Source organism: Hordeum vulgare, chromosome 5H, assembly GCF_904849725.1.
Source record: "Hordeum vulgare subsp. vulgare chromosome 5H, MorexV3_pseudomolecules_assembly, whole genome shotgun sequence".
Taxonomy (NCBI): Eukaryota; Viridiplantae; Streptophyta; class Magnoliopsida; order Poales; family Poaceae; genus Hordeum; species Hordeum vulgare.
The window spans coordinates 519,252,979-519,325,067 of record NC_058522.1 but is presented as its reverse complement, the minus strand read 5'-3'; the positions used below and the strand labels follow the sequence as shown (position 1 = coordinate 519,325,067).

The 72,089-nt window shown below is 44.7% G+C and overlaps 3 protein-coding genes across 3 annotated transcripts; all 3 read right to left on the bottom strand.

Moving 5' to 3' along the window:
* Positions 1 to 2,654: 2,654 nt before the first annotated feature.
* On the bottom strand, positions 2,655 to 4,273 carry LOC123452068 (arogenate dehydratase/prephenate dehydratase 6, chloroplastic-like). Its single transcript, XM_045128643.1, has one exon. It carries the CDS (start codon positions 4,111 to 4,113, stop codon positions 2,833 to 2,835), a length of 1,281 nt encoding a protein of 426 aa, XP_044984578.1. The 5' UTR covers positions 4,114 to 4,273; the 3' UTR covers positions 2,655 to 2,832.
* Positions 4,274 to 41,778: 37,505 nt separating this feature from the next.
* On the bottom strand, positions 41,779 to 58,425 carry LOC123452067 (nuclear pore complex protein GP210). The gene is made up of 36 exons (XM_045128642.1): positions 58,314 to 58,425; positions 57,371 to 57,636; positions 56,742 to 56,911; positions 56,418 to 56,634; positions 55,546 to 55,892; positions 54,522 to 54,701; positions 54,234 to 54,372; positions 53,999 to 54,147; positions 52,417 to 52,528; positions 51,730 to 52,328; positions 51,515 to 51,638; positions 51,101 to 51,381; positions 50,762 to 50,878; positions 50,616 to 50,678; positions 50,333 to 50,524; positions 49,975 to 50,034; positions 49,813 to 49,881; positions 49,009 to 49,134; positions 48,813 to 48,932; positions 48,428 to 48,547; positions 48,107 to 48,262; positions 47,972 to 48,034; positions 47,772 to 47,899; positions 46,917 to 47,325; positions 46,322 to 46,424; positions 46,119 to 46,249; positions 45,793 to 45,864; positions 44,916 to 44,997; positions 44,394 to 44,501; positions 44,149 to 44,290; positions 43,443 to 43,529; positions 43,144 to 43,354; positions 43,019 to 43,073; positions 42,844 to 42,938; positions 42,702 to 42,762; positions 41,779 to 42,428 (listed from the first exon to the last, which is right to left on the bottom strand). The coding sequence occupies exons 1-36, from the start codon at positions 58,397 to 58,399 to the stop codon at positions 42,076 to 42,078; spliced, it is 5,793 nt and encodes a 1,930-aa protein (XP_044984577.1). The 5' UTR covers positions 58,400 to 58,425; the 3' UTR covers positions 41,779 to 42,075.
* Positions 58,426 to 59,582: 1,157 nt separating this feature from the next.
* LOC123452066 lies at positions 59,583 to 62,718 on the bottom strand. Its single transcript, XM_045128641.1, has 4 exons — positions 62,512 to 62,718; positions 62,069 to 62,221; positions 60,850 to 61,055; positions 59,583 to 60,131 (listed from the first exon to the last, which is right to left on the bottom strand). Exons 1-4 carry the CDS (start codon positions 62,614 to 62,616, stop codon positions 59,924 to 59,926), a joined length of 672 nt encoding a protein of 223 aa, XP_044984576.1. The 5' UTR covers positions 62,617 to 62,718; the 3' UTR covers positions 59,583 to 59,923.
* Between the last annotated feature and the right edge of the window lie 9,371 nt (positions 62,719 to 72,089).

Below are 72,089 nucleotides of genomic sequence, written 5' to 3'. Positions count from 1 at the left end.
ATGGACAAATCCTACCCATCTAAAACTCCCATGGTGGTTCGATCTCTAGACGTAGAGATAGATCCGTTCAGACCAAGGGATGATGGTGAAGAGATTTTGGGACCCGAGGTTCCATATCTCAGTGCTGTTGGAGCGCTTATGTATCTTGCAAAATGCACAAGACCTGATATTGCATTTGCAGTAAATCTACTTGCTAGACACAGCGCAGCTCCCACCAAACGCCATTGGTCGGGAGTCAAGAATGTCTTTCGATATCTCCAAGGCACAAAGGATCTTGGCCTATTTTTTCAGTTCCAGGAAAAACTGGACTCTGGTATAATTGGATATACAGATGCTGGCTATTTATCTGATCCCCATAATGCTAGATCGCAGACCGGCTTTGTGTTCCTACATGGTGGAACTGCTATATCATGGAAGTCTTCGAAACAGACCCTAGTTGCAACATCTACCAATCATTCTGAAATAATTGCTTTATATGAGGCATCACGTGAATGCACGTGGCTTCGCAGAATGATAAACCACATACAACAGTCATGTGGAATTGGTTCTATCGAATCACCTACCATTATCTATGAAGATAATGCGGCTTGTGTTGCACAGATGCAAACAGGATACATAAAGAGCAATATCACTAAGCATATTGCCCCTAAGTTGTTTTATCCCCCACGAACTCCAGAAAAGTGGTGAAATCAACATCTTGCAAGTCAAGTCATGTGATAATCTCGCTGATCTTTTCACAAAGTCTCTACCAGCTTCAACATTCCAGAAATACCTTCATGGAATTGGTATGCGACGGCTCCGAGATTTGCAAGAGTCAGGGGGAGTATCTTCCTGAACTGTTCCTATTCAAAGCCTCATATTACACTCTTTTTCCCTTTATGAGTTTACTTTAAAGGTTCTCATCAAGGTTTTTAATGAGGTAATATCAACATAAGAACACATGTCATACTATCTGTTTTCCCCACCGGGGTTTTTAGGAAAGTATATACGACATATTTATTGTCCTCTTATTCTATGGATACATTTCATATGGAGTTAACGGAGGCAATAACAATTATATGCGGTATCATTTTCTCCTTATTTTTTCACAGGGTTTGAAGGAGTTTTAGCTGCATATACTACACCACTCCTTATATTTTTCCCACGGGGTTTTTGGAGGAGACTATTTCAAGATGATGAACACGCTCAAGGACAAGTATAGATTAGGGGGAGTGTTAGAATTTAATTAATTATGTAATTAATTAAGTAAAACCCTACTTGTAACCGCACGTCGATCTCTCCCACGATGCGGAACCGACATATCCTTCCTGAAGCGTCGCCTCCAGGAACCGCCTTTCCCCTGGCATATAAGTGTTCATCATCAAGGAATAAGATAGACAGTTGATTTATTTTACTTCTCTCTCGTTTAGATTACAACATGAAGCACTTTGCATGGCTTAGTAGAAGAAAAGATTTTAAATGCGTTGTTTGGTGGGATGATGAGGTGGACACCTTGCATGTTGAGAGAATTGGCAACTTCTTAAGAATGTAAGATTTGATGAATTTCATTAAGTGGAAATGAACGTGGAAGTACAGTTTGAAATCCAACATGCATTGCAACCTTCCGGTAAGGGAGGAACCAATTATCTCCGCATACACCACTGATTGAGCGCCCTTCTCAATGGATTTGTCCACGAAACACTCAGGAGGGCCAGGAAGGAGAAATGGATCAGGACCAGAAGCACATCATCGATCAGCAAGCAGCCAACCAGCCGAAATGTTTCTCATAATTGAACAAATCATCAATAAAAGGGAAAAGGAATGGGATAAATTGACAAGCATTTCACATGATTGATCACTAGCATGCCCTCGGGCCTCACATCCCAACTAACATAGACCCTCGTGTCGGTGTCATGTAAGCTACATGACCAGTCCACTTAACGGTACACATACTAAAAACGTGGACCGCATGAAAACCATGTAGATTGGCTGGTACTACGTTTTTCCTCTCCAAGACACCTTATAAGTCAAATTTATTTTCTTTTTTTTACACTAGGAAATTATCTATTATCGGTAGCATATGCTCTTGGGAGCCGTTGTGCATTTCCTTGAACGCTTACAAAACATTTGAAATGACACACTAAAAGAAACTAGGAAATAAAAGCCATCTCTTACAAGAATAACGGATTCTTTGGTTCCTTATGATGATTCTGAAAACACGAGAAACATTTGAAACCATCACCGATCTTTGAAATCATAGAAAGCCACCAGCCCACCACAACTGGGGCAGGTATTGTGACACATAACACTGATCTCGCGTTCTTCTCATTTTTAACATCGTTTTTTGACCGGTGGGATCTGCCGTCCGTCATGATCCAACTCTCCAATGGGCCCATTTCGAACAGCAGAAATACCAAAATTGCAGCAGAAATTACTTGCATTTTTATTTTTTTGCATGTACACTTGGATTTTTTCTTCTCCCGGACAACCACACGCCCAGCCACCAACCAATCATGCTTCTGACTACCGACATCATGGAATCAATGCTCTGCTTGGTTGATTTCATTTCACCCTGGCACCAAAAAGGAATTGCTGCGAATGGAAGAACAATCCAAACGCATGCCATCCACTTCGAGCTGCCCAACCCCAAGAGGCACCCTCAACGGCACCAATGATTGACTTTTTCTCAACGAATTTATTCACAAAGAATTTGGTCCAATGGCAGAGCAAAATTAACAGAGGAAAATCGCAGCTACCAGCAAGCAGAGCATCAAAAGGGGATAAATTAACAACGAATTCTTGCGCACTGATTGAATTGACTGTAATGTGTAACATGGAGCTAGCTATCATCATCTAGCCGCGCTGCTGTTGATCCGAGGAGGAGGAGGGGGAGCCCGACGACGACGTCGACGACGGCGCGGCGTCCCAGGGCGTCATGTCCATGGGGTAGCTGCCGAGCACCCTGAGGAACGACGTGAACTCCTGGATCTCGGCGAGCGCGTTCTGGGCGCGCACGTCGGCCATGGACGCCTGGAAATCGATGTAGAACATGTACTCGAAGTGCTTGGCGGTGCCGATGTTGGCGTCGTCCACCAGCCGGATCGGCCGGTGCCGGTGCGGCCGGCTCTCGATCTTGGTCAGGCTGATGTCCCGGAACGCGAACGCCGACAGCACCTTGAACAGCACGGAGGTGCCCTCCCGATCGTGGGCCAGCACGATGCTCGTCTTGAACGGCCGGTCCGTCCGCGGGATGATGGGCTCCCGCGCCAGCATCACGAACCGGGTCACGTTCCCGGCGTCGTCCTGCACGCCGTCCGCCAGGATCTGGAGGCCGTAGAGCTCCGCGGCGCGCGCGGAGGCGATGGCGGCCGTGTCCCGGAGGCCGTGCGCGGCGATGTGCTCCGCCGCGCCCGCCGTGTCGTCGAAGGCCTCGCGCGCGACGTTGAGGCCCATGCGCGTCAGCGTGTGCTCGCACTGCGCCAGCGCCTGCGGGTGCGAGATGACCCGGGCGAGAAGCTCACGCCGGACCCCCGGGAGCGCGAGCAGGCAGTGGTGGACGGGGAGCTGCACCTCGCCCACGATGTGGAGCCGGTGCCGGAGCAGCAGGTCGTAGTTGCGGTGGATGCTGCCGCCCAGGGAGTTCTCCACGGGGAGCACGGCGCGGTCGGCGATCCAGAGCTCCACGGCCTGGAACGCCACCTCGAACTGGTCGCACGGGATGGCCTCGCACCCCGGGTACGCCTTGCCGGCCGCGGCCTCGCTGTAGGCGCCCGGCACGCCCTGGTAGGCCACCCGGAGCTGCGCGCCGTGCAGCGGCGCCGGGGACAGGTCGCTGATGCTGAGCGGGCGCGGCAGGTTCCCCGCGCCCGCGGCCGGCACCAGATCCAGGCTAAAGGCGGCGTCCTCGGAGCCGGGGATGGCCGGCGCGGCCAGCTTGTTGCTGTTCTGGCCGTTCACCTTCGGCGCCGGCGGGGTGGGGGTGTCGTTGGTGCTGGACAGGATGGCGCAGGCCGTCTGCCAGTCGCCGCGGCTGCCCGGGATCGCGCGCGCTGCCGCGGTGCCGGGTCCCCTGCTCCTCCCAGCGAGGGGCATCCGCGGCGCGGCCGTGCTCCGGATGGCTGCAGCGGCCTCCATGGCCACTACCTACCAACCTACCGAGCTCGCCGCCGGCTGTCGATCTGCTTTCTTTGGGCGGTGGCGGTGGAGGGTGTGTGGTTGGTGGCGCTCGTGGGTGGGGCGGGCGCCAGGCGGTGGTGATGCTGGCCTCCAAGCTGACCGGCTGGTGTGAGAGGGGAAAAAGGCACCGTTTTTATAAGGGGGAGTTGGTGGGAGCTCGCCGTCCGTCGTGGAGGGTGCCGACTGCCGTGCTCCGTTTCCATTTCTCCTCGGCACCTGCGTTCCGACCGTGTAAAAAACGTTTTTCTTCTTATTTTTGGTACTGTAAGAAGAAAATAAACGTCATAAATATCTCTGCTGGATAACCAAGCCTTATCTATGCAAATCTATACCCACATGTGACTAAATCGAAGGATAAGGAGGGTGTATTGTGGAATTCAGGCAGCATGCTCTTGATGCGTCTATGATGGAGGCATTAGCTTTGCTACTAGGTTTATGACTTGGTGAGGGGTGGGTATTCGATATCAATATCAGGAGCGATTCTATGGAGATTGTATAGGCTATATAGAATCCGTCCCAGTATCGGGCGTCGGGAGCAGTGATTACCGACGATTGTCGAAAGTTGATAAGTTTTTTCGTATGGTGACTATAAGTCGTTGCGTGCGTGAAGCTAATTGATGTGTCCATGAGCTTGCTCGTTTTAGTTTTGAGGGATAGGAATATGGGGTATGGCATGATAAACTTCGAGACTTCGTGATCCCATTTATTGTAAAGGACATGCTACTTACCTAATAATAGTTGCCAAAGTTCAAAAATAAAATTGAAGTACAAGAAGAGGATGACAGCACAGGAACAAGGGCACGGGCCTTTTTTGCATGGCTATATTTGTCACGTTGTCATTCTATGCCTTTTTATATTTACATTTGTCACGTTGGTATCTTACCAGAGCGGTAGTAGAACAAGAGGTCAAGTCAATCACAGACATTTACGCACATAAAGAAAAGATAAATTCTACTTGAATCCATTAATAAAATGTCTGGTTAGTACAACTCATTAGTGGAAGGCGGTTTTCATTTGTAGCTTCTTTCATGGGCTCGGGCAGTAAAACACCGGATCATCTTATTTGGCATCTAATCATTTAGGAAATTATAGGGTCATCATAGCTACTTCTTACTAGCCCGACTCGGCTCTGCGAGAAAACGGCTGCAGTCCTTGGTTTCCTAAACGGCGGCTACCTAAAAATGAAACAACTTAATGATTATATGACATATATGTTGGAAATATGCCCTAGAGGCAATAATAAAATGGTTATTATCATATTTCCTTGTTCATGATAATCGTTTATTGTTCATGCTATAATTGTATTAACAGGAAACGGTAATACATGTGTGAATAAGTAAATCACAATGTGTCCCTAGCAAGCCTCTAGTTGGCTAGCTCGTTAGTCAATAGATGATCATGGCTTCCTGGTCATGGGCATAAGATGTCATTGATAACGGGATCACATCATTAGGAGAATGATGTGATGGACAAGACCCAATCCTAAGCGTAGCACTAGATCATATTGTTTGTATGCTAAAGCTTTTCTAATGTCAAGTATCTTTTCCTAGGGGTGGCACCCCCCTCCCCTCCTCCTATATATAGTGGGGGGTTTTGGGGGCTGTTTTACACACAGTTTTCCCTCTCCCACGGCGCAACTCTGCCCCCCTTCTTCCTCCTCTCCCACGGTGCTTGGCGAAGCCCTGCCGGGAGACCTCATCCCTCCATCGACACCACGCCGTCGTGCTGCCGGAGATCTTTCCCAACCTCTCCCTCCTCCTTGCTGGATCAAGGTGCGAGAGACGTCACCGGGATGCACGTGTGTTGAACGCAGAGGTGCCGTGGTTCGGCACTAGATCGGAATCACACCGCGATTTGAATCGCCGCGAGTACGACTCCATCAACCGCGTTCTAGCAACGCTTCCGCTTAGCGATCTTCAAAGGTATGAAGATGCATTCAACCCTCTCTCGTTGCTGGTCTATTCATAGGAAGATCTGAATATGGCGTAGGAAAGTTTTTGAATTTATGCTACGTTACCCAACAATATAAAGTAGGATGATCCCTTAATCTCAGTTGACAACCACATACCACATTAGTTTCATGATGTTAAAGCTGTTGGCGTTGAAGTAGCCCTTGACTTGATCAGTCAAAAGAAACCGTCATGGAATGTCGGTCCATCTCATGTTTAGTACCAAACATTTACACAACTCCAGACCCCGAGTGGAAAGAGAGAAAAAGTTATATGGACGATCTAGTACTTCCCTTTGGCAACATGTCCATGAACCACTAGTTACGTAGTTGGATATAACTCTTGCCATCCCATAATATAAGAGCGTTTTTGACACTATACTATTGTAAAAAAATGCTCTTATATTATGGAATAGAGGGAGTATGCTATTTTCTTAAAGCAATTGGATACTACTATTATATTGATATTGATGACGAGTATTTGGTATTTGCGACGTTAAGTAGGACAAATATAACAACCACGACACTACCAACACGGGAAAATAACACAATTTGCACCTACTACCCATTACATACACTTGCACGAATTGGAATCAGCACACACATGTCTAATACGAATGCTCATTTCACTCCATTTGCAAAAATAGCCAAACGATCCATCAACCGCTTGCACCCCCGAGCCTCACCCGCTCATCATTCGATCAAAGCAGCGCGTGGCATGATAGCTAGTTAAGCTAGATGTGCTAACCATTCACTCAACCGTTGTGCAATGCATCAGAGTGAAATGGTTGTTAATTTATTATCTTTTACCTGCAAATTATATATCATGTTTGACTTTCCATTGTTTCTTCTTTTAGGATGGATTTCTTCCCTTATGCCCCGGTCCACCTTGAATTCATTATCAACACATGTATTAAGAGGAATAAACGAATTGATCATTGTGGTCATGCACACCTGTCACGCCCAAGATGCGACCCTATCCTCAATTTGGCACACGAAGGCCTCGTCAGGAATAGTAGCTCATCTCGTCGTGTCGCAATAATGTATATCGTTACAAGTACATGTACTGAAAAGAAGAGGTATATAACAAAGTTGGCTTACACTCGCCACAAACTACATCAGAGTCACTTCAGTACATTACATAATCATCAAGAGTAAGAGCAGGGTCCGTCTACGGACGAAAACAAACGACAAAAGAAGAACGACGTCCATCCTTGTTATCCCAGGCTGCCGGCCTCGAACCCATCCTAGATCGATGAAGAAGAAGAAGAAGCAACTCCAAATGAACAATCAACGCGCTCGCGTCAAGTAACCTTTACCTGTACCTGCAACTGGTGTTGTAGTAACTGTGAGCCATAGGGGACTCAGCAATCTCATTTCCAAAGGTATCAAGACTAGCAACGCTTAATGGGTGAGGTATGGTTAAGTGTTGAGGTTGCAGCAGCGAATAAGCATATATTTGGTGGCTAACTTACGAGTACAAGAAATAAGAGGGGGAAGATCTACGCGTAACGGACGTGATCTACGGATGATCAAATGAATGATCCTGAACACCTACCTACGTCAGACATAACCCCACCGTGTCCTCGATCGGAGAAGGAACTCACGAAGGAGACAGTCACGGTTACGCTCACAGTTGGCATATTTTAATTAAGTTAACTTCAAGTTATCTAGAACCAGTGTTAAACAAAGCTTCCACGTTGCCACATAACCGCGGGCACGGCTTTCCGAAAAGATTTAACCCTGCAGGGGTGCTCCAACTAGTCCATCACAAATTACCACAAGCCGCATAGAAATCCTCAATCACGAAGCTCGCGATCTCGTCGGATTCCCTAGTGGAAAACCTCAACTCTGAGATTACCCAAAGCATCACGGAATCCCGATGCACAAGATATCTCGTCAAAGGTAAAACTAATTCAGCAAGGCCCCCCGACGTGTCGACGATCCCGATAGGAGTCGCGTACCTCGTTCTCAGGACACGACGGATGAGCTAGACGTTGGGATCGCTAAACCTCCGGGTGACCAGAGGGGCGCCGGACATCGCTCAGGTGGGACCAACACTCATGAGGAGCACTGGCCCGGGGGTTGATTAAATTATCCTCGAGGTCCGGAAAGTCCCTATGCAATTTTATTAGGTGTTTAGCCAAATGTAGTACCAAAGTTGGGCCTTGCCAGACCAACTTTAATCTAAAACGAATTATCAAGGGGGTCCCCATAACAACCCCGATCGTGTTAGGAGCGCTCATTTATGGAACATAACACCAGTAGCCGGAAAATAAGGGGGCAAAGGTGGAACAAAACACCAGGCTAGAAAAGGGCCGAGCCTTCCACCTTTTACCAAGTGTATATGTGCATTAAATTAAATAGCATTTAAATATGGTGATATAACAAGGAACCCATGCTTTCACATGGAAGCAATGCACCTGCAACTAGCAACGCAAACAACAGGGTTAAGCAAGCAGTAACATAGCCAATCACTGGTTTGCTAGGTTGAACAGGTTGAGGGTTTCACGGCATTGTTGAGAGGCTGATATTTAACAAGTGGTAGGCAACGAGACATAATCGATAGCATCGAAATAACTATCATGGCAATGATAGTAATGGTATCTGGGTAAATGGTCATCTTGCCTGAGATCCCGCTTGGAAGAAGAATGCCTCCGTGAAGCAGACGAACCGACATAGTCGAACGGGTCCTCACAATCCGGCACGCTGCGGAACTCTATCGAGACGAAGCAAACTGGAAACACAAATCAACACACGGAATTCACCACACGAAGCACAACAAATATGATGCATGAGCAGCTGAATATATGCGAGTCACGGCATGACAATTCACACACTCAAACACTACACATTAAGTGAAGTTCAATATGCAACAAGTTGCATATTGATGAAACTCCGCGTTTAATTATTTAGTTCGCTCCCGGTTATTTACACGGCAATATTAATGTTGTCAAACATGCAAGAGGTGAAGCGGAAATTAAACTACCTATCTAGACATTTTAAATGAGGTCGGAAATGTCTTATAGCACCTCCGAAACGACCTCACAAGTTAATTTACAATTCTGTCCAGATCTGAACTAACACATTTAATTGGTTGTTAAACAGCAAAACAAATAGGCTCACGTGATTCAACGCGTCATTTCAAGCAATCTACACATAAAGAACATCTCCAACGGAGCTACGGTTCAAAAGATACAAGCACCGGAAGATATGATGGCATGAATGCAATATGTGTGCAACGACGGTCACGAGCACTTCAAAACATACAACCAGCAAGAGAAAATGAAACTACACGAGATTGTAAGCAAGTTTCATGTAGGACACGATCAAATCGAAGCTACGGTTCCACAACTACGAGCAAAACAAGAAATGACTACAAGCTACCAAAATCAGTCACATAGCATTTTCTACACCCCACAACTACGGGCTACACAACTCCGATAAACTCAAGCAAGGCATGACACGAAAGAGGGCAAGAAGCACTACTACAAGCAACTAACAACAACTAGCATGGCAGCAAGGATCACTAGAGAAAGAAGTCACAAAATGGCATACCACACACTATTTCAGGCTTAGTGAAAATTACACCTTATGAAAGTGCAGTTTTTGATCTGAAGCTATATTGACAGCAGCAAAACCTATAGCTACAGGACTCCAAATGGCATGAAAATTTACAGCATGCTAGAAAAACACAAGGGGTATAACTAACTCCATTGGACCAACGTCAAAAGAGCTACAGATCACAAGATGCAAGCAAGACAAGACGGCAACAAAATATAACAGATTCCAGACTTAGAAATATTTCAACTCCTCAAAATCAGCACTATTTCTAGCAACTTGAGAGCAAGCAAACTACACCTAAACATGCATTTCTATTACAACCAAAAATACCAGGGGCTAGTGTAAACACCCAAGAACAAATCCCTATTTGACAACTTAATCAAACAAAGCACGGAATAAATACTACGAAATAAACAAAAGGGCATCACGACAAAATATCGCACGAACTAACTTTCTCAAAAGCTAAAACTAATTGTACAGAAAAATCCATGGGATTTTTCTACCCCGGAAATATATATAATATGTGGGGTTGCAAGACAAAATAAAGCCACACATAAATGCGGGAAAATAACCTATATACGGGAAAATAAACTAGAGGCAATTCCCTACACGTAAAAATACAAATGACCGCTCTAAATGCATGGAAAAATGGTCCCTAAAACATGGGCATTTTACCTAAGGCACTCGAGCAATCCGGACCGCAAGAAAAATAAATACGGGACGTTCCCCTATTGGGACAACACGCTAAACTAGGCGTTTGGCACGCAAGACTACATCAAACAACTATGCAAGTTGTAAATTCGTAATCTTCGCGAATAGTTACACGAGATACATATGCTACACGTCGCGATCCGACACTCGGTTTGAAATCTACGGAGGTTTAAATATTTACCTATTTTCTGGAATTTAATATATTCCGAAAATCCTAATAAACTAAACGGGCCAACTCGTGGGCGCAGCATACCGAAAAAGGTGCCTAGGCGGGGGATAGGCGGGCTGGAGCAGGGGTGCTCACCTCGGCTTCATGGGCCGGCTCGGACTAGAGAGGAGCTGGGCCCCGAGGCTAAGGGAGGCCGGCCCACGTGCGGTGCTCTGCGGCAGCCCAGCTGGCCATCGCCCCGATCTGCCCTGGATCGAGGGGAGGCATGGTCGGGACGGGGTCAGCGCCCCTAGCGTGGACGGTTGTTGGCGACGAGGAGCTGAGGGGCACGCCGGCAGGCGGCGGCGCTCTGGCTGGCCGGCGGCGCTAGGGGCGACGCGAAGCGGCAGGCAGCGGCGCTCTCGAGGAGGAGCAGGGACCCCGGCAAGGGGCTCGCGACCTGCAGGCACCATGGGGAAGAAGGATGGTGAGGCCATGGCAGAGAATACAGGAGGAGAAGCGAGGGGCCAGAGGGCGGGGCTACCTGGACGGCGGCGGGGTTGACGCGGTGGCGGCTCGTCGGAGGGAGAGGGAACAGCGACGGGAGGCACGGGAGGCACGGGACGCAACGACGGCGAGGCTAGGTTGCGGGAGCTCGGGACAGAACGGGCTCGCTAGATGGGCTCGACGGGCCGGTCGCGGGCTCGGCGGGCCCGGCGGCGCTGAGGAGGCTGAGGGGAGGATAGGCAGGCGGCTAGGGTTTCGTGGGTTGCACGGATTTCGAGGGAGAGAGAGGGGGCTGTCTAAAAATTAGAAGGGGTCTATTTATAGACAAATGGGGGGCTAGGTTAGCCGGAATTTCGTTCCGGATCCAACCGTGTGGTCGGATTCGGACAATTCCGGACGCGGGAAAGGTTACGAGGCCGTGTAGAGTGGTTATCCGAAGACGAGAGGGAGAACGGGCGGTGCGGCAACGAGTTTTTAAAACACCGACAGACGTCCGATGGTAGACCGGATATGGTGCCGTTACGGTCGACCGTTCGGGTACCAGACGGACTCCGACCACGACGAAATTCGACAGGCGGCCTAGCTATATTAAAATAACACCGCACGCCAAATCTCAACCCAATCAGAGAAAGTTTAACGCACGTTTTTAAAACAGGGTTTCGACGGTGCCGCGGGCGCGTGCGAGTGCGGTCGGACTCTGAACGAACAACGACGAGAACCGGCAACTACTAACGGATGCAAGTTTTGAAAACTGGCGGCAACGGAGATGCCGATGCAATGCAGATGATGCGCATGATGCGACAAAAGAAAATACCCACACGACGAAAATGAAATAAAGGGGGGAATCTTCTGGAACGTCGACATCGGGTTGTCACAACACCATGTTAGGTCTTTTGGGTGAAATTAATCGAAATTAAAACCATCATCTCCTTGTCTATGATGCTTGTCGGTGAGCACACACATGGTCGAACCATTGTATCATTGGAATCAAGATCAATGTTTGTCCTTAGCCGAACCAATCATAGGTGTGTGTGTGTGTGTGTGTCTAGACTTGATCACGGGTAGTGGCCCACCTTGAAAGCCCGGTGTTCACGCCATGCTAGGGCCTCACTTTTAAGCCCATGGATTGGTCAAAAGCCCGAGGAGCATGTTTTGGGGATTTTATATGACCTTATTTAATCCCAACAATGAAGTATTGATTTGCTTAATACTAATGTAGCCATTTATTTTGGGCGTCGGGCCAGGCCAAGGTTGCCATTTTAAGGTTGGGCTTTTGCAAGCCCTCCCCGCACAATGTCAAGGTCCAGTGCGTGACATGTGCAAGAATGCTATTCGCTGCATTTTGCGGCAAAGATTGGAGGTTTCGCACCCCCCCCCCCACAATATTTGGGCTGGCCTAGTTCGCTTAGCCACTGGTTTTGGAAACCTTCTAGGAGGTTCCCTGGATCGTTTTTAAACCTTTTTTCGTTTTTATGTTTCTGCTTCTTTTTTATTTTATTTTATTTTATTATTTTTATTTTTTCCCCAAGGTTATTTTATCTTTTTAAAAATAAGTTCACGTTCAAAAATTGTTCTTAAAATTCTAAAAATGTTTTTGCTTAAAAAATGGTCTAAATTTTAAATTGCTGCCGTTTTCAAAAACATTATTAACTTCAAAAAATGTTCAGGATTTTTAAAAAATGTATGATATTTAAAAACCAAAGTTCGGTATTTTCAGCAAATATTCGGTATTTTAAAAAAATGTTTGAAGTATAAAAAATTTGTTCCATTTCTAAACTAAGTTCATGTACAATTTATTTAAAAGTTTTGAAAAATGTTCTTGCTTTTAGAAAATGTTCCAAATTTAAAACATTTGTCTTTTCCCAAACATTATTCATAAATTCCAAAAAAGAACTGTATTTTTTAAAATGTTCTCGATTTTCAAAAAATGTTTTTGTTTTTTAAAAAATTCTGGCGTTAACAAAAATGTTTATATTTTGAAAAAGTGTTGGCAAATTGGAGTACTAAAAAATGTTCCCTTTATTACAAAAGTGATCACATTTTTCAAACTCCTCAAATATGAAAATGTGAAATTTTTTTGATATTTTGAACAAAAAAATTCGAAAATTTCTAAACTTTTCCAAAACATGAACAATTGTTAAAATTATGTACAAATTTTAACATTTTGAATAAGTTTTGAAAAATAGAATTGTTTTTGAAATTCCTGAAGATTTTTTCAAGATTGGACATTTTTTAAAATGGTGAATAAAAATTTAAGAAGAGAAATATATTTTTAAACTTTCGAAAAATATTTGAGATTTTCGAACAGAAAACGTAGGAAAAAAATATAAAAGGAAAAAGTGAAAAACAGAAACTAAAACAAACAAATAAAGCTGTTCTGTGCGAAGCCGCGATGATACGATGAAAACTGCACGGCGTGGCCTAGAAGGCCCGCGATAAGGTGCTTTGTGCGAAGCCACACCTCGTTGCCGCATGAATCTCAAAAGAAAGAAAGCTAGTTGCCGCATAATGGCGTCATATAGGGCGTCCCGTCTGTCTAGACTCAAAAATAATTAGAAAAAAAAAAGAATTTGCAAGCGTTTGTCTATGTTTCTCTTCTCCGTTGCAAATGTTTGGTAGGCAACCTGACGCAAGAACACAGGGGTAGTACAAACAAAGTTGCAGTCAAGTGCCACCTGCACACACGTTGCTCGTTTCAGGCAGACCTGCTCGTTGTTTGTCACACCACCCTCGTGTCAGGCAACTTGCCTTCTTGCCAGCTTGTGCTTACTCACCAGTCACCGGCTTAAGTTGACTAATGTTTCCTCTTCCAGTTGCCCACGTTAGTCTATTCTTGCCCTTGGACTAAGTCATCTGAATTAGTGGCTGAAATGACATTTTTTTTCTACAACATATGGGATATGGCTCAGCAATGGTGCAAACCCACTTTCTGATCTCATATTGATTAACTAACTGAGTAGCACACTAGCTAATGACCCATGCACAAGCGTGCAGGAACTGGTAAGTACGGGGTCACACAACTGCAACACAGTTAATGGTCAAAGTGTTGGATGCCATTTTAAAGCATGATTACTCCCAAGACAGAAGGGCTTCCAAATTTTAACAGGTTTTCAAAAATAGATATCATTTGTGCATTATTATGGGTAATTAATTTTTTTCAGAATGACTGTTTTTAATCGAACTCAATATTTTGCAGGTTATCTTCCGTGCTATAACGTGGATCTTTACGTGCTCATTACTTCAGCATGTGGACGCTCATAAATATATGACCTCTGGGTGTAGCCGTATGGCCCTGGCCGCCTCCTGTGTGTGGCATTTCCTTTTGACATTCAATATGTTTTCTTTTAGGGAACAAAGTTGTTTTTGATTGCTCAACGAGGTTCATAGGAATTGTTACAATGTCATGAGGCTCCACGAGCCAAACATGTGTACCAAAATCTGAAAACAACAAAAACTTAGCTAAACTATCTGCTTCAAAATTCCTCCTACTGCTTTTGTGAATGAAATTACAATCTTCAAATCTCCCAACCGAACATTGATTCCCTTTATGCACACTCTATAGAAGCCACCTGAGTTTTTAGAAATGTCCTTTATAACTGCAGCACAGTCGAGGAAATAAGGACCCATCTAAGCAACCTGTCATCAACCAGCGCAAGCACTTCTCTGCAAGCCAGGGCTCCGAGGGTAGAGGCATCATTGATAAGATCTGAAAGTTATGACCGATGATCCGAGGTAAACACCATTTCCATCATGGCAAATGTGATGTTTTCACGTTCAATACGTGAAAATGCCGAGCAAATAACGTCTGCATGTTCGTGGGCCAGACCAAAACATTATACTTCCTTCGTTTCAAAATAACTATCTCAACTTTATAGCGGCTCTGATATAAAATTGTATTAAACTTAAAACACTTATTTTAAGACGGAGGAAGTATATTATGATATAGAAGGATTATTCAATTGGCAAGATGGTAAAAGCAAAATGGAAATAGCTAGATTGACAGCCACGTCGCGTGTGACCGACACAGAGCAATTTATTTGCAAACATACGTTTCATTCAGTAATTGCCTTGTACTTTTTTTACCTAAATAATTGTAGTTAGAGAGAACTCATTTCTTCATTGCTAGGGTAGATGTACATATGCATGGCGTACATATGAATCGCTCTGATTAGTTCTTTTTAACTATAATTATTTAGATACGGAGGAAGCAATTGAAAAAGCAATCGATCTAAGCGATTCATATGTGTACGTCATGACTAATTCTTTTCAACTACAATTATTTAGATACGGAGGAAGCAGTAATTGGGAAAGCAATTGATATGAGCGATTCATATCATCATATGTACGCCATGCATATGTACATCTACCCTAGCAACAAACAAGCGAAATAAAAAGTAAGGCTACTTCCATTAACTTCTCTAGACTAGATTGAGGAGACACAGGCAATCCATGCCGTGGTGGCATCCCTGCATTTACGTTTGCACCTCCATGGTAATCATCGCCATGGTGGCCGTCGCCGCCGGCACCGTGTAGCTGCTGGACGAGAGCCACTACCGGCCACCGCCGAGCTACTATGCAGCGATCCTTGCCGCCGACATAACCGAGACGTCGGCCAGGGACCGAGCCAGGATTTGAACATAGGGGGGACGAAAGAGATACCAATCATAGAAAAAACATATATATGGGATCATACTATAAAACAAGTCTCACATAAAATGGTGTCCTAACATATACTCCCTCCGTTCCTAAATATTTGTCTTTTTAAATATTAAACTACGGACAAAAAAATAGATGAACTTATACTCTAAATTATGTCTATATACATCCGTATGTAGTCCGTAGTGAAATATCTAAAAATATAAATATTTAGGAACGGAGGGAGTATATCCTATGTAATGACTGTACTTGCTATAATCTTGGTTTGCACAAAATGACATTACAATAATTAGTTTACCACAAGATGACAACACATTGCATGCTTTGCAACTATCGGTTTAATTGAGATCTATGATTATCTACAGGATCATACAATTATCAAGTGGACCTGAATTTTCGGCAAAAAGGTTTAAATATGAAGCAAGTGGATTTAGAAAAAGCAATATCATGTTATAGTAGTTCTATTTATTTTCTATCTATAACAGAGTATATCTAAAGTAAAAGAAAGGCAATTAGATCTCCATCTATCATCTAACTAAGCACATATTAGTACGCAACTAACTAATGCATCAGGCACTACCGCATCAGAACAGATTAATGGTATGTATATACCTTGAGAAATGATCCCGTGATGAGATTCGTCCAAGATCAGCGGCCATCAGCGGACCTTTATATACTCCAGATTAATGGTCCATGATTGGCACTGACAAACCTGGCAACGATGATCCGCGGTGCCGGTGAATATCCAAATTCAGATGCGGAGGAGACACAACGAGCACCAAGCCATCAAGGACAGGCGGGCAGCAGCTCCCAAGTGTTGGTTGACCAACAGGCTACGGTATAAGCAGTCGGCGGCGTAGCGATGGAAATATTGGTATCGAAGTCATCTAGGGTTCGCCTACTCGAGGATGTATGGGATAATCTGGACAATTATGCCTTAAATTATTACGCCTGTTGGGCTTGAGCCACGTGACATTAAGGTCACTACTTTAATGGCCGTAACTAAATTACCATAGCCTGCCTAATCTCTTTTTAGCTGATAGCCTGCCTAATCTAGTACAGAATCTAGTACATTTAATTAGCATAGCCCCTGTTGAAATTTAAAGGGGGTGGCCGATCGTTGGGGGGGCTGGCCCCCGCTCGCCCCCCATTGGCTCCACCACTGACGTCGGCGTCGTTCGTCCTCTCCCTCGGCGTGGCGCTGCCGGGCCCGCTCCTCACGGCAGGAGGTGCCTGGAACGGGGCACAGCCGTGGCCGTGGGCTACCGGGCCATGCCGCTCGGGCGCGCGGTGGTCGTCGGCCGCGAGGAGGTCTGCGTCGAGTGGTGGAGGCCGCCGCGGATGCCGCGATGGACAAGGGTCACTGTGCGGGAGAGTAATGTCACCGACGAGGTCGTCGCGTGAGGTGTACGAGTGTTTGACGTGTCGCTCCGGACGACTGACGGGAGGGCGCGGCGGGCCGGCGACGGCAGCCAGGCGGCGGCCGCCTGCGATGTGCACTAGCTAGGAGCATAGTATGTTCGTTGACTTACACTGTAGAAACAAGGGCTTTCGTCCCAGCTCGAAAAACACATTAGTCCCGGTTCCATTACAAACCGGGACTAATGGCATTAATCCCGGTTCGAGCGGCAAAGGCGCCGATCGGGCATTAGTCCCGGTTCAAATGGGACCTTTAGTCCCGGTTAGTGTCTCGAAATGGGACTAAAGGGTTTGGAGGCTTTAGTCCCGGTTCGTGTCTTGAACCGGGACTGAAGGGTAGACCTTTAGTCCCGGTTCAGACTTTTTTTCTGTTTTAAAATTTCTGTTTGTAGTTTCTGTTTTAAATTGCTTATATCTTTTAGGATATTTGATGTTTTTGATTGATTCTTTTTGCATTATATTCAAAATTTTGTCTAGTTTCTGTTTGTGTCATTAGTTTTCAAATTTAAATGGTTTAAATTTCAATTTGTTCAAATTTGCTTCAAACCCAGTTTGAGAATAACTTGAGTTTACAAATAGTTTTTAATTTAATTTTTTTTGCTCCCACTCATGTGTTAGATTGTTGTCACAGTAAGATTTATTTGGTTATTTTTAGAATAATTTAAATTAGGATTTTAGTTAAACCAATATTGTTTTGCTTATATAGTTGTTTTAGTCATTTAATTGTTGTTTTTCATTATTTTTAGATAGTTCTTTGTGTATATTTTAACATGTTGTAGTATGGTGCATATTGAATGCACAATAAGTCCATAGTTGAAAAATAATTTTTAAAAATGCCTTTGTAGCAGATGGGTTTTCCTGTGAAACCTTGATACTTCGAACAAGATAATCCAGTTTGTACACGAAGTACATCCAGTTTCTGTCGTAACCCACTCAACTTTATAGCACATAGCATGGGGTGAAATGATGATACCATAACAAGTTTCAGCCTTTTCAGAGTTCATTTGTAGTGTTTTTTCAATTTCAGGGTCATTTAGCTCAAAAAAATCATTAAATGCATGGAAAATAGAAAATGAGGTGAGAAAGGGTTTAAAATTTATGAGGTGGCTCCGAATGATGCATATTGAACACACAAAAAGTATGGAGTTCAAATAAGTTCAAAAAAACGAAATCCCTTTGTAAGAGATGAGTTCTCGTTCGAAACCCTCATACTTCGAAAGAGATTGTCTGTTTTATACACGAAGTGCATCCAGTTTTTGTCGTAACTCTCTCAACTTTTTAACACATGTCATATGGGGAAATGATGCTACCATGCCAACTTTGAACCTTTTTAAAGTTCATTTATAGCGCTTTTCAATTTCAGGGTCAATTAGCTCAACAAAATAAATAAATGCATGAAAAATACCAAATTGAGTCTGAAAATTTATGATGTGCCTTTGAATGGGGCATTTTGAATACATGAAAAGTATGGAGTTCAAATAAGTTCAAAAAAATGAAATCCCTTTGCAAGAGATCAGTTTTCGTTCAAAACCCTGATATTTTGAAGGAGATGGTCCAATTTGTACACGAACTGTATCCAGTTTTTGTCGTAACTCTCTCAACTTTTTAGCACAAACTATGTGGGTGAAATGATGATACCATGCCAAGTTTTAATATTTTTAGAGTTCATTGTAGTGCTTTTCAATTGTAGGGTCATTTAGCTCAAAAAAATCATTAAATGCATGAAAAATAGCAAATAAAGTTAGAAAGGGTTAACTCTGGCTTGGTTAACCTTGGACGAGGACTCTGGTGGGGACGGTGCTAGCAGATGTAGTCGACGGGTATGATTGGACTCTTGGCTAAAGGGGGATTCTTAAATTTTCAAACTCTACCCCCCGGACCGTCTTTTTAGTTTTGTAGAAAATAAACAAAAATGATAAAATCTTCAAAAAATGAAATCCTTTGACATGTAGTTAGGTTTTAGTGTCTAGTTGGTATTGAAATTTTGAGATATCAATTTTGACTTTTTTGCAAAAAAAGAAAAAAAATGTATAACGACCATAACTTTTGCATACGACGTCCAAAAAAACTTTAATATATCAAAAAAACTAAAGAAAAATTGGGACGCGATTTCACCCGGGCTTGCCCAGTGAAGTTTTCTCAAATGCTCAAAATTTCAAATGGGAAAAAAATTGTTTCAAAAAGAAGTTTTTTTTCAAAAAAATAAGAAAAAATAATTTTATTTAAAAATATTAGGTTGTTTTTCATTGAAATTCACTATTATTGTTACTTATTAGGTTTATTTTAATAATTGTTTGTAATTTAAAAAATTAAATCATGTGACATGACATCAAGACACAGATTGTTTAGGATTGATATCTTACTATTGTCACGAAAACAACAATTGCAGACTTGGTAACTAGGGACGATAGAATCAGAAAGTTAAGCATGCTCGGGCTGAAGGTGTGGGAGGATGGGTGACTTGTTGTTTACTGTAAAAATGTCTCATATTTTGGGATGGCAGAATTACGTGTGTAAAAGATCAAGATGATGGATTTCATAGCACCTAAGCAAGAACGGACTATTATCTTTTAGGTCTGCGGCCAACTCCACCACGCGACGCCATCCTGTCTGCGCGTGTCCGTTTAGGGCAAAACGGACGAAACACACGGCCTAGCGCGCGGAAGCAAACGGACGTTTGTCCGTTTTGTGTTCGTTTTCGACCCATCCCCGGCCCAACTTTGCGCCGATTTTGAGGTGAAACGGACAACGCGCAGACGGGCGGGACACGCGCGCTCGTGCGCCCGTGACCCGCCTGTCGGTGGCATAAAGTAAAACTGTCACGCCCAAGATGCGACCCTATCCTCAATTTGGCACGAGGGCCTTGTCAGGGATAGAAGCGCATCTCGTCGTGTCGCAAGAATGGATATCATCACAAGTACATGTACTGAACAGAAGAGATATATATAGAGTTGGCTTACACTCGCCACAAGCTACATCAGAGTCACATCAGTACATTACATAATCATCAAGAGTAAGAGTAGGGTCCGACTACGGACGAAAACAAACGAGAAAAGAAGAACGACGTCCATCCTTGCTATCCCAGGCTGCCGGCCTGGAACCCATCCTAGATCGATGAAGAAGAAGAAGAAGAGGCAACTCCAAATGAACAATCAACGCGCTCGCATCAAGTAACCTTTACCTGTACCTGCAACTGGGGTTGTAGTAATCTGTGAGCCACAGGGGACTCAGCAATCTCATTTCCAAAGGTATGAAGACTAGCAAAGCTTAATGGGTAAGGCATGGTTAAGTGGTGAGGTTGCAGCAGCGCCTAAGCATATATTTGGTGGCTAAACTTATGAGTACAAGAAATAAGAGGGGGAAGATCTACATTTAGCGGACGTGAACTACGGATGATCAAATGAATGATCCTGAACACCTATCTAAATCAGACATGACCCCACCGTGTCCTCGATCGGAGAAAGAACTCACGAAAGAGAAAATCACAGTTATGCACACAGTTGGCGTATTTTAATTGAATTAACTCCAAGTTATCTAGAACCAGTGTTAAACAAACTTTCCACGTTGCCACATAACCGCGGGCACGGCTTTCCGAAAGATTTAACCCTGCAGGGGTGCTCCAACTAGTCCATCACAAATTACCACAAGCCGCATAGAAATCCTCAATCACGAAGCTCGCGATCTCGTCGGATTCCCTAGTGGAAAACCTCAACTCTGAGATTACCCAAAGCATCACCGGAATCCCGTTGCACAAGATATCTCGTCAAAGGTAAAACTAACACCTTAAGTGAAGTTCAATATGCAACGAGTTGCATATTGACGAAACTACACGCTTATTATTTAGTTATATCGCGATTAGATACACGACAATATTAAATGTGGTTAACATGGCAAAAGGTGAAGCGTAATTAAACACCTATCTAGGCATTCTAAATGAGGTCGGAAATGTCATATAGCATCTCCGAGACGACCTCACATGTTGATTTACAATTCTGTCCAGATCTGAACTAACACATTTAATTAGTTGTTAAACAGCAAAACAAATAGGTGCACGTGATTCTACGCGTTATTTCAAGCAATTTACACATAGAAATCATCTCCAGCGGAGCTACGGTTCAAAAGTTACAAGCACCGCAAGATATGATGGCATGAATGCAATATGTGTGCAACGACGGCTACGAGCACTTCAAAACAAACAACCAGCAAGAGAAAAATGAAACTACACGAGATTCTAAGCAAGTTTCATGTCGAACACGATCAAATCGGAGCTACGGATCTAAATCTACGAGCAAAACGAGAAATCACTACAATCTGCCAAAATCAGCCGCATATCATATTCTACGCCCCACATCTACGAGCTACACAACTCCGATAAACCCAAGCAAGGCATGGCATGAAAGAGGGCAAGACGCACTACTACAAACAACTAACAACAACTAGCATGGCAGCAAGGAGCACTAGGAAAAGAAGACACAAAATGGCATGTCACACACTATTTCAGACTTAGTGAAAATTACACCTCATGAAAGTGCAGTTTTCCATGTGAAGCTATATTGACAACAGCAAAACCTATAGCTACAGGACTCCAAATGGCATGAAACTTTACAACATGCTAGAGAAACACAAAGGGTACAACTAACTCCATTGGACCAACCCCAAAAGAGCTACACATCACAAGATAGAAGCAAGACAAGACAGCAACAAAATATAACAGATTCCAGACTTAGAAATATTTCAGCTACTCTAAAACAGCACAATTTCTAACAACTTGAGAGCAAGCAAACAACTCCTAAACATGCATTTCTATTGCAACCAAAAATGTCAGGGGCTAAACAAAACATCCAAGACCAAATCTCTAGTTGACAACTTTATCAAACGGAGCACGGAATAAATCCTACGAATTAAACAAAAGGGCATCACGGCAAAATATCGCGCGAACTAACTTACTCAAAAGCTAAAACTAATTGCACAGAAAAATCCCAAGGATTTTCTACCCCGAAAACATATAAAATATGTGAGGTTGCACAACAAAAATAATGCCACATGTAGATGCGAGAAAATTACCTATACACAGAAAATTAAACTACCGGCAATCCCTACACGCAAAAATACCAACGTCTACTCAAAAATTCATGGCAAAGGGGTTCCTAAAACATGGACTTTTTATCTACGGGGTTCGGGCAATCCGGACACGCACGAAAATAATGCGGGCGTCTATCCTATTGGACCAGCACGTTAATCCATGCTCACGGCACGCTAAATATCGTCAAAATTTTATGCAAGTTGGATAATCGGATTCTACGTGAAAATCTACACGAAATACATATCTAATTCATCGCGATCCGACAAACGGATTAGAAACTACGGGCAAAAGAAAATCTAGCAATTACTATGGAATTAACAAATCGCCAGATAATAGAAAAATGCCACTCGGGCCGAATCCGACGCTTAACGGGCCTAGCGGAGCGGCGCGAATGATCTAAGCTACGCCTAGGCGGGGGATAGTGGGCAGCTCACCTTGGGCCGGAGTCAACGCGGAGAGGAGGCGGCCCACGGGCGAGGCGTGGGACAGGCCGATGGGGGCTGCTGCCGCTGGGCCTCGGGGCACCGGCTGGCGCGACGGGAGGCCGGCCCAGGAGCGGGCTGGAGGGGCAGGCCTCTGGGGGCGCTGGAGGTCAACGCGGTGAGGCCCACGAAGGGTCGCTGCGAACGGGCGGTTGCAGCGTCGTCGTTCTCCTCTGCAGTCTCATGGCGGCGCAGCAGGGAGCCGACAAAGGGGCCGCAGGCTCCGATGACGGCTGGACCTGGGGCGGGGCAAGGGCGGCTGCCAGATCTGTCCGGATCCATGCACGGGAGGTCAAATCCCGGCGGCGGCGCGAGCACAGGAGGAGGACGGCCATGGCGGCGGCTGGCGGCGGGTCACGCGGGCGCTCAGGAAACCGGCTGCTCCGGCGAGCCTCTCCGGCCGGGTGTCGCTCCGGCGGCTGGAGGCGAGGGGGCACGGGGAGGTGCTCCGGCGACGGCGCAACACGGCGGCGGGACGAGGCCGCGGGATCTGGAGCAGATCGGGGGCGGCGGCGGCTCGGGCCCAGATGGGCTCGGGCGGGCCTGCCTCGGGCTCGCGGGCCCTGGCGGCTGGCAGGAGGGAGGAGGAGAGGCTGCGAGGTGGCGGCTAGGGAATTAGGGTTGGCACGGATCCCAAGGGAGAGAGAGAGAGGGTTTGTATGAATAATGCATGGGGTCTATTTATGATGTGAATGCATACGGGGGGCAACGGAGACGTCGATGCAATGCGGATGATGTGAATGATGCGACAAATGAAAATACCCACACGACGAAAACGAAAAGAAAAGGGAATCTTCTGGAACGTCGGCATCGGGCTGTCACAACTCTGCTACACTACAAGAGGATCTCGCCCCGAGATCCAAGACTGAAAGGGGGAGAGGATGAGAAAGAACACGAGGTAAAATTTAGTCGCTTCTTTGACAAACGAGTGAAACCAATGATCCTTGAAGGTTGCAAAGAGATGAGGAATGATATGATAAAGAGGCAAGAATTCACGGAAAATTTTGGCAGCACTTCGGTAGGAAAATGGGACAAAAAATTCGATAAGATGGAAGAAATAGACAAAATTCACAACAAACAAGCAAATAGAACAAGGGAACACCATGATCTTGATAGAACAACATGATAGACCTAAAATAGCAACATCACAAGGCCTCCGGAACAAAAGAATAGGAACTAGCTCCAACAGAAGAAGAGGATGAAGAGAGAATGACAACTATCATCACAATAGAACTAAAGAGCCTTCGGACAGAGAATTGACGTAGTGGTTGGAAACCCAACAACAAAAACAAGATACTAGTGGGCTCAAAAAAATCATCTCAACAAATACGAGGTGACAACCAACCACTAAAAGAAACAAGGATAGATTGGGAGAAACAAGATATGAACAATCTTACACCCAGAGGGTACATCGAGAACTTGGATTAATGACAAGCACCATAATAGCAACAATCCATAGGAAAAGCTTTAGGTCAAATCCAAACCAAGATAGCTCAATGAAGAAATCATGGGTTGAAGATATCTCATGATCATAGGATTGGTGGGTTTAATTATCTCATTCTTGAAAGGCAATCTCTTCGAAACTCCTACACTAACAAGAATGCTATAATACCACCTCAAATGATAAAGGAAGAACAAATGCACTTGGGAATGCAAGAGAACGGATACTTGAGAAAAGAATTGATATCATGAGTCCTCCGGAAGAAGAATTCAGATTACTGTGAACAAGAATAAGAATTATGTTATGCTTATCCTTCATCAAGTTTAATTGATGACAAGCAACGAAATTAGCATACAACTTATTCTTCTTGAAATGAATAAGGAGAGATATGAGCACAAACTAGAAGAAATCTTGAAAGAGGCACCGGTGAGAATTCACAATTGAATGGGAATACCAAGAATTAATGGAGATGCAAGATAACGAAGAGATCATGATCCACCTAAGAGAAGAAAACTTAAACACGACACCGGATAATCGAGAGACGAATGAAGAGACAACAATTGTGAAGAACTGAGGATGAAAGCTGAAAGCTGAGAACGAAGAATCTTCCAAAATGATGGCCTTCGGAGGATCGAGAAATAAAAACAACTTAGAAATGCACCGGATAGCAAGAAATAGATTACTCATGATTGGAACAATTAAGATGATGGCACCAAGCTGAAATGATTAATATCCAAGAGAATGAACCAAGATTCGAGAGAAACACTCCGTCGGATAGCAAGCTGAGAATGATCGAGAACAACACCAAGAATTACTGAGACCTCCGGAATAATGAAGAATGCAAGGTTGGCCAAATATGAGAATTAACTCAAATAGATCTTGAAGAAGGGATGTGACTGATGAAATTCATACTTACGTCATAGTTGAAAAAGAATTAAGGATCTCCGGATGATTAGAAGAGCTAAAAGATCCTGGGAAAAAACCTGTGGGTTATGGGCCCACTCAAAGAAACCACCGTTGAAACAATTGCTAGAACGAGAGATATTGCACCGGAATAAGAAAACTAGATGAGGTTAGCACCTCGAAATAATTAAAGAATTGAAAACAAGAAACTTCTGAGGTAACTTCAACGCTCCGGATAGAAAAGAGAGGAATGAATAACAAGAAGAGTGATAAGAATTTCCAACATGGGAAAAATTATAAGGATGAAAAGGATATGATGAACACGGACAACTGAATTAAATTCACCGGAAAGGAACAAAATGAAGAAATGATGAACTCGACTCCTGAGAATCTTCACAATGAATCACCGGTTACGAAAGGAAGAAAAGATAGCGGAAGCATCACTGAAATGAAATGCGGTTGGATGAAATCCAATCACTGAAGAAAAAGGGCGGGAGGGCGGGGAAAAACAAAGACAACTTGGGCTAGATGAGTTGAACTCCGGAATAAAATGAGAGAATGACCTTGCACAAATTGGAGAGGATTGAATTCAGTGAATAGAAGCACATCGGTTGGAAAAGAATTAACATGACGACTCCGGTTGACAAGAATTGACAAGACGACTGATTGAGCAGAAGGATTAGCACTCTCATATGAATATGAGAACACTGCTTAGAAAAGATCTGAAATCACCACTTGACATCGGAGCAACTGAATTACCATAATAAAACAAAACAAAGGGTGAGGCTTATGAAACAAGCCAGAACAAACTCATGAGAAAGATTTCGTCCGATATTTTCGTGGACAGGATCGCACGGGCTCGATTTTACAGTAGTCATCAAGTGCAAGACAGTGCACCCGACATACGAAGTGTCCCCGAGTCGTAGCAAGCTACAAGAACTCTTTAAGACACAACGTGTACCGCTGTAAGTCGACCGTGAACAAATGAATCCACTAGATGTCAAACCCCAACCTAACATCATGCATTTGTTGGAAGATTGTCCTATAAGCAACTACTTGAATTCCCACCTATGAATTCCCGAAATATGTGGTCATGCAATCTGGTACACGGATACAAGGAGTAATATCACACAACTCCTATACTAACCCGTCACTTGTATCACATCCGTCAACACACAACCAGAATCTCGGACCTTCATCTACTACAGACCCTCGTGATCACAACGATACAAAGTATGGCAGTACTCCCGAACAATCTGCACCAGTACTCGGGACATCGGGGTTATCTCGCCACTACTAGTATTGAAGCAATTACGAACATCCTTCGTCCTGAGATACTAAGAAATCTGAATGATAACGATGTGCTCAAGAATCCCCTGGAGCTCAACTCCCCGAAAGAAAATCAAGTCAGACAGGAGGCACCAAGACAGAACTCCGTCACATCGGCATCATATAGATTCCAAAAATATCCGCATGATCCTAAAAAAAATTTGACTGGGAAGAGGAGTAGAGTAAATTATTACGTCAAGATTCCTCACCAGAGCATAGAAGAGGAGAAAAAAGAATCCTACTCTCCGATATATAACTAGACTCAAAGTATTTTTACTAGATTCGACTCGGCCAAGTTCGATCAATCAAGGGGGCTCCTAGGTCGGTACGGCTCTGATACCAACTTGTCACGCCCAAGATGCGACCCTATCCTCAATTTGGCACGAGGGCCTTGTCAGGGATAGAAGCGCATCTCGTCGTGTCGCAAGAATGGATATCGTCACAAGTACATGTACTGAACAGAAGAGATATATATAGAGTTGGCTTACACTCGCCACAAGCTACATCAGAGTCACATCAGTACATTACATAATCATCAAGAGTAAGAGCAGGGTCCGACTACGGACGAAAACAAACGAGAAAAGAAGAACGACGTCCATCCTTGCTATCCCAGGCTGCCGGCCTGGAACCCATCCTAGATCGATGAAGAAGAAGAAGAAGAGGCAACTCCAAATGAACAATCAACGCGCTCGCATCAAGTAACCTTTACCTGTACCTGCAACTGGGGTTGTAGTAATCTGTGAGCCACAGGGGACTCAGCAATCTCATTTCCAAAGGTATGAAGACTAGCAAAGCTTAATGGGTAAGGCATGGTTAAGTGGTGAGGTTGCAGCAGCGCCTAAGAATATATTTGGTGGCTAAACTTACGAGTACAAGAAATAAGAGGGGGAAGATCTACACTTAGCGGACGTGAACTACGGATGATCAAATGAATGATCCTGAACACCTACCTAAATCAGACATGACCCCACCGTGTCCTCGATCGGAGAAAGAACTCACGAAAGAGAAAATCACAGTTATGCACACAGTTGGCGTATTTTAATTGAATTAACTCCAAGTTATCTAGAACCAGTGTTAAACAAACTTTCCACGTTGCCACATAACCGCGGGCACGGCTTTCCGAAAGATTTAACCCTGCAGGGGTGCTCCAACTAGTCCATCACAAATTACCACAAGCCGCATAGAAATCCTCAATCACGAAGCTCGCGATCTCGTCGGATTCCCTAGTGGAAAACCTCAACTCTGAGATTACCCAAAGCATCACCGGAATCCCGATGCACAAGATATCTCGTCAAAGGTAAAACTAATCCAGCAAGGCCGCCCGATGTGTCGACGTACCCGATAGGAGCCGCGTATCTCGTTCTCAGGACACGACGGATGGAACTAGCTACGAGTGCCAAACCTCGAGTTTCCTCGCGGTGGCCCCGCGGGCAGACCGTTTGGGACCAACACCATCAGCACTGGCCCCCCCTGTTTATGTAAAATTACTCCTCGGGTAGCGCTAACTCCCTATGCATTTCAATTTATCAAAATTATTATGTTGGGCAAATGTAGAACCAAAGTTGGGCCTTGCCAGACCAGCTTTAATCTAAAACGAATTATCAAGGGGGTCCCCATAACAACCCCGATCGTGTTAGGAGCGCTCGATTATGGAACATAACACTGGTAGCCGAAACTAAGGGGGCAAAGGTGGAACAAAACACCAGGCTAGAAAGGCCGAGCCTTCCACCTTTTACCAAGTATATAGGTGCATTAAATTAAATAGCATTTAATATAGTGATATAACAAGGAACCCATGCTTTCACATGGAAGCAACTGCACCTGCAACTAGCAACGATACACAGGGTTAAGCAAGCGGTAACATAGCCAAACAGTGGTTTGCTAGGTTGAACAGGTTGAAGGTTATCATGGCATTGTTGGGAGGCTGATATTTAACATGTGGTAGGCAACGAGACATAATCGATAGCAGCGATAAAACTAGCATGGCAATGATAGTAATGGTATCTGGGGAAATGATCATCTTGCCTGAGATCCCGCTTGGAAGAAGAATGCCTCCGTGAAGCAGACGAACCGACGTAGTCGAATGGGTCCTCTCAATCCGACACGTTGCGGAACTCTATCGAGACGAAGCAAACCAGAAACGCAAATCAACACACAGAATTCACCACACGATGCACAACACATATGATGCATGAGCAGCTGAATGCAAGCAACTCACGGCATGACAATTCACTCAAACAAACACTACACCTTAAGTGCAGTTCAATATGCAACGAGTTGCATATTGACGAAACTCCACGCTTATTATTTAGTTATATCGCGATTAGATACACGGCAATATTAAATGTGGTTAACATGGCAAAAGGTGAAGCGTAATTAAACACCTATCTAGGGCATTTTAAATGAGGTCGGAAATGTCATATAGCATCTCCGAGACGACCTCACATGTTGATTTACAATTCTGTCCAGATCTGAACTAACACATTTAATTAGTTGTTAAACAGCAAAACAAATAGATTCACGTGATTCTACGCGTCATTTCAAGCAATTTACACATAGAAATCATTTCCAACGGAGCTACGGTTCAAAAGTTACAAGCACCGCAAGATATGATGGCATGAATGCAATATGTGTGCAACGACGGCTACGAGCACTTCAAAACAAACAACCAGCAAGAGAAAAATGAAACTACACGAGATTCTAAGAAAGTTTCATGTAGAACACGATCAAATCGGAGCTACGGATCTAAATCTACGAGCAAAACGAGAAATCACTACAAGCTGCCAAAATCAGCCGCATAGCATATTCTACGCCCCACATCTACGAGCTACACAACTCCGATAAACCCAAGCAAGGCATGGCATGAAAGAGGGCAAGACGCACTACTACAAACAACTAACAACAACTAGCATGGCAGCAAGGAGCACTAGGAAAAGAAGACACAAAATGGCATCTCACACACTATTTCAAACTTAGTGAAAATTACACCTCATGAAAGTGCAGTTTTCGATCTGAAGCTATATTGATAACAGCAAAACCTATGGCTACAGGACTCCAAATGGCATGAAACTTTACAGCATGCTAGAGAAACACAAGGGGTACAACTAACTCCATTGGACCAACCCCAAAAGAGCTACACGTCACAAGATAGAAGCAAGACAAGACAGCAACAAAATATATCAGATTCCAGACTTAGAAATATTTCAGCTACTCCAAAACAGCACTATTTCTAACAACTTGAGAGCAAGCAAACAACTCCTAAACATGCATTTCTATTGCAACCAAAAATGCCAGGGGCTAAACAAAACATCCAAGACCAAATCTCTAGTTGACAACTTTATCAAACGGAGCACGGAATAAATCCTACGAATTAAACAAAAGGGCATCACGGCAAAATATCGCACGAACTAACTTACTCAAAAGCTAAAACTAATTGCACAGAAAAATCCCATGGATTTTTCTACCCCGAAAACATATAAAATATGTGAGGTTGCACAACAAAAATAATGCCACACGTAGATGCGAGAAAATTACCTATACACGGAAAATTAAACTACCGGCAATCCCTACACGCAAAAATACCAACGTCTACTCAAAAATTCATGGCAAAGGGGTTCCTAAAACGTGGACTTTTTATCTACGGGGTTCGGGCAATCCGGACACGCACGAAAATAATGCGGGCGTCTATCCTATTGGACCAGCACGTTAATCCATGCTCACGGCACGATAAATATTGCCAAACATTTATGCAAGTTGGATAATCGGATTCTACACGAAAATCTACACGAAATACATATCTAATTCATCGCGATCCGACAAACGGATTAGAAACTACGGGCAAAAGAAAATCTAGCAATTACTCTGGAATTAATAAATCGCCAGATAATAGAAAAATGCCACTCGGGCCGAATCCGACGCTTAACGGGCCTAGCGGAGCGGAGCGAATGATCTAAGCTATGCCTAGGCGGGGGATAGTGAGCAGCTCACCTTGGGCCGGAGTCAACGCGGAGAGGAGGCGGCCCACGGGCGAGGCGCGGGACAGGCCGATGGGGGCTGCTGCTGCTGGGCCTCGGGGCACCGGCTGGCGCGACGGGAGGCCGGCCCAGGAGCGGGCTGGAGGGGCAGGCCTCTGGGGGCGCTGGAGGTCAACTCGGTGAGGCCCACGAAGGGTCGCGGCGAACGGGCGGTTGCAGCGTCGTCGTTCTGCTCTGCAGGCTCATGGCGGCGCAGTAGGGAGCCGACAAAGGGGCCGCAGGCTCCGGTGACGGCCGGACCTGGGGCGGGGGCGAGGGCGGCTGCCAGATCTGGCCGGATCCATGCACGGGAGGTCAAATCCCGGCGGCAGCGCGAGCACAGGAGGAGGACGGCCATGGCGGCGGCTGGCGGCGGGTGACGCGGGCACTCGGGAAACCGGCTGCTCCGGCGAGCCTCTCCGGTCGGGTGTCACTCCGGCGGCTGGAGGCGAGGGGGCACGGGGAGGTGCTCCGGCGGCGGCGCAACACGGCGGCGGGACGAGGCCGCGGGATCTGGAGCAGATCGGGGGCGGCGGCGGCTCGGGCCCAGATGGGCTCGGGCAGGCCTGCCTCGGGCTCGCGGGCCCTCGCGGCTGGCAGGAGGGAGGAGGAGAGGCTGCGAGGTGGCGGCTAGGGAATTAGGGTTGGCACGGATCCCAAGGGAGAGAGAGAGGGTTTGTCTAAATAATGCATGGGGGTCTATTTATAGGAAAAAGGGGGGACTAGGTTAACCGGAATCGCGCTCCAGATCCAACCGCGGGGTCGGATTCGGACGATTCCTAACGCGGGTATGGGTACGCGGCCGTGTAGAGGGGATATCCGGAGATGAGAGGGGGAACGGGCGGCGCGGCAACAATTTTTTTAAAACACCGATAGACGTCCGACGGTAGACCGAATACGGTGCCGCTACGGTCGACCGTTCGGGTACCAAACGGACTCCGATCGCGACGAAATTCGACAGGCGGCCTAGCTATAACTAATCACGACCACATGCCAAGTTTCACCCCGATCAGAGAAAGTTTTAAACGCACTTTAAAAACAAGGTTTCGACGATGCCGCGGGCGCGTGCGAGTGCAGTCGGGCTCAGAACGGACAATGGCGAGAACCGGCAACTAACAACGGATGCACGTTTTGAATACGGGCGGCAACGGAGACGCCGATGCAATGCAGATGATGTCAATGGTGCGATGATGATGCGACAAATGAAAATACCCACACGACGAAAACGGAAAGAAAAAGGAATCTTCTGGAACATCGGCATCGGGCTGTTGAAAGGACGTGGATGTCGCCTAGAGGGGGGGTGAATAGGCGCTTTAAAATAATTAAGGTTTAGGCTTGAACAAATGCGGAATAAAACTAACGTTTAATATGTCAAGCACAAAACCTACAAACAACTAGGCTCACCTATGTGCACCAACAACTTATGCTAAGCAAGATAAACAACTAAGTGATAGCAAGATATATTACAATAAACAATATGTCTATCACAAAGTAAAGTGCATAAGTAAAGGGTTCGGGTAAGAGCTAACCGAGGCACGGGGAGACGATGATGTATCCCGAAGTTCACACCCTTGCGGATGCTAATCTCCGTTAGAGCGGTGTGGAGGCACAATGCTCCCCAAGATGCCACTAAGGCCACCGTAATCTCCTCACGCCCTCGCACAATGCAAGATGCCGTGATTCCACTAAGGGACCCTTGAGGGCGGTCACCGAACCCGTACAAATGGCAAACCTTGGGGACGGTCACCGAACCCGTACACGTGGCAACCCTTGGGGGTGGTTACCGGTACCCGTACAAATTCCTCGGGGCAATCTCCACAACCTAATTGGAGACCCCAACGCTTGCCCGGAGCTTCACACCACAATGATTGAGCTCCGAGACACCACCAAGCTTCTAGGACGCCAAAGCATCCACGAAGAACAATATCTAGGGTACTAAGTACCAAAGGTAATAAGCTTCTCAAACTTCACTTCCACGTATCACCGTGGAGAACTCAAACCGGTGCAATCAATGCAATGGCAAGAACACACGAAGTGGTCAAGTCCCTCACACTCAAATCCCTCCACAACAACGAAAGCTATGGAGAAATATGAGAGGAAGAACAAGGAGCTCACAAAGAACTCCAAGATCAAGATCCAAGGGGTTCCCCTCACATAGAGGAGAAAGTGATTGGTGGAGATGTGGATCTAGATCTCCTCTCTCTTTTCCCTTAGGAACAAGCAAGAATCATTGGAGGGATTGAGAGTAAGCAAGCTCTAAGAATGTCAACTATGGAGGTAGAACAAGAGCTCAACGGATAGATGAGGCCAAGGGGGAAGAAGACCCCCTTTATATAGTGGGGGAAGGAATCAGACCGTTACCCCCACTTACAGCCCGAGCCCAGCGGTACTACCGCTGGCTCCAGCGGTACTACCGCTGACCCTCCGGCGGTACTACCGCTGGCTGCAGTGGTACTACCGCTGACCCTCCGGCGGTACTACCGCTGGTTGCAGCGGTACTACCGCTGAGCCCATGGTAGAGCAAAGATACTACCGGGCCAACCACCGCCAAGAAAGTCTTCGCAAAAATGTCCGACGCAGTACAACTGCAAAGATGACGGTACTAAAAACTTGGAGCGGTACTACCGCTGGCCAGGGGCGGTACTACCGCCGGGACAGCGGTACTACCGCCAGCTCTAGCGGTACCACCGCTAGGGCCAGTGGTACTACCGCCAACTCTAGCGGTACCACCGCTAGGTCCAGCGGTACTACCGCTAGGTCCAGCGGTACTACCGCTCGCCACTGAAACAGCCATAACTATCGCATACGAGCTCCGAATCGAGCAAACCCAAGCTTGTTGGATTCAGGACAACAAGAGCTATCCAAACAGAATAATGATTGGGTTGGATAAATTACCTCTCGTGCAAGAAGAAGCGAAGTGACCCTTCTCACGACATAAGTAGCAACATCTACCCTTTAATTTCTTCCCTATTGATTTCTCAACATGAGGAGTGTTGGCTTGGGTCTTCTTGGGAAGGGGCCTTTCTTCAACTTGTAGTTGAGTATGTGAGTGCACTTGTGGCCTCTTTCCTTGTTGCTTGTGACTTTGGGGCTTCTTCTTTAGTGGGCAAGATCTAACATGGTGCCCTTCAATTTTGCACTTGAAGCAAATAATCTTGGCCAAATTCTTGACTTGTTCTTGGCCCTTCTTCTTGAAGCTTTTGGACTTCTTCTTCTTGTTGGAGTTGAATCCAAGTCCATTTTTATCATTCGGGGATTTTTGTCCACACAAGACATTGTTGAGTGTGGACATCCCTTCATGACTCTTTTCCAAGTCTTTCTTCAAGGAAGTGACTTGGGCCTTGAGCTCTTTGATTTCCTCTACATGGTTAGTATCAACACAAGTACTAGAGGAAGTATAAGCCTCATTGTTAGAGCAACAAGGCATGGAAAGTAATTCATCACAAGATGTAGCAACATTATGAGTAGATGAATTACAAGGACTAGCACATGGCAATATAGCTTTTTGACTAGAAGTAGTGCTAATGTCCACATGAGGCTCACTCGATGTTACCTTGGTAGTAATAGACTCATGAGCTAATTTTAGCACATTATGGGATGCTAGAAGATCATCATGAGAGCTTGTGAGCATTACATGACTTTCTTCCAATTTCCCATAATTGCTAGATAGCAACTCAAGTTGAGCCCTTAGCTCAACATTCTCCTTTAAAATGGATGCTTCACAAGAAGTAGGGTTAGTAGCACAAGCATCATCATTAGCAATAAGAGGAGAAGGCACCTTGGCAAGCCCTTTAGCATATGAAGCTTCAAGTTGAGCATGAGACTCGGTGAGTTCGATGAGCGAGCTCTTAATATCCCTTGAGCCATTTTCGAGGTGCTCATAGTCCTCAAGTAGTTTAGCATGTGCAACTTCAAGCTTATCATTTTTAGTTCTAAAATCATTAGCCACCTCAAGAGCTCTATCATAGGATCCCTTTAATCTAGATAATTCTAGAGCAAAGGTTTCCTCAAGAGATTCCTTGGTGGTTTGTTCATTATCAAGAGCTTGAGATAGCTCTGCGATCTCATTAGCGTAATCACGCTCATGACCTTCCATTGTCTCAATGGTGGCCTCATGCTCCTCAAGATGAGCTTCCAACTCCTCAATGTATTTCTTGCCCTCAGTGGCAATAGACATGATTTCCAAGAAGTTGGAACGAGCAAGTTTATTCTTATAAAGAGATTTAAAAATCATTTCACCCTTAATTTTTAAGGATGCAATATTATCACTCTCTTTATCATTATCCTCATCCCCATTATCATCAACATCATCATCATGAGATATATTGGAATTCAAAGTAGGAGATACCTTTGAAGCCTTAGCCATAAGGCAAAAGTGAGTCACAATAGACGATGATGTAGGATCCCTTGAAGCATCATTCAAGGCCACATCTTGTTCCATGGAGTGATGAATTTCCTCTACATTGTTAGCACAACAACTCGAGGAAATATATACATTTTTATCTTGGCTTCCTCTTGAGCTAGATGATGATGATCTTGGCTTCCTCAAGATGGACCACCTTTCTTGATTGTGTTGGCTTGATGAAGACTAGTTGATTGCTCCCCCATACTCACTATGGGTGAGCCACTCTTCAGCATATCTTCACAAGTCCATTGCCACCACAACGGACGGCAAGCTTCAAGCATGATATCTTCGTGTTGATCCACTTGAACTTGCACATCGCAATCTTGATGACGATCACAACTTGACGTCATACTTCATGCGTTGTATGAGATCTTCCCTTTGACGCAAGCCCATGGAAACACACCTAACCCCCACATAGAACTCTCACGAAGACCATGGGTTAGTACACAAACACGTAATGGACAATGCTTACCATACCATGGGATCACTTGATCCCTCTCGGTACATCTTGTACGCTTTGTGTGTTGATCATCTTGATTTACTCTTTGTCTAAGATCTTGATCAACCATGTGTCTCTATGACCATTCTTTGGATAATACCTTGAATACCATCTTGGTCATCATATAAACTCCTTGAACCCAACAGATGGACTTCAAGAAGTGCCTATGGACAAATCCTATAAATGTAACTTAAGGCAACCATTAGTCCATAGGAATTGTCATCAATTACCAAAACCACATATGGAGATATATGCTCTAACAGCTGTCACAAAAACCCACCCCGCCCCTTTTGGCGCCATTTCCCCCCAAACCCTCCCACTTCCCGTCGTCTCCCTCTCTCTCCCTCGTCCATGACCGACGCCCACCCGAATTTCGGCGGCCCAGCCGTCGATCAGCCCGGAATGGCCAAGAAGAAGAAGGCCAAGGCGCCAAGGAAGCCGCGGGCAGAGCGCACGCCGGAGGAGATCGCCAAGTTGGACGCGGAATCGGTGAAGAGGAGGAACCGGAGGGCGGTCGTGAAGGACAACGCCGCCGCGCGCAAGTTCGCTGCTGAGCGCGATGCGATGGAGGCCGCGCGGCGCAAGGCGGAGGTCGAGGACAGGAGGTCATCGTCAACGAAGCGCACGCCCTCCTCATGCTTGGCATTTGTCGTCCGACCGGTTTCTCTGCAGCGGCCGTCGGCCCGGCGAGCACAGGCTCGTCGGTCGCCCGGTCTCCACACTGCCAGTCGCGGACCACGGCTGTGTCGCCCGGCTTCCCCCCGCCAAGGCACGACGCCCACACCCGTTTCTTGGGGTCGCCGGACGTGAGCGTGATCGCGCCTTCCACCCCACGCCCCTCAGCCTACATCGACCTCAACGTCACACCTGGGTCCAGCAGCGGTGGCCGGCCGTCCGTCGAGATGCAAAGAAAGCAAGCACGGCCGCCGTTTGCGGGCACCATGTCGTCCCCTCGCGTCCTGTTCGACGAAATGGCAACACCAATGGCACCGGTCGACGACACCTACTACGCCCACTTCATGGAGGATGTGATCTACAACGGTGGGCGTGTCCCTGCCTACGATCCCGACGAGACCCAAAGTCAGGATGGCCGCGCCCAGTTCGTTGCCGATGAAGAGGCCCACGACCGTGCTGACTACGACCATGGTGATTCGTGGCATGGAGACGACGACATCTATTGAGAAGGTGATGGCGATGAAGATGAAGCCAATGAAATTGATATTAGTGGTGAGCCGTTGTTCATCAGCGAGCTCACCCAAAGAGCGGAAGCACAAAAGAAGAAGAAGAGCATTTGCACGGGTTCATATATACACCCAAGATGAGGACAAGCTGATTTGCAACTCTTGGATGGAGATTAGCCAAGATCCGAGGACGGGCGCACAACAAAAGGGCCTAGTTTTTTGGACGAGAGTCCACAAAAATTTTCATGAAAGGAATATGTTTGAGCCCTATCAAATCACAAGCGACTATGGCATCACCTCAATTCAAAAGAGGTGGTTGTTCATCCAACAAGAGTGCAACAAGTATTGCACCGCATTGGAGAGCATTGAAGCACGGCCCGTGAGTGGTCTCGGCATTGGGGACATGGTATGCTCTCCTCATACTAGTCCTTTCCTTGCTTCGGCCTTGTGTATGTTTGCATGTCCAAATCTTGTTGATCATGTGGTGTAGGCATTTCAATCTTTGGAAGCATTCAAGGCCCGGCACAATGACAAGCCATTCACGCATACGCATTGTTGGACGATCATCAACGATTTCCCTAAGTTCAAGGATCAATGTCGTGAACTTCAAAGGAAGAGAGGCAAGAAGACGGCCAAGTTCGCCGGAGGTGGAGATGGCGAGGCGTTGAAGAGGCCGAGGGGCAAGACCAACTCCAAGGTGGACGACATACGTGATGCCGCATTCATGGCCTTGCATGAGACTTTGCATGGCATGATGTCTCAAAAGGACATGAGGGACGAGAATAAGCGGCAAGGCAAGGACGAGCAAATGAAGCAATACCTGGAGCTTCAAAAGAAGAAACTAGAGATGGAGGAGGCAGCCAAGAAGAGGAAGATCGACCTGGAGGAGGCGGCCCGACAAAGGCAGCTCGACATCGAGGTCGCCAATGTCGAGGCCAGGAAGAGGCGGCTCGACATCGAGGCCACCAATGCCGCAACCAAAGCCAAGGAGGTGGCCCTTGCGATCATGAGCGTGGACTTGACCAAGATGAGCGAGAAGACGAGGAGTTGGTTCAAGGCCAGGCAGAAGGAGATGTTCGATGCCGACAGCCTGAACTAGGTCATCCGATCGGACGTGGCCGTTCTTTTTTAGAGGCTGGCATGGGTGCCGCCCGCAGGGCCGTTGGCTGTGTGCCGGCGAGAAACGGATTCATTTTGTAGGATGGCTGTGTTGCCGCCCGCTGGCTGTGTTGCCGGCGAACAAAACTATTCATTTTGGAAGATGGTTGTGTTGTCGGCCGCTGGCTTTGTTGCCGGCAAGGACGTGTAGGCCGTTGGCTGTGTTGCCGGCGTGAACTAGGCCGCTAGTATTTGAAGCGTTGTTCTTTTGGAGGCGGACGAGATAGGGCAAACGGATGCGGCCACGCGCTGGGCGCGTGGCAAGCGCATCCCAGGACAGGGCCAGACACGACCCCATCTCCCCACCCAAACGGACAGAATCCGGGCAAAACGGACGTTCGTTTGGGGTCGCGCGGTGGAGTTGGCCTAAGATAACAAGCGACGAGTGTATTGATGCATCCAAAAATGCGCCTGTATGGGAGAAGGTATGGAGTTTGCGTTGCCCTTCTAAGAGCATCTCCAACAAGCGCCCAACGCGCGACGCGCTAAACTCTGGTTTGCGACGCGCCCATTGACAGGTTTGGCGCGACGTGCAACGCTGGCTCCAGCAGCCGCACCGAAATGCAGCGCGGGCGCGCAGCTCCAGCATCGTGCTAAAATGCAGCACGCGCGAGCAACCGGTGCCTCACATTTCTTACAATTTGGACACAAAATAAATTTCACACGTTCACAAAACAAAGACATGGCATATAATTTAAATCACAAACATCATTCAACTAAAAGTTTAAAATAAATAGTTCAATTTATTATTACAACTCAAACAAATAGTATCATGAAATACAACAAATAGTTCAACAAATAGTACAAAGCACAAATGATGATGCTCTTTGGAGGTCATTTCAAGCCCACCACTCCTCAATGAGATCATTCTTGAGTTCATTATGCGCTGTTGGACGTCGAATGACATGATAGGAGGCAACAAAACGGGCCACCCTTTCAGCCCTCCGCTGCACTCGCACGGGATGTTCCAAGAGCTCATAGTTAGAGTAGTCTACATCTTGGCCACGCTCATTCTTGATGATCATGTTGTGCATGATCACACAAGCGTGCATAATGTACCAAAGCATTTTTTGATCCCAAAATCTAGCCGGTCATCTCACAATAGCAAATTAGGCTTGCAAAATCCCAAAAGCTCTCTCCACATCTTTTCTAGCCGTCGCCTGAGCATTGTGGAAATCAAGATATTTCTTACCTTCCGGATTTTTCAACGGCTTCACAAATGTTTACCACTTTGGATAGATGCCATCCACAAGATAGTAGCCATAGTTGTATGTACGACCATTAGCTACAGACTGCACCGGTGGCAGTTCACCATTTGCAATCTTATTCATCAGTGGTGACCGGTTGACAACGTTGATGTCATTCAAAGATTCATGCATTCCAAAAAACCATGCCAAATCCAAGTCTCTTGATCGGCCACCGCTTCAAGGATTATAGTGCAACCCTTTTTTGTCCGTGGAATTGGCCATGCCATGCCTTTGGGCGATTCTTCCAACTCCAATGCATGCAATCTATTGAGCCAAGCATACCTGGGAACCCGCGAGCTTTGTTCATCTCCAATAGTCTTGCGACTTATTTAACATTGGGAGATCTCAGGTACTCCGGGCCAAACACTTGCACAATTCCGACTGCGAAGCGCTTGACACACATGATGGCTTGGCTCTCACCCATGGCCAAGTGATCATCAACTAGATCAGCGGGAATACTGTATGCCAACATACGCAAAGCGGTTGTCACCTTCTGAAAGGTGCTATGCCCGAGCTCTCCGCCAGCATTCCTCCTGTGCTGAAAAAACCGGTCATGACTCGCTAGTTTCTCTGCAATGTGCCTGAACAACTCGGTGCTCATCCTAAACCGACGACGAAAGTACGACTAAGGGTATGTGGGATTCTCCACAAAATAGTGTCTCAACAATCTGTTGTGGGAATCAATCATATCCCTCCAAATTTTCTGCCGACCCATAACCGAACCACCGTGCTTCGGTTTTTTATTGGTGTGCATAGCTAGGATCATTGCAAGATCCTCTGCCTCTTCCATATCAAATTCTTCTTCGAAAGAATCATATGTCGAACTCATCTAAAATGTTCAAAACTAGGCTATAAACAACATGCACCAAAATTCATGTAAAAATGTGAAGTACCTTGCGGGCCTTTTCTTGAACACCTTGCGGGTGCCAAGCGGCACTGGGCGGCCAGGCGTTGTTCGTCGGAGGACTGCCGCGCGCGTCGGGCGGTGCTGACGAGAGAGAGAGGGAGGAAGCCGCGGCCGCGCGGGGAGAGACCGGGGAAGCGCTGGAACAGTCGCTAGAAAAATGGGGTGGCGCGGGCGGCGACGGCGGCGCGGCTGGATGGGTAGGTGGAGTTTCGCGCGAGCGCTTAAGAGTTCAACGCGCGGGAGCGCGCGCAGCAAATAAGCGGCGCGCGACGGCGTTTCCTCCCGCGCGCTGAATTACATATGCCGCGCGCACGGTTTTTACGCGTCCGCTAGAGCATCCGGAACTGTATCGCGCACGCTAAAAGTATTACTTTTTCAACACTGGCAAACTCTTTTGGGTTCTATATCTTGTCAGGTCAATGTGGTAAACAGGCACATCAGGGTCACATGACAATGTCCAGTATGCGATGTTGGAGCTGAAGACACCAAACACCTATTGTTTGTTTGTCAGAAAGCAGGAGAAATGTGGAGACTTATGTTTTCGACGAAGCCACCAACAATGCACTGAAAGTTGATCTGACGAGTGAGCGATTCTTGAGTTTCTAATTATGCAGCCATCTGAAGAAGTTGTGGTGCTTGGTATGGGGAATTTCACTGAAGTTATAGCTATCGGTTCGTACGTGATACCTATGGTGAGAAAGGAGAAAGATGGTACACAGGGAGGAGACTCAACAGCTGAAATATATTGCTATGGCTATAAAAGCTTTGGTTGCGAATTTCTCTGCAGCTAGTAGCCCTCGTGCAAAAGATCAAATGCCATAAAAAAAACTGAGAGTTAGTGCCTTTTTCTTCACACTGTTAACATTGAGCCCCCCTTCATTTTTTTACGAGATTCGCCACTGGTCTCAATCTGTCTGCAACATTGGAGTGCAACCGCTTGGAAGTTAACTCTGATAATGTGGAGGTGATTGAGACCATCATTAATGTGTGTGTGTGGGGGGGGGGGGGGGGGTACTTGATTTCTTTTCTCGGTTTTGCTATTCATTTATTCTTTTATGTATGGCGGAGAAATGCTAGTAATCCCAAACGGTGTCTCTTTTACCTTATTCCTTTTTTTTGTGATTAAGTTTCTTTTACCTTATTCCTTATAGCAAAGCTATCTCTTTACGTGCTACATGACCGTTCCTCTAATTGTTGGCCTCTTTGTGTACCACTATTTTCTTATTTCTAGATCAATTGTCTGTCTTTTTAGAAATAAAGATGGTTAGGGCTTTTGTATGATTAATGGACCACGTTATAAATCTGATATCAGAATTTAAACATGACTAATTAAAATCTCTATGGCAAAGTACGTGCCGCGAGCTTGGCAATTCCCTTTAGCAAGCATGACAAATTCTGGCATGTCTTTTTCTTTTTGTTGTCAAGATTTGCCAATGCTTTGCTTAAGGGAATTGTCATATGCTCACGACATGAAAATTTTCATAAAAACGTTTGATTTGTAATGCTTATAAATATGGCTTCAGATTGTTAACATTCCTATATTGTTGTCACTACTGGCGGATCCCATGTGGGTTCCTTTCAAAGCAGGTGAGGTGGGGGCAACCCCGGTTTGGAGTTGGTTGTAGCTTGGGTTAACCACGTTGTTCGGTCGTCCTCACCACACAAGAAGTTATAAGTTCATACAGCTCCAGTAAAAAAAAAGTAAATATACAAGTTCATAGAGCTTGAGATCCACTGGTTGACTTTGATTCCTTCGGTTTTTGACCTAACGTGGTTGAAAATTATTCTTGATGGAAGATGTATTTTCAAGATGTTTGAACTCAAGGACTGTTGTTGAAAAATAGCCTGCTTTGTCACGCATTTTACCGCACAAGTTTCAGAGCCTCGTTGAACAGGGACACATTGTACGGCATTTTTCAATAACAGCCTTACGGATATAGGACAAGTATATACATACCTGAAAACACAGAGAATGTAACAAAGAGAAAAATATCATGTAATGATGTACTGGTGCGCGCTATCTATCACAGTAATGGCTTCTCGACCAAATTAAGCAGGTTTAATTTACATACAGAGCTCCCAGGTTTTTACAATTACAAAGCTACTCTACAAAACCATCTGTTGAGTGATCTATCTAGCTCTATAGCTTTCTCAGAACCAACCATTGCTCATACAGATGCCGCCACGACTTGAAAATTGGCAGCGTAGTATTGATGATACACGAATTTTACAGTACAGGGATTACAAGGCTACCCTTCTAAATCATAAACTAGGGGGGAAACACAGCAGCAGCGACTCTACTGCCCGGTTTACACACGCTCAGTACGTATTTTGAGGGTTGAATCGCCTCCTCGCATCACGCTTGTAGTAAGGCGTGTCGTCGACGGTCTTCCTCACGTACTCCATGAAAGGCTGGGGAGTGCGAGGAGAGAACTCGCCAATAGCCGGGGAGGCAGGGTCAGGCGCCATGGCAGGGCCCGCTGCTGGTGCAGGCGCTGCATGCCGTGGTGGTGCCCGCCGGGTCAGTTTCTCCAGTAGTTTCATGATGGGCCAGAATATAACTGCTGGCACGATGATGCATGCGATGAAAAGACCAAGTGTGATTAAGCCTGATGACGATGGCTCTGTTTTGTCTCCTGTAACATAGTTAACTTCTAATTCTTCAGTCTGGCCTGCACAAGGGGAAAACAATTGAATCGAGTTAATCATCAGGGAGCAATTCCTATTGGTCAGCAAAAACTCAACTCAAATCACAGAAATATACTATTAGGGGGAGTTTTTCGTAGAAATACTAGGTGGACTTCGTATGGAAATAAGTTCTACCAAGAATCAGGAACTATGCTTTTTTAAGGTCAGGAACGATGCTCATCAGACCAAGAGATACTATTTTCAGATAACCAGTCAGCTTGTTACAAGGATATGGCAAAGAAGATAGAATGGCATACCAGTGGCTGGAAGAATTATAGTGACCTTATCCACGAAAGGTTGCCTTTTGAGTGCTTCCACCTGAAAAAGGATGGCAGTCAGAATTTGTTTACAGCATTAAGCATTGATACAAAAATTGATGCTTTGTCATCTGTGACTCACCCGGTAGACAACTTGACTAGGACCACCAATGTTCTCATTTGTATCAACAAGAGTGACCGACATTAAATCTTTAGCACTCCAAAATAACTCAGCATCTGGGCCAGGAATACAACTCAGGCTTTAGAAACGAACACAGCCGAAGGTAAGTTTGCAGAAATAATAGGCTTTGCCATACCAGTGTTCCCGCCAATAGTGATTATGCTATGGTTGCAGCTTGGAGTCAAGTTTAACTGCATGAGATAGACAGTCAGTTGGAATAAACAGACGTGCTTGTGTGAGAGGTTGGGCGAGGGGAGCTACCTTTCCAGGTTCTTTAATGTAAAATCCTTTGACAAACAGGGCATGTGCAGATCCAGTCACCATAGAATCTTCTTTCAGATTTGCACGAACTGAAATGTGTAAAAAACCGTCTTTTGGGTTCGACTCAACAGGCAACAGCTGTGCGGGCGAGTATGGATGAAATACACAGTAGGATTTCTTCACAGCGCGGTCACTCCATGGCTCAACAAACCTAAGGAGAGAAAACAGTGAGACCTCGATGTATCCCTGAAAAGAATAATGAGGAACAGGTGGTCGAATGACCATTATGGGAAACATACCCGACAAAAGAGGGTTCGACCTTGCAGTCAAATGGGACATTTATCTGATCTTTCACAGAGGACTCTGTGCTATGCCCGGCTGAATCACTTTTTTCAACAAGGGAATAAAAGGTTAATTTCCACAAAGCACAAATAAATCCAAGAGTATCAAAATGTAAACAGCAAAAAAAAAATAGTTCACTGCATTCCTTTTGGACTGGAGGTAGTAGCAGTGATTATATTGTTTGTAAAGACTATTATCTAATACAGCAGTACTGGCCTAGTTTTCATTACAACTATATGCTTCCCTGTCCTCTCACTCTCTAATGTAGTGATAATTATATTTGCTGAGTATGACCTATTGCATATCTTATGCTATCTATTTTTTACATATTATATCTGAAACTTCTAGTCTCAGATCATATTAGCAGGTAGTATCAAAAGCAGCATTATGACCTCAGGGCCCATTTTTGTAATACTGCTTCCGTCCCAAAATAAGTGTCCCAACTTATAATAACCTACTGCTATACCTTAATTTCAGCTTGATAGGCTTATGGTGCACCACAAACCTATGATAACCTACTGTTACATTATTCTAACATAAGATCATATCTAATTTACAATGCAAGTATAAACACCAGGACCATCTACCCAATAGTGACTTCGAATTTGACTAGATATTAATCAACACATGTGGAAGCAGTATGATGATATGAGCACTACATACCTTAATTTCACAGAGAACTTGTATCCATCAGGTGGGACAGCAGCATTCGTCAGAATCTCTGCAGGAGCATCAACAACTATCTGGTTCACCTTGAGCACATTGACAGTTGTCCGCAATTTCAGATTTGGGCCTTTGAAAATCACTGTATAAGGAAAGGGCTTATCAAAACCCAAAGTACTAGAAATGAATTGTGTAGAAGTTCAACAATGCAATCTACTAAGCAAATATAGGTTGTAGTTCCATACCTTCTGCTATACCTTCACCACGTGCATGTGCTTCACCTGTTATTTGATTAACACGCATAACATTTTCGTTGGTACTTAACCACTGGCCAGGTCCACGCGCATCCATGCCTATAACAACAATAGGCCATGGTTATGAAAACAAGAACATTGACAAACACAGAACATCGCTACCAACTGTCTACTTCATGCAGGATATTAAGCTAAAAAATTTGCTCCCTTTCTCTAGCAAGATCTTTTGCTTTATTAAACATGTATTAACTGCAAACTTCCTGGTGTTTGCCTATCTTTCACCTACTATGCTACCAACTCCCGTCCATTTATAGAGTATTCAAGAGATCACTGCATAGTGCTAACTAGAATGCTATCACTGCATTGTGCTAACTTAGAATGCAACATGCAGTAAGCAAACTGCACAAATAAGGTTAAGCACACCAAAATGATGTGACCAGAGATAATATCTTGTACAATACTAAAAGATAATCGCAACAACTACTAGTAGAAAAATGGCTTCAGTGAACATACGGTCCCCAATAATAGTGAAGTTCAGGTGCTGGCCAGAATGAATCACCACATCTCTCGGATACATTCGCGCACCAACAGATACCTGAGAGTTAAAAACAAGTGTTAGTCAATACATGGCAGCACTTCAATATGTACATCCCATCAAAAGAAACCAAGAAAAACTGCATCTTTGTTTAGTACTCCCTCGTTCCAAAATACTTGTCCTTATCTTAGTCCAAATTTGCACTAAAACCACGACAAGTATTTTGGAACGGAGGGAGTATTTGTTTTGCCAGTTCATTGGTGTTGAAGTGTATATGTGGATTGCCTAGCCCTTTCCATCAGTTCGGACTTTTGGTTGCATTGGCTAGTGCATGAAGCTTAACATGGTATGACTTTACGCGTCACACGTGAGAGGGGGTGTTGAAGTGTATATGTGGATTGCCTAGCCCTTTCCATCAGTTCGGGCTTTTGGTTGCGTTGGCTAGTGCATGAAGCTTAACAAATGGCACGGCCAATTACTCCCTCCGTTTCACCCCACCATGCACACAGATCAAGTAAACACGGAATTTAAGAGAGAGTTGATGCAAAATGACAGTGCATACCCCTAAAAAATCACATGCGACAACTAATTAACGTCTTCCAATGCATTAAAGTAAGGGTAGAGAACTGAAATATTGCATATTTGCAATAACTCTCTTGATTTGCTCAAAGGGAACTTATCCTGAAACGTACTATTTTAAGAGCTTGGGAGATACAAGTAAACGGTCTACGTAATTATGCCATGTAAGTTAGAATAGCAGAACAACCGACCTTCCGTACAAGTTTAAATAGCTATGAATCCATAACATATCAAACATAGGAAGAACAGATTCTAGAAGGGCAAGAAGAATCGTACCATAATGAAATCTGATTTCCTTGAAGGATGGTTGGTGTGCACCCGTACAAGAGCTGTCCCATGGCTTTTCGCCTTCAAAAAAGAACAAATATGTAACAGTTTGCACAGAAGACTAATGAAAAATATGCTCAACCAACTCATATCCTTGTCACAACTACAATTAGCAGAACCAAGCTTACAAGTAATGAACGCTTCAGGTTGTGCAGGTTTTTTTCTTCCTTTTTGTGATGTTGAAGGTTTAGATGTAAAAGTGGTATTCCCACACACGACCGCATGCACAATATAAAAAAGAAGTTAAAGCTTGGGTTTCAGGAAGCAACGCATACCTGTAGCACAAAACGTTGATGTGCGCCATATGTACCATTGACATCTCTGGGCATGACAATTGACAAAACATCAGGATAGTTTGTCTCAATCTTCACAGGTGCTACTCCAAGTGCTTCACTAAAGGTATAACCTGGTGGAAGGCAGGAAGATTAGAAATGAGTCGAAGAATTGATTAAGCATTCGACACTAGTAAATGTGTTACCTAATTCATCAGCATATTTTACATCCAGTTCAACTTTATCATTTACAGAAAGATAGGCTGTCTGGATTGATGATTCTGCAGCAGCCACCCGTACTTGTGCAACCTGAACAATAATGATCACAGCATCAGCACGAAGACCATTCTGACTAAAATGCATAAAGATGTAGAGAAAGGCAATTGTTAATCCCATGGTATCACTTTATCAGCAGTAGTTATAGAACACCTAGCACATAATAAAGGAGAACTCCTGGGGTGTGATCTAGCTATGGGCTTCCTTCAGCATTGCAGTAACTTTCAGGAAGCTCTTTTGTTTTGACATGTTCAGATAGACTAATCCATGGATGAGGGAAGCACAATACAGCAATATGAATTGACAAACTAGCCCCTCATCTCATAACAGGGCGAGTAGGAATTTCCTGTTTCTCAATCATAAGAGGTGGCATCTATGGCTTCAATCGTACCAAGGACAGCATTGAATAAGTGATAATTCATACGAATAATGTAAACAGCAATGATTCCAAAATAGATATCTTGGTAGGAATATCTAGTCATACATAATTTAAAGACTAAACAAACCAATATAAGTCTTTCTGACCTCAGCAACTCGTAGGCATGATGCTATTTCTGTTCTGCCAGTTGAGTGATCTTTTGCCTGAATACAATCAATTGCATTGCTTTCTCCAGTCCTAATTTTACTTCCCTCAATAGCGTTAGCATTCTGCATAGCAGGATCACTTCTACCACTGCTCCTTAACAGAGAATATCCAATAGTGGTATCCAGGCCATTTGAGTCTGGTTCTCCAAAGGAATTAACTGATCTAGGTAAAAGGTCTGTGGTGGTATAAAAGGGTGGTAATAGCCATGTTATAGGAAGTCCACGCGCAAGGGGAGGATCTGGTACGACCAGGATTGTCTTGGAGGCATCATAAGATACAGATCCAGAACTGCCATGTAGCGAGAAATCACAAGTAACTGAAATGGAGATCTTGGTTTTCCCTGCAGATCTGTAACAACAAAAACCAGACATTAGGGCTCACTTGTTATTCAATATAATATGTGAGAGCATTCTTTTATGTGTTCCAACCAAGACATTTTAATTATAAAAATGAAGCGTAAATAGAAACACTTGTACAATAGGTTTTTAAAAAGTGGTTGCCAGTCTACAACTTCGAAAATTAGCATGATAACTTTTTTTAGAAGGATGAGTAGTTTCCCTTTAATATGAAGCCACAGAAACAAAAGAAGTCCATCAGGTTTAGGAAGGTTAGAGCATTCGATTCAACACACTCCGCATAAGCAGTCCATGGACCAATGTATATTACTACCTCCGTCCGGAAATACTTGTCCTAGAAATGGATATAATGGATGTATCTATAACTAAAATAAGTCTAGATACATTCATTTTTAGGACAAGTATTTCCGGATGGAGGGAGTATTATCCAAGCAGTACCTTCCAATCACATGATTGATAAAAGCATTGCTACTTCCATTGGATAACCATGGATAGGTATTTCCTTCTGGATAAAGAGCTTGACTGAGTCCGTTTTGCCAAGATCTAGCCGATTGGAATGTCACAACCTAATAAGGTACAATAGGTTGTTAGTGCATGGGATTTCATACAATGGGAATAAAGAGTAAGAGTATTCTGACCTTCTGATCTGCTATCATCCAAGTGTAACTTTGACAAGTTTCATAGAAGGAAAATGGATCTCCCTGGGCAGCATATGTAACGTAAGATAAAAAATTAGAAGGACTTGTGTGAAAACAAACAGAGACTAAACATACCTTAGGCACGGAAGGGTAGATTGGCATGCTACAGCCAACACAAAGACGGTCACTTTGAGTACTCAATGCCATAGCCATTGGGATACCCACTTCAACTCTTCCAAAAGCTTCACAAATGACGGTGCCTCCATTTGCCAAAACAGCTGCACGTACAGTCTAATGGTGCACTAGGTAAGTAGCTAATATAAACCCAGAACTTAATGAAAATTGCACGCTTCAAGCTTCGAATAGAATGCTCAAAAGCAAGGCGCTAAATATGTATCACCAAAATAAAGACACATGCATGTAGTGCAGTAAAAGATGACTCAGGCTATGACTTACAGAGTTTCCTACAGTCTTTGCAGACAGCTTTCCAGTAGCAGTTTGAACTTCCAACGTTCCCACGTTCAGACTTGTGTACTCAATGGAAACTCCAATCTTTGGACCACCTTTAACAGAAAGCTAGAGGAAAGAAGAAAGTACTCAGAACCCATTTATTCTTTACATAAGCACAACCAAATGATAGTGATGACAACTAGAAATGCTAGCACTATAGGGCCTGTATGGAAAAGAGACTTGCACAGGGAAGAGGGAACAGTTTGATTCTCAGTTTTCCAAGGGGGGATACAATGTCCCCCCCCCCCCCCCCCCGAACATTAAAGTCTTGAGAAAATGCAAATAACCACATATAGGCGACACTAATTTTAGGGGTCAAGGTAATGATTACCACAAAAGAAGCACCCGGTGTGAGGTAGATGTACGCAGGATGTATTCGCAGTGGTTTGTACACTTCCACGTCTATAACCTGACTCAAAACTCTTTGCCCAGAGCGTTGCTTAGTGCTAACCTGAAAATCGGAGACATAATGAGGGCTGCCAGACAATAAGCATATCTAACCAACAATATATCGATTGTCAACTTACATAAAGAGATGTTGTCCCAGTTTTTGCAGCTTTAATTGAAAATTTTGGTCCATCCAGCGACTCGCTTGGATTAACATGATCCAGAATTTCATCACCAAGATGTACCTCAATTCCCATGTACTTGTACTGTAAAGAAAGAAATTGGTAAATGAAAGAGAAGTGACAGCAATAAATACCAAGAGATCAGTTTTCTACCCCGAGAGGATACCTACCACCCCTAGATCCAGCATTAGTTCTTACTCTGAGATTCACATATTTTGTGTCCCTGTACTGTGCAGCACTGTACTCTCTGATGAACTTAATAACTTATACCTATACAGCTTGTACTAAACGATTTTCATGCATGCTGGGCGTTGAAAATGAATGCACAGTTAAGTGATATTTGAATCCAGACCACATTGACCAGTCCAAGAAATAGCATCAGTATACATTTGGCTTTATTAAGGTGAAATGAGGATGTGATATTACTCCCAGATGGTAGCAGCATATTTCTGTAACAATCAAATGCATGGAAAGCCAACAGGGGGCAGAAAAATGCATTCAGTTGAGATGCTACAAAGTTTTGAGAAGGACTAAAAAACGTGGATTGGACAGAAGAAATAACTTGAGAGTTATAAGATACTAGATCTGGTGTAGTTGATTGAATAGAAGCTTGTCAGTGCAAAGATAGATGATATCTAGTAAAACCTGGGAGTAAGACTACTTAGAACTTAAAGTCTGAGTTTGCTTGGCATCTTGGTGAAGAGTTAAGGCAACTTGATATTAGTATAACCATCAAAAGTGTGCATAGTGGCACTAGCAGACCTGAGAATCTCCGAAGACTTGTCCATCTTGGGTCCCCGCTGAAATTTGAAAATCTTTTGTGGTTCCTTCCTAGAAACAAAGCAAGGTGTCAATGAAAATAAACCCCAAAGGTTTAGCATCTGGAGAAAATAAATTTGCAACAATGAAAACATATCACTGTACCATAATGCTGATGTGCTCTTCTGACAATATCTGAATCCAGTCAACATTTGCAACTCTAACCTGCAATAACATATACAACATGCAAGGTGTAGTCATTTTGACAAATAGTGGGCAGAAACAAAGATTAGTACACCTGTATTGCTGCGAAATAATTTGACGAGAGTTGGCGTGCCCATTAATGAAGGCAGGTGTATACCACAAGTTTCATCATCAAAAGAAATATGCTAAATGACTAACTGGAAGTGCGATGGGCATACAAGTTCAAACATGAAAAGCAATAAAAAACTTTGTTCACACAACTCATAAGCAAAACGAAATACTGAGAAGATCAGGGACAAAGGGTGGCAAAGGAATATACCAGAGAGCTAGTCGTCACTCTAGGAGAAAGGCCAATGTCCTGAATTGTCACGACAGCACTGCCTAAGCCTCTAGCACCAAGAATCAACTGGGAACATAGGGCCTTCCCTGGATGCTGAACTATTTGGGCCACATGTGTGTCATTGGTAGAGGCATCTAGAGAGCATGTGCCACCACTGACAGCTAAGGTTTCCTGTAGAAAAAATACATCAGAGCACAAGTAGAAGAAGAAAATTGATAAAAGTATTCTATGATGCAGAGAATTTAGAGTTGCCATTACATACCTGTGCTTCACGATGGAAAACTAATAAGACATATTCTGGAGTGACTCTTAAGGAAGAAACAATCTGGGTAAACCAAAAATGAGTAGATAAACAAGTTAGGAAAATCAAGGAAATAATCAACCCCAAAAGAAATCTAGTATGATTACCTGCAACTGAATAGCATCTGTGAGATTGTCATGTTCGCTTGGAAGAAAAATGTGTTCTTCATGGGTTTTGCTAGCAATTCTGGAAGAAAAGCCAATGACTGTAGCACGGGCAGTGCACTGGAAGTTCAAACATCGAAAAAGATTCAATTATGCATCAGAAATTTAAACGCAGGAGGACGTACTATTCTGAATTAGACTCTACATTCTGCAAACTAGTGTACCATTGTTCATGTATAGAAGCGGATTGCATCGACAAAATATGAGTGCTAAGGACAGGTATCTAGTCGATGTTAAATTCAACATTCAAAACAATTGGTGTGGATGGCAAGCCATACTAACCATTCCCGTCGAATTCTGTAGGACAAGAAACCTCTCCCAAGATGACTGTTCTAACATTTCAGCATCTTCTTCTTGATCCAAGTAAGCAAGTCCCTCACATTCAGTGACTTCCCATCTCAAGCAAAGAGAGGACGAATTGGCAAAAAATCTTCCATTTTGATGTACACCAGCAGCGGCTAGGCGGATGCTTCTTCCATTTGAGATTACAACAGGAGATACTTGCAGCCTATTGGGGCTACGGTCAGCTTTGCTTGCCGCTTCTAAAATATCAATCCGGTTTTCTGTCAAAGTGTCAAAAATGGAGAAGTGTCACATCTAAGCTTTACAGAATGAGACTGTAAAAGGTATTTATCAAAAGCATACTGTAATTTATGAATCATACTGGACTATCAATGAAAAAGAGCATGAGCATACCATTTTCATTTGCAATCAATGTTACTGCTGACGGGAAGTCACAAACAATTGATAGCTCTGATTTGGCTACAGCAGGCACAGGATGATCCTTCCCAATCATGTTTCCACGTGAAAACAACAGTTTCTACAGAAAAAATATGATAAATTGAATGTATTCAGCAAGGAGGCAATGCATTAGAATTGAATCAACTGATAGCAGCATTGAAAGTGCTTACAAAGACCCCTTTGCTTTGGCAAGAAACTTGGTATAGTCCACTAGATATTTTTTGCACAGCAGTAGAGCCCATGATATAATTTCCTGGTGCGCCAACAACATCAACAGTTTCGACAAAATCAACCACTTTGTCCCACTGTTCAGGCCCTCCAAAGAGAAACACATCCATGGTTGATCCAGGAACCAAGTACAGCTCCTTGGGAGAGTTGTTACCCATATTCTGAATGCCACTCTGTAATCTAGATAAGTCAACCCAGTAACCACCAAACTGGTTTCCGTTTCCTGCTTGAAGTACTAGAAGAGGATAATATGCAGATACTTTTGATGTGGCCTTCAGAAAAATGGGCTCATTAAAAGTCTCAAAATAGGAATCGGACTCGGAGGAAAACGTCGCAACTATTGTGGCTCGACCAGCAGCAGATGCATTTAGAGATATCCAGGCACAAGGATTGCCATATTGTGCCGAAGAACCACTATGATGCTTTAAGGCCTCAATAGTCAAAGCCTCAGATGCGTCAACAACTTCAAAAGTTTGATTCTCAGATAGTAGACTCCACCTTATAAAAGCATTAAAATAATCACATCTTGAGTACGGGTGTCCTGCAAAGAGAAATATTATAAACAACTACTAGAAATAAATAGCAGTATTTTCAGATCACGAAATAGCCAGCCATATCATGTTAATCACCATTGGACGTTTTAAATGTCACAGCAGCATGAAGTTGTGTTCCAACAGCCACCTCAACAGGAAAGATTGGCAATATAGCCAGTGCTGAAGGAGTGGATACTTCAATAATGACCTGCGTTATGAAGCAAACATAATGAGCTGAAAAAAGTGACTTGGCAACTTACTTAAATGAAAGACGAATAAAAAAATGTAGGTGGGTTACTAAGGCCGTACAGAAGAAAGTTCACTCATAAAAGAGAAGGAAGAAACTCTATGTAATCAACCTACAACACAGTTAAAAGTACCGACCAGAGGACATGCCTATTAAGTGATTGGACCACATGACTGCATGCATAGTTGCATACACAAATAGCATATGCAAGCGTGGTGTGCTTGTGCATGAGCTAGTGCAAATAGGTACTAGATGGAAAAGATAGATCAAGCAGCTACTTAGTACTCCCTCCCTCTGTCTGGAATTAACTGTCGTCGAAATGAGTGTATCTACATACACTAATTTCAGCGACAGTTAATTCCGGGCGGAGGTTGTACTTTTTTGCATCTGTAAGAAGATGCATAGTCTACTAAATAAGATGCAAAATTCATATTCGACATGATCAGATTTTAGGGCTCATTTGGCTCGCAGGATTCTAAAAACTCAGGAATAGGAAAAACACAGAATATGATAGGAATGCATGTGCAAAGCAGAGGACTGGTAAAAAAGGAATTCTGTCAATTTTGGTGTTTGGTTCACAGAAAATGGAAAAACACAGGAATCAATGTCAAAACACATGAAAATATATAGTTAGAATGCCATTATGCCACTAAGGATCTGAGTCTCGTTCTCCATGCATAGGTATTTGAAAAGGAGGACCTAGTGGATGTTAGACCTCCTTTGTTTTTCCTTTGAAACTGAGATCAAAGGAAAATTTCCTTAATTTTTCCTTTACCCCATTCCTTTGAACCAAAGGCATGAATAGTATCACCATACGAATATTTCCTAATCCTACATTTTTCCTTTGAACCAAAGGAGCCCTTATTAGGTGTGCCCTTTGATTTGAAGTTTTTTGCTGCACAAAAGAAAAAGGCTACAGAAAAAAATTGTGGAAGAGGAACAATGCATATATTATTTGACTAAAGTATTAAACAGCGGGAACAATATGCATTCCCTACATAATGATTTTACAGTAACTATACAAACAGCAGTAAGATTTCAGTTTTTATGGCTTTGCTGGCTACAGATGTTTGTTTGCAGTTTGCACAGAAGCAACAAGCCAACAACTCCCATTCTATTAGTAAGTCATTATTTTTTAATGTATGTTTGCTATTAAGATGGCATTTCAATTTAAAGAAAGCACACAGAAGCAGGTGTGTTATAAAGAACTGAAAGGAAAAAGTAGTCAAAGGAGTCTTTCTTAAGTTCAAAGTACATTAGTTTCAACACAAAATATAGATTTCACAGATCCCATGCTTAGTAGTAGTGCAAAATGAAATAATTAGAATTTCTAGCGATTGACCTTTACATATTTAAAGTAGATAAGAGTAAAAACAGTAGTTTTATGAGAGATCAGAATAACAATACAAAGGAGATTATATATTCACATACCTCATCGAAATTCAGGAAATCAAAGGTAGAAACTACTTTGATGACAGCTTGACCAGGCTTTTTAGCACGTACAGTACGGGAATCGGACACAGAAACAACACTTTCATCAGACGAAAATAACTTGTAGTCCTCCGGCGTCTTACCACAACCTTCAGTTGGGTACAAAAAGAATACCAGTCAAATCCATTTAGAAACCAAAAGTGGGTTAAGACTGAAGATATCACGGCAATCATACCTCCAACTGCCGTCAGTTCGACTTCTTGATAAACTCCAGGAACCCAAGGTAGGTGAATAATATTGGAGTTATCCGTTCCCTCATCCCAGGTTGCCTTCACTTTACTGCATACATTAACTTTTTGCAGCAGCTTGAGAACCTAGAATGGAATGTGTCAATCCGGTAATCAGAAACCTTTGTGGCTTAATTATGAACTGCAACACCAATTTAATGCTCATTCCATACAATACAAGGTAGAACCACCCCAAGAAGAAAGCTAGAAATAACATGAATATGCATGAAATGTACCTTTGCTGATCCAGATGCCTCTGCTTGGTAGGTTAAGGCAGCAACTAAATATCCTTCTCCCTGAGCAATGGGGAATAGCAATCTAGAAGTTTGCACTTCATAGGAACCTAAAGAGTTATCTGGAACCCGTGATAAGTTCCAAAGTTCCACTGTGCTGCTCTCCAATCTAAGATTGTTTTCCTGCCAACAAAAAACAAGGGTATTAAACAAACAAAATAAGATTACATGTAGTATATGGCCAGAAGCCCAGAACATTGAATCCATAACCAAAGTGCTAAAATGGTAAAATCATTATAACTCTTCAGGTTCATTTTCTCAACATAAAGGACATGGTGTTCCTTCTCCATACATTCATCTATTATGACTGCGCAGAAGCATGTACTAAAGACCATGTATCAAGATGAGATGAACAAGATTTAAAGGCATGAATACTGAAGATTATTTGTTAACTTCATGTACAAGGGTGGATAAAGGCATGCACATGCATGCAAAATATTTGATGTGAATATTCAATTCTGCTGACACAAACATGCATGACTGCATTTATCTGCATGAACCACAGGAGTGAGCTTATTATGGAAAATACATCTAGAATTCTAGAGGCTGGCACTTGTGGCTTGCTCATGCATTGACAAATTAAAATTCATATTAATCAGTAAAGCGGAGCATTCACGCATAATTTTGAATTGCGGCGTTCATGTTAATTTTCTGTGCATGGCCAGTCGCCCAATTACTTCACAGAACAGAATCGTGTAAATGCAGCTTTACAGAACCGAGTTCACTTGGTTAACTAGAGGCGCTGGTGCCCACAGTTGTTCAAGGCCTGCCAACAGGTGCTAGTGCATGTTGGTCAATGTGTAATTTATTTTTGCTAAATATTTTGGCCATGGTAAACTAAACATTGCAAGTATTACACAAGACCTTGCATTCAGATCTAATGATCATCTGTGCATTATTCGTGTGTCCAATAGTGAGTAACCAACAAAGAGAGGTAATCAAATCCATAAGATCAGATGAATAGTACCTCTGCAATAAATATCTCTCTAGCATCAAATCCCTCTGCAAAAGCTTTCGCAAGAACCATGTACTTTTGACCAGGAAAAACGTACCACACTTCTGAGGATGGAATACTTGTTATCCCATGAAAATGACCAGAATCATCCATAACAGGAACTAGATAGAGGAACAGTGTCCGTGGAATAACAACACGTAGAGATGATACTTGTTGGTGGCCAGAAACTCTTGTGTCTTCAACAACGACATCAGTAAATCCCAGACTCAAAGCATGTACAACACCCAAGGAACTATCCACTTGGGCCACAGAAGAATTCTTCACATGCCAAAGATGGTATTGTGATGGTAGATTAACCGCTAAAAAAAGTGGAACAAAAAGGGAGAAGAGCTGTTAGCTTTCGTTAGCAGATATTCAATAAAAAAAGTTTTACCAGAAATTTTCTAAAAATTATACTAAAGGAACATGCCACTAAACCAAAGTGCAGCATTTAAAAATGGGGATTTTAGTGCAAGCATCTAAACCAGTTTCTTTGTTTTCCATTGAATAAAGAATCTGTTGTATGTAAATCGTTTATCTGCAATGGCAGCATCACTTTCAAGTGTGGTCCTCTTCTGATGTGTTTCCATATATGACATGGCACCACAGTTTACTTTCTAATTAAACTGAAACTGGTTTAGGTATCCTTAATACTCCCTCCGTACCATAATAACTGTAGTTGGGGACAACTAAACTAGTTCTCCCCAACTACAATTATTATGATACAGAGGGAGTATATGACATGACACCACACTCCACTTTCTGAATAAAATCAAACTGGTTAAGGTATGCTTCAATAGATAATTAGATGTCTTGTGGCAACGAAATCAACATTTAGAGAGTACCTTGGGCAACCTTTTGTCGAAAAATCTTGAGTTTGAAATTCACCGAGACACCAAGAGTTACAAGGACGGGTGATGGGGGCTCTAGCGACATAGCTTCAGCGACAGTTAAAGTGATCGTGTCACTCACATGCTCAAACTGTGGTTCAAATAACTGAGCACTAACAACCTCTTGGCCAATCCCAACACCCTTCACGACAAAGAAATCAGAACCAAGATCCTGCCAGAAGTATTACAACAGAATTCAGAACATACATTTTCATATGAAATTGAATGTTTGCCAGAGTTAAAGTGAAAACAAGATAGTGTGTAAATATATTATCATACCCTGTCTTCAAGCTCAAACCGCGCATTCATCTCAACACAAAAACCACTGCAGTCACTTAAATGTGTTTCTTTCAGTGGAATATGAGCAAGATGATGGTTACTGTTATCATGCATCGTCGGGGTAAGCTGCCACATAAACTGCAATCCCACCAATGTCGAGAACACATTTTCTGAATCAAAATGAAAAAAATAAGTTACACAACCGAGCATTGAAATACTATTATGAAAAGTAACCACATGGCAAAAATGACTAATGGAACTATGCAATTAATTATTCCGCTAGCACGTTTTTAGACTAGACCAAGGAAAATAAGGAGTAACATCCGAGAACCAATGTCAGGAGAAACTCAAATATAAGACTTTCTTGACACTGTTATTAAGTTACAGAGGTAATACTTATTAATCGCATGGAACAGACTTCATGAATATTTGGAATATGGAATGATCGGGCAAACAATAATGGATGCCCCATCAGCAACATGCAAGACTAATTCAAAACAGCAAAAGCAGTATCACAGTTTATAAAGTACTTTCAATGAGGCATGAACAGGGCAATGGCTCTTTCTGTTACAAGAGTGACACATGACTATTGTTCTGTTAAAGCATGGAAAGAGTGTATGAAGAATAACCTTCGTCATCAAAGGCATGAACACGCAATGTGGCGATTTCATCCAGGTCGATTTTAACAGAATGATGGAAAATCCTGATCCGAGAGATTTTGTCGACGAAAACTTTGCAGTGAATCGTGATGCCACTAATAATATCAGTGGCATAGACAGAGGTCTCCTTGCGGCCGCTGTAAGGAGCGATTGATGCCAAACGAGCGCTCGTCGAGCATCTGCTGCTGTCGTTGTACTCTGGCTTAACTGATACAATATCATGATGATCCAATGACCTGTAATTAACCTCATCAAAATGTAAACTGAAACACTACCCCAATGTCCATCTAAGGGATTGGAGCATGGTACAAAAACAGCCTCAAAGCATGAAGTATCATTCTACAACTGGCTACCGAATCTTAAAACAAGTAGCAAGCAACCACATTGACGCGTAATCCAGATTCAAGTGCAAGCGATACAGGAGCCTCGAACGGTGTAGACCACCTCAAATTTGAGCAACTTGCATGGATCAAACGTGTATGACAGAAGACAGCTACTAAACTGAGAATTAAGGTACACATGGCATTTTCCCAGTCTACAGTCAGTAAACAAATCAAAGGTGGATGACAGCAAAAGAGTCCAGTTAACTTATCGATTAAGAGACTAACAAAACAAGTCACTCGAAGCACACTAGAGGTTCAAACCTCAAGCTAAACCGAGCAATACCACTGCTGCTGCTGCGTCATCAGCAGGATCGGCATCGATACAATACACCCCCAATATGCAAGCGAGCGCACTGAACAAATCACGCCACATGAACCACCCTATAATTGCAGGCCGCGGCACGGCCAGTAACCACACACACACAGCGCTACGGATTCGCGCCGCGTGACAGAGGCAGCGGCGAGAGCAGGGCGGGGACGAAACGAGGGCGAGGAGGAAAAGTAACCGAAGCGTGTGAGCGCGCGCGTACCAGGTGAAGCAGCCGTCCCCGCCGACGAGGCGGTACTCGACGGGCCTGGTCATGCGCGGGGGCAGGAGCACGCTGAGGTCCGCCATGTGGGGCCCGCCCGCCGCTGCCGCTGCCGCCGAGGCGCACAGCAGCGCGGAGGCGGCCACCAGCAGCGCCGCCGCCGCCGCGACGGTCGGCCGCGCGGCCATCGCCCGCCCGAGGCCGCCGCTGCCGGAGTAGCAAGTAAGCGAGCTCGCCCGCTAAACCCTAGAGAAGAGGGGAGGGGAGAAGTGGGGGTTCAAGGGGGGAGTGGGGAGGGAGAGGAGCAAACGGAAGCGGAGGGGAACGAAAGCGAGAGAGGAGGGGGTGGTGGGTTTTGCGGCAGCTGATCCCGGAGGTGGTGGGTCGTGTCGTCTCGGTCGCCTCGCCACCGTCCTGGGCCGGACCATTCCATTCCTGGGCCAGGCCTACTGCCCAAAATGGGCTTCTGCTCTCTCTTTTTTCTTCTTCTTCTTCCTTTTCTATTTTCATTGTTCAGAGAGAACAAGTGGTTCAGAGAAACAAGGTACTTCCTCCGATCCAAATTAATTGACGCAGCTAATACACCATCCGTTAGAAGGCAGACATGGTTTGGCTCAGATTAAGCATGAGGAGCATTTCACAAAAAAAAATAGTTTTCATATTAAGCGTGAGGAACATACAAAGAAAATAATATAGTTCCAACAAACAAACAAAATCCAGCATCTTCATGAAATACCCCCCAAGATATAACTTTGTTATCGAGCGTGGGGAACAGGATATAGCTCGGCACTATCGCGAAAATCGAAGAGCTGGCATGCAAGAGTACAACGTTGGAATATATTTTTTGTGGTGACATTGAGCTTAATTTTTTGATATATATGTAATGATGATCCAATGTATATAGACAAAACATAAATAGCAAAAATCCAATGTCATTTTATAGCGAAAAATATGTGCTATTTGTTGCTAGTATATAATGATGATCCATTGGATTTTTGCTATCTATATATAGCAAAAGAATTTCTCTTACCACAGTACATAGTGATGATCTTATGATCCAATGTCACAGTAGATATATATTTTTTGCTATCTATATATAGCAAAAGAATTTCTCTTACCACAGTACATAGTGATGATCTTATGATCCAATGTCACAGTAGATATATATTTTTTGCTATCTATATGTTTTTCTTGTGGTGACATTGTGCTTAATTTTCTCTTACCACAAGCACAGAAAAATGTTTCATTAACATTATATTCACAGACGAATTTTCTAAACGTGGGAATCAATATATGACCAGTAAGCATTTTTGTTACATTACATCTCTAATTGGTTATATTTACATTCAGTGGGGAAATAATATTATCTGGGCTATGCCAGTACACATGGGAATATGTATAACTTTTCCTCTTTTCTTTCTTTTTTTTCTTTGAAGGAAATGTATAGCTTCCCTGGATAGCACACCTAAAATAACAAATGCAATTTGCCTTCGCCTTCGTTGGTGACAGTGCAGGCTCGGGACATCCCTTGCTGCAATCTCCTTGTCATTCATGCGACCATGGAGGATGATGGGTGTGTCAATGGTCTCTTCAGGGCTTGCAGGAGTTGTTCATCTCTGCAGATAGAACGCTGTCCCGATCAGCACGGCCCATAGGGTGACGATCGCCCATGCGCTCTTCTTCCACTCGCCCGGCGGCCGCAGGAGGAAGAGGTTGCCGAAGACGTTCGTCGAAGGCTCCGGTTGGCTGGCGGCGGCCACCATCTTTCTTTTCTTGTCCTCCTGCTCTGGGATCTTGTCGCTCCATGTCCCAGCATACCTGATTAATGCAACAACACACAAGTTAGAATGATTCATCCAGAGGAACGAATCGACAGACACTTTCCCTTGCATGAAATGGAAGAGTATGCTATTTATATGTAAGCTGTAACTAGCAGTATATGAACATGGAAAACCTCTTGCAGAATGCAGAGGATATTGGCTGCTCGCACTGTGTTGAACACTTGTACTCAGTCCGGAATTAACTGTCACTGAAATGAGTGTATCTACACACTGAAACGCGTCTTAGATACACTCATTTCAGCGACAGTTAATTCCGGACGGAGGTTGTATGTCATAGTTCAAATCAAGAGTAGAAAAGGTAACTAAAATCCAGGATGTATGATTAGCTACTAAATGAGGTCAATCAAAATTAACAGGCATTTGTCTATGCTCAGTGGCAAAAATTATTTTGCTCAGGAGTACTACTATTTAGTTTCGCAATGTCATGTGGTAGCATAGCAACAAGCAACCAGTTTGTCGTATAAATAAGTACAGTTCAGCAGTGTTTAATACTTCATATACTGCCAAAGCAGATATGTGACTGAAAAACCTTTATGCAATGTTGACAGCCATGATAAGTCGATCTTATTTATTGAATGTTTTGCTTGAAGGTGTCACTCAACTCAAACAACAGTTACATGCAGAGAGAAACCAAAGAAGCTGTCAGGCACAGATATGGTAAGAGCAAATAGTACTGTGTCAGAAAGATGACTAACCAGTCCCAGCTGGATCCAATTTGCGGTATCGTGACCACCTCATCGTTGGAGATCTTCAACTTGGGCGCCTCAGCAATGTACCGGAATTCAGCTGCCTGTCTCCTGATGCTAATCATTGGATGTGTATTCTCCAATTCTTTGTACAATGCTATGGAATCCTTGTGCCGCCTATTGGCATCGTATGCCATTGCAAGCCAAATTTGAATCTGGAAGTGAGGGCAGGCAGTAGATGTCACTAAGGCACCTACAGGATCTTTCATCATAGTTTACAGCCATGATCAAGGTTCATTGAAATCAGTGAACTGGACCGGGTGACACTGGCTGCTCATATGCTGATCATACAGGATGATGCTAGCTTGATCAAATATATGCACATGAAGAATAATTTCAATTCTCAATGTAAAATGCCAGTCTTTCTCGTAGGTTGAGATGCAGCTAAGGTTGTGATAACAAGCTAACAATGACATGTGCCAACCGCCACTAAGTCCATTTAGTGCATACTTACCTGCAGTGCATTCGAACTGCCTGTAAACTATACCGAACACCAAGAGCATTTGCTTTCGGCATCCATGCCCACAAAACAAACAGCAACTCCAACATAAGTACATAACTCCAATTGTGTGAAGCTTTCTAGTTCCCAGTTTCCCACAAAATAAATAACTTCCATGCTCAGGCTTAATTTAGTCATTCTCATTGATTTAAATGTGTACTCCCATCACTTGACTCTTCTAAATACAGTTTGGAAAAGTTAGCAGTCAGGTGCACGAACTTCTATCCATGGTTTCATATAAGTAAGGAATACCTAATATCTAGTGGCTTGTGAAAATTTCTAACAATCATTGAGGGAGCCATGAACCTTGGGGTGAGTACTCTGGAAGAAATGCTCTGGTTCTCCCTGGCTCTAGCTATCTTCTTGTTCTCCATATGTGGTGTTGGTTTCATCCTTCATTAACTCGCTCAAACTACCATTTAGCAGGATAAAGCTAAGATTGTCTGATACCACATACATCTGATGCCACTCTCCTATGTACTTCTAACATAGGTGACACAAGGCACAGGCATGACTAATAAGTAGTGAGTCACTTAGCACTAACATCAATATTCTTTCTAGCACGGGCTTATATGCACAATCCTTGAGCATACCAGTGAGCAGAGTACAGGTAACCTCATACGCATGGATCTCATAGCAATAGCATGACATGTCCAATATAGATACTACCTCACCGCCGAGGAGCGAGGAGGGGCGTATGATTGTGAGTGCAGCCTCCAAGAACTCGATGGAGCGGCCATACATCCCTTTCCCATAAGCCCTTTGCCCCAGATCGAACATTTGTTTCCCCGTCGCCCTCCTCTCGGCCTGTTCCTTGGCCACCTGCAATGCAAACATACCCCCACTATGATCAGCCTCCTTCCCCATGTTCTGCAAGTATCCCATTGTAGAACAATGTGGGTACAAACAAATGGGATGATAACAAATTATATGCAGTGAGCTAAGTAGCTAGTAGTGTGTAGCTTGGTTCGATCTAATTCTAATTTGGTTGTGCAGCGTCGGTATGTCAGTGTGGCCGTGTTCATGTGCTGCAGTGGTACTAGGCAATCTGCAAACAACAACGCGGCGCTGGTGGTACGAAGTTGTGGCCGTGAAGTAGAGGGGTTGGGGACCTTCTGAAGCTCGCGGCGGACGCGCTCGCGCTTCTCCTCCTCGGACTCGTCGTCGGGGGCGGCCCGGCTCTGCAGCTCCTCGGCGGTGCGCTCCAGCTCGTCCATCTCCTCCGCCTCCTTCAGCCGCCGCGCCAACTCCGCCTCCCTCTCCCTCCGCACCTCTTCCTCCGAAGGCTCGTCCCATCCGCCCCGCCCGCCGCCCGACGCGGACGCGGCGAACCTGGCCGGCGCGCGCCCCCGCGCGCGGGGGAGGCGGCAGCCGTGGTGGGGCCTCGGGGCCCAGCCGCAGAGGTGAAGGCGCGGACGGCAGACGGCGATGCGAGCCCGCGGTGCCGCGGCGGCGTCGCCAAGGAGGAGACCGGCGGCCATCGCCGGAGGTGGGGGGGGGGGAATGTAATTTTTTTTGCTCGCCTTTTCTACACGTCTGTTAAATAGCCTTCGCACGACACTCGTGTCCATGACAGTGGGCCCCGACGATGATATTTCTCTGAGAGGAAGAAAGGATGGGTGGTGCTGGCTAATTCGAAAGGTGTGTAGCCTTCGCCCACCATGTCTCTCACCAGAACAACATGCAAACAGGTGCTTATTTGGTTCTCACTTGTCGCACGCTTTGCCTCGCCGTTCTTCGTTTATGGGTCCATTTTTTTTGGAAAATATTCTCCGACAGACGTTTGCTGAATGAGGGATGGCAAACGAGCTCATTTTGCTGACAGATTTAGATCTGAGACGATATCAAGCGATGGCACTTTTAAATGGTAAATTGTCTTCTTTACGCGAAACTCTCGTGTCAGCAACATCAATCGGTTTAAGGTTAAAAATAAAGTCAATACAAACCTCAATAATCTCTTTTGTTCCATAGTCCTTGAAGACAGTTGAGACACTTATTTTGAGACAGAGGGAGTATTTTTTAAGATTTTCATTAATCTCTCGTAAGGGAACATATTATATAGAAATACATGACCCAAAATGATAATCTCTTCGCCTAGATGAAATAGAACGTGCGTCGTAATATTGAAGAAGAATGTTGGAAACACCAACTCAAAACTGACAATACATTGTATCAAATCATTATGTAATCATGGTAGGATTTCTAGATGGATTACCTTTTGAGAAATTATATTGAGGAATGCACATAACTTCACAATGGGTACTCGAACATTTTTCGGTATAATCCCTCTTAATGCAATCAGAAGTAATTGCGTCATAAACATATCACAGTCATGACTTTAGGTTTTGAAATTTTTTCTGTCATATTTATATTTCTTTTATATTCGACGAGAAGCCTGACTGGACCTTAATAATACTCAGACATTCAAAAAAGATTTCCTTCTGTTCTTTGAAAAGAGCGTAGCTGGCAATACCTTGATACTGCTTTGGATGCATGTCATCTTTTTCATTCATACGTTGCTGGTTCTTTCGTGCTCAAGAAGCCTAGCAGGTTCACGGAAAGATTCTACGTCACGTGCATCACGTCGATTGCAGAGCGGACCTTTAGAACTTTCCAATAGGGTAGCTTCCAAAATCTAGATTTCTTCTTCCACATGGGTGCGTGTCCGTTAACGTCATTTCAAACAGATTGTCCGTCAGGACCCTTTTCAAAGATTACTTTTAAATCCTTGATCATATCAAATATATCATAAGCAGTACGGGCCAGGCTTCTTCCGGTGATCTCCCTCGTCTTTGAAATGCTTGTCTTTCTTTCTTAAGAGATGTCTCATCAAAAGAAAACAATGATGTCCTGGATAAACTTTTAAATTCTTAAGAGATGTACGTTCTTTTTACATTTATCCAAATATATATACTTTCATTCTCATATAAACAATGTGTGCATGCATTGTATCACTTGTTTGTCTGTCTTGAAAGGTTACTAAGAGCATGTCAATCATTGATGATTACAAACAACAACGCTCGTAGGCCAAGTTTCTCATGTTTGTGCTCATCGCACATACGTACACCTTTTTTATCCTATAATTGTAAACTTTTTCAACTAATGGCCTTAGGTACATATCAATGTCATTGCCGGGTTGCTTAGGGCCTTGGATAAGCACTAACATCATAATGAACTTCGGCCTCATGCACAACTAAGAAGAAAGGCTATAGATACATAGAGCACACGCGAGGTGCTATGTCTACAGTTGTGTTTTCAAAAAGATTCATGTCATCTGTACTTAAGGCAAACCATATGTTAATTGTGTTAACTGCAAAGTTCGGGAACTCTCTCTCGATTTTCTCCATTGCGACCCATCATCGGGTACTCTTAACATGGCGTCTTTCTTACGGTCTTTTTTGTATCATCGCAACAACTTGGTATGCTTTTTGTTTTGAAACAAATGTTTCAACCGTGGTATTATAGTAGCATACCACATCACCCTGACAGGAACCCTCTTTTTGGGATGCTCTCCCTCAACATCACCAGGGTCATCGCGATTGATCTTATAGCACAATGCATCACATACCGGGCATGCATTCAAATTCTCGTACTCCTCACCGCGGTAGAGGATGCAGTCATTAGGGCTTGCATGTATCTTCTGCACCTCTAATCCTAGAGGGCAAACAACCTTCTTTGCTTCGTATGTACTGGCAGGCAATTCGTTATCCTTTGAAAACATCTTCTTTATTATTTTTAGCAACTTTTCAAATCCCTTGTCAGATACACCATTTTCTTCCTTTCAATGCGGCAATTCCAGTGTGATACCCAACTTTTTCTTGTCATCTTCGGAATTTGGGTACAACATTTTTTGCGATCCTCTAACATGGGCTCCAACTTCAACCTCTCTTTTTCATTTTTGCAGTTTCTCTCCGCATCAACAACGGCTCGACCAAGATCATCAGCAGACTCATCTGATGCCTCTTCTCCAGCTTCTCCCATTGTAGTACCATCGTATTCAAGGAACCTAGGATAGTTGTCATCATCCTCTTCTTATTCATTTTCTTCCGTTATAACCCCTCTTTCTCCATGCTTGGTCCAACAGTTATAGTCGGACATGAAACTGCACTGAAGCAGGTGGTTGTGAAGGATTTTTTAGGTAGAATAACCCTTATTATTATTACACACACCACATGGACAACACATAGAACCATTTCGTTTGTTTGCCTCAGCTACACGTATAAAATTATGGAGGCCATTAATGAACTCGGGAGAGGGTCGGTCATCGCACATCCATTGCCGGCTCATCTTCATTACACAACATCGAAGTGACCAAATTAATACAATTCATCACATTAAAAGCAAAGTAGAGTAGTGACCAAATATTATTACTACAAAATTATATACATAAAGTTCATACATATTTTTCATAAAATAACATCATCTATCTAAAGCATTTAAATGCAATAACAAATGCGATCAAAATCACAACTAAGGTAATAATTAATCCAACAACATAATTATATCAACCCTCTTTATTAATGACATATTTTATAATCTTTATAATCTTCAAGCGCATTGCATCCATCTTGATCTTGTGATCATCGACAACATCGACAACATACAACTCCAATTTCATCTTCTCTTCATTATTTCTTTTGAAATTTTCTTTCAAATAATTTTATTATCAACTAAATTTGACTTCTCGATAAGAGGATCGGTTGCAATTTTTAGTTCACATACCTCCTAGATAAAAATATCTATGTGAACTTAATGGGCATGATTATCATAAACACGAAATAAAACAAATAGTTATAAAAGATAATATACCACATCCGAATCATAAGCCGGATAAGGACCGACAGAGACGGATATCAAAATCATGACACTATATATAACAAACAATCATACAAGTAAGGAAATTATACAAGTAACTATCTAAATCATATAAATAAAAATTTTACTAAAGTGACAAGAACAAGATGCTCACGCTCACTGTCGTGGGTATAAGCCTGGCAGTAGATGTGTAGGGTACGAAAGGATGGGCAGAGCCTTAGCTACGGCGAGGTTGTATGAGTTCGGGCCCCTCTACGGTGGAGGTAATAGCCCTACGTCTCAGTGCTCTAGGAGCTTGTTGTCGAGTGGAATATGGATTACAGTGAATTGCTAACCCCTGCACCAGTGGGGAAGGGTGGCTTATATAGAGTGCGCTGCCCTTCACAACGGTTCAGTGCACAGGGGTGGAGTAGTGGCAAATAAATGCCTACGTTACAGGTAACGTACGTCTTAAATGCCAATAAAGGCACATGGAAACGTATGACCGTTATCCTCCAGGGGGGTACGATGCACAGAGTGGAATCCAGACGGTAAGTTTGATACGCTCCGAATCCTCATCTCCGACTGGATGATGGTGGATCCGTCACCGACTGGATAATGGGAAGTTCTTAACTCAGTCGGAACTGACTAAGGGCCTTATCCCTTATGAAGGGTAGTCCTTGGGTAGGACTTATAGGGCAGGCCTATGACCCTACCCTAGGACTATAACCCCATCACTAGTCCCTGAATGGATTGGGGTTGGAACGACGAAGCGATGCTTGGAGTACGGATCCGACTGGTACGGATGCGACTTTGGCGTTGCTTGCCTCGATCCATTTTATCTTCTTTGACCAATGATCCGAGTGGATGTATTTGTGAAACGAACCGTGAGGGACCGAGTGCTTCCGTGGTATCTTTTGACGTGACCAGTCAACTAACGGCGGCGGATTTTCCAGGATCCTCAAATTTCGGTTGTCGCGCGCTCAGCGGGGATGACGACATCGCAATCGAGTAGTACTTGACGCCTCGATTCCCGCGCCTTCATTTTCTCCACTAATATCGCAGCAACCGGTCGGGGATAAGATTTCGGGGCCACTTGCTAGTGACCTAGTCGGAACCCTATTTAAACTTCTGCGGCGAGGGTTTTTCGTTACACTCGCCGGATAACTTGCATTTGCTCCGCTTCTCTCGCCATCCCCTGCGCATCCCAAGCTCCTTCCTTCTCCTTCACTCTCGCGAATCTGCAGCCTTCGCCATGACAAAGGGGCAGACTAGCAAGCTAGAGGCGCGGAAGAAGAAGGGGAAGGCGGCGGCTCCTGCTCAGCGGCGGCAGCGAGCGCTACCGGCGGGTTGGATCCAGGGGGACTTCCTCCCCTCCACGATGACGGAGGAGAACTTGCTGGAGTTGGTGGAGCACGGGATGATTGCGCACAAGTCGTGGAGGTTGCCGGCGGAGAGCGAGACCGAGCCGGCGCCCCGGGAGGGGGAGCGCGTCTTGCTGCTCAGCCACGTGCACCGAGGTTTCTCTTTGCCTCCCCATCCCTTCTTCAAAGGTATAATGAACCACTTCGGGGCGCAGCTCCACCATTTTCCCCCAAACGCCATAGCTCATCTCTCTGCCTTCGTCGTGTTGTGCGAGTGTTTCATCGGCTGTCCTCCCCATTGGGGGCTTTTCAAACACATCTTCTCTGCTAGATCCCAAACCATCAAACAACTTAACCAGTCGGATGATAAAACTCACCTCCTCCAGCTCTGCGGAGGCTTAGGCTTCCAAAAGAAGAGTAAAAGTAGCTATCCCGCTCTTCAGTTGAGTGATTCTGTTAGGAATTGGCGGTCGACATGGTTCTACTGCCAGGACGTTGCATGCCCGAATGCCACAACTGGGCTGCCTCCTTTTAGCTTAGACCGACCGGCTCCGCCTAAGCAGCTCGCGCTCACGAAGGCGGAGAAGGTTCAGATTCGGCCTCTGGTAGATGCGCTTGTAGATGTCGTCCGTAGGGGAGTCACCGGCATAGATTTGCTGGAGGTTTTCCTGGGTCGGCGTATCCAGCCCCTGCAAGCTCGACACCACGCCATGTGGCACTACACGGGGCCTGAGGACTCCACTCGGACTAATGTCGAGTGCGTGACCGGGGAGACGGTGGCGTTGTGGGTCCTCAACATCACGGGCGCCTGCGAAAACCCCAGAGGGGCCCAACGAGTGAAGGCCTTCCGCGCGGACAACCCTCCTCCGAATGAGGTGAGTAAAACTCGTCGAGTGCGCACAATTGTCTTAGATTTATCGCTTTCTTGAATCACTGTCTGACGTCTGATGTTGTCGACTGTATCTTGTGCAGGAGTGGACTAACTGGTTTTCCCCTGTCTCGAATGGGAATCCGGCCGAGGAGGAGGAAGGCAGCCAGGAGGGTAGCGTGGAGAGCGTCGAGTACGTCTCCGACAGTGGGGAGACGGAGGAGGAGTCCGAAGAAGAAGAGGAGGAAGATGAAGAGCAGAACTCGCCACCCCCACTGCTAGAGCTTCGAACCAAACGTTGTCATGAACCCGCGGCTCCTTCGGCCCCTCCAGCATCCTCGAGTGCCCCGCCAGCCGCTCCTGTGGTTCCGAGCGCCTCACCAGCCGTTCCCGTGGTTCCGAGTGCTCAGAGCACCAAGAGGACCAGGGACGCTGCTGCTGAGCCTGCGGGTCAGCCCTCTAAGGTGGACAAACCGAGTGGATCTAAGCCTCGGAAGGCTTTGCCGCGGATGAGGGTCACAGTTCCCGTCACCTCAATGTAAGTGCATTGTTCTTCTATCATCTTCCGGTATTCGATTGAACCCCTGTTTATTGGTCGAATGAATTTCACTCGACAGAGTTGCCACCTCTGCCACCTCTCTGGCACGCTAGGGGGACGATCCCATGGACACGGACAACGTTGTCACATCCCAGCCAGGTGCGTCGTGGCGATTCCGAGAGTTTTCATTATTGCATCACGAATTCTGTCTTTGGTCTTGCCTTTTTCCTGTGGTCTCATGCCGTTCAGTCGGGTTTCCCTCAGGGGTGATTTATGTGGAGGAGGGCGACCAGGGGAGATCTGAGCAAGCTGCGGTGCCTGTCCTTGAGGCTGTTCCGCCGGTTACTACTCTCGCCATGGACGCGCCGCCGACTGAGGCGATGCCGTCGACTGAAACGGCGCTGATCGCTGCTGAACCGACTGGAGCAGGCCTTGGGATGCCCAAGGAGTCTCCTACGATGCCAGGTCCGTCGACTATCCGGTACAACGTCCAGCGCCTCCCGGAAGATCGGGTGGGAGCTGCCAAGGGGGCCATGGTGCAGGCGGAGCTGATGGCGGGAGAGGCCAAGAGAGCGTACGACTCCATCGCGTCCGTGTACAAGCGAAGCTTGGAACTGCGGGACGATATCCGAGTAAGTGGGCTAGTAAGTATTTACTTTCCTCTTGTAACCCAGTGGGTGTGAGCAATGCACTCGGATAGAGTATGATTGTTTTGCAGTGGATTCACTCTTAGTGAACCCAGTGGGTGTAGTCCCCGAGACTTCTGTCGAGTGCTTGCATCGGCAGTTGTCTTTATACACATTTCCTTTAACTTGATCAGATCAAAAACTAATCTGTTCGAATGTTACCGGTGGGGGCACTCCGAGTGCACCTACTGGATGAGTCCCCGAGAGTAATTTTACTCAGGTCGGGTAGTAATAACCTCATAGGTTTGTTTGTTGTCATGTATCTCAATAGGGCTGACCTGTTTGAGCTTCATGCCAGTGGGGTCACTCTTAGTGAACCCACTGGGTGTAGTCCCCGAGACCGCTGTCGACTGCTTGCGTCGGCAGGGGTCTGAAGAACTTAGAATGTTTATTGTTGTCCTTGTTGAATTTGTCTGATCGTCTCTTGGCGCTGACTTGCAGAAAACTTGCGAGATGGGAGCAGCGTACGAGACTCTGAGGGCTGAAAAGGTGCAGTTTGCTGGGGAATTGGATGCAGCAATGGTTGCGTTGGCTGGTATGAAGGATGTTCTGGCTGAACGAGAAAAGTCCTTGGAGGAGGCCCGTGAGGCAAACAAGGCATTGACTGCTGAAGTGGATAAAATGGGGAAACAAAGGACCGAGCTGATGGGACAAATGAAAGTGTTGAACAGGCGGTGCATAGCAGAGGAAAATTACGTCAGTGACTGGGCCCGGAAGATGATAGCTCTTCTCGGTGGTAAGTTCTGTTTTTCCGAGTGTTTGTGGACTGTGCATTTCATTCTGCGCTTATTGTTTGCTCGTCCTGTCTTTGCAGATTTTTGCATGGACGCTGAGGTGGAAGCAGCTGACGTTGAGCGTTCGATTCTTCCGAACATTCCACTCGGCGATGACGCCAATCGAGATATGCTCTAAGCGCACATTTTCCTGGGAAAAGTGGGACCTTTCATCGGTCGACTGAGAGAGGTCGTCGGCCGAATCGACAAGGAGCTTTGTCCTGAAGACGAGACTCGGCACGAGATGGAAGGCTTGATGACTCGGCTGGAGGAGGTCCCGAACCGAGTGCAGGCGTGGAAGAAGTTTGCGGCTCGCTGTGGTGCGGACGTCGCTCTGTCGCTTGTCCGTGTGCACTGCAAGGGAGCTTGCGAAGAGAAGCTGAAGGCGTTGCAGGTCGCCAACACGAAAAAGCTTCGATTCGAAGACTTCATGGAGACCTTCCTTGAGAGCGCCACTCGCATCGCCGACGGGATCGACCTCGACACATTCATGGAGCCTGCCAGTCCCAGTGCCAGTCCTGACGACGTTTAAGAAAACTTTTTGCCTCGGTATGCCGAGTGTTGGTTGTAAGAAACTTTGGCCACTGTTGTTGGCCGTCACATTCTTGGTTCGGTGTGGATAAGCTTGATCTATACCGAACCGACTATCTTTAGGCGAACTTTGAATTTGAATCGAAACTTTTGCTCTTCTTCTACCAAAGAGTTGTTGACACGATTTTGGCTCGTGGTTTTTGTTTGGCGTTTCTTGGTGAAGCCAATAGCAAACATGCGGAGCATGTAATTGTCGGTTGTCTTGACATCTTCATGAGCCTCACTGAGGGTCTGCCGAGTCCCCGAGTGGATCTGTAGGATACACTCGAAGGCAATTGAGTATTTAGGCGATCCGTGATCGCGGCTAAGTCTTCGAGTGCGACTGTAAGGTCGTACTCGGAGCGAGTTGCTACTCATGTAATTGTCAGTGGTCTTGACATCTACATGAGCCTCAATGAGGGTCATGCTACTCATGTAATTGTCAGTTGTTTTGACATCTACATGAGCCTCACTGAGGGTCTGTTGAGTCCCCGAGTGTATCTGTAGGATACACACGAAGGCCATTGAGTACTTAGGCGATTCGTGATCGCGGCTAAGTCTTCGAGTGCGATTGTGAGGTCGTGCTCGGAGCGAGTTGTTACTCATGTAATTGTCAGTGGTCTTGACATCTACATGAGCCTCAATGAGGGTCATGCTACTCATGTAATTGTCAGTTGTTTTGACATCTACATGAGCCTCACTGAGGGTCTGTTGAGTCCCCGAGTGTATCTGTAGGATACACACGAAGGCCATTGAGTACTTAGGCGATTCGTGATCGTGGCTAAGTCTTCGAGTGCGACTGTGAGGTCGTGCTCGGAGCGAGTTGTTACTCATTTAATTGTCAGTGGTCTTGACATCTACATGAGCCTCAATGAGGTTCTGCTACTCATGTAATTGTCAGTGGTCTTGACATCTACATGAGCCTCAATGAGGGTCTGCTAAGCCTCCGAGTGGATCTGTGAAATACACTCGAAGGAAGCTTTCTATTTAAGCGATTCTTGATCGCAGACAAGTCTTCGAGTGCGACGTTAAGTGTACACTCGGAGAAAGTGTGTAGTTAGGCGATTCGCGATCGCAGCTAAGTCCTCGAGTGCGAC

Bases quoted from the DNA above. Each gene is read 5' to 3' on its own strand.
- LOC123452067 (XM_045128642.1), bottom strand. From the start codon at position 58,399: ATGGCGGACCTCAGCGTGCTCCTGCCCCCGCGCATGACCAGGCCCGTC. The intron at 54,148-54,233 runs GTATGATTGCCG...ACCCAACTGAAG, and splicing joins CGAACTGACGGCAGTTGGAG to GTTGTGGTAAGACGCCGGAG. The intron at 52,329-52,416 runs GTGATTAACATG...TTCTCTTTGCAG, and splicing joins GACATTTAAAACGTCCAATG to GACACCCGTACTCAAGATGT.
- LOC123452068 (XM_045128643.1), bottom strand. From the start codon at position 4,113: ATGGAGGCCGCTGCAGCCATCCGGAGCACGGCCGCGCCGCGGATGCCC.
- LOC123452066 (XM_045128641.1), bottom strand. From the start codon at position 62,616: ATGGACGAGCTGGAGCGCACCGCCGAGGAGCTGCAGAGCCGGGCCGCC. The intron at 62,222-62,511 runs GTCCCCAACCCC...TTTGCATTGCAG, and splicing joins TCCGCCGCGAGCTTCAGAAG to GTGGCCAAGGAACAGGCCGA. The intron at 61,056-62,068 runs GTAGTATCTATA...CCTCACTTCCAG, and splicing joins CCTCGCTCCTCGGCGGTGAG to ATTCAAATTTGGCTTGCAAT.